This window comes from Prionailurus viverrinus, chromosome A1 (genome assembly GCF_022837055.1).
Source record: "Prionailurus viverrinus isolate Anna chromosome A1, UM_Priviv_1.0, whole genome shotgun sequence".
In the NCBI taxonomy this organism is placed as follows: Eukaryota; Metazoa; Chordata; class Mammalia; order Carnivora; family Felidae; genus Prionailurus; species Prionailurus viverrinus.
The window spans coordinates 226,601,210-226,673,298 of NC_062561.1; the positions used below are offsets into that span (position 1 = coordinate 226,601,210).

At 41.2% G+C, this 72,089-nt stretch overlaps 1 protein-coding gene across 1 annotated transcript; it reads right to left on the reverse strand.

The window, feature by feature from the left end:
* Window positions 1-35,418: 35,418 nt before the first annotated feature.
* On the reverse strand, window positions 35,419-37,839 carry LOC125170264 (E3 ubiquitin-protein ligase RNF167-like). The gene has a single exon (XM_047866725.1). The coding sequence runs from the start codon at window positions 37,514-37,516 to the stop codon at window positions 36,455-36,457; it is 1,062 nt and encodes a 353-aa protein (XP_047722681.1). The 5' UTR covers window positions 37,517-37,839; the 3' UTR covers window positions 35,419-36,454.
* Window positions 37,840-72,089: the final 34,250 nt, after the last annotated feature.

The window sequence follows — 72,089 nt, forward strand, 5'->3', positions numbered from 1 at the left end:
TGGCGAATGGATATGTGGGCCCTTAAATAATCAAATGATCATATAAGGAAATAGGGCACAGAAATGCTTTGTCACCAAATGCTGTATCACTGCTGTCACCATCTCACACAGGAAAAAACATGCCTTCCTGGGTCTTGTTTCTACATTTGGAGCAAGGGAGGCTCCTGGCTCGCCCCTTTGGAACTCCGGAATAATGGTAGGACTATTTGCTTCTTATAAGGTGTTCTGATAGTCAGGAGGGCAAATTAAGATGCTCATAATGGATGCATGATTAAGATTTTTTTTTAAATACATATGTCCCTTCTAAACTTCTATAATATTCTCATGAGGCGTGGTTTCTGTTTTCAGTTAGCCTCCCTGAAACATGATCCGAAGTCTCAATTTTCACCAATATTTCTTCAGAACTCTGAAATACGAAGAACCAAAATCATCAGCTGCGAAATATATGCATAACTGAGGTAACTCGTAATTCTAGCATTGAAAAAAATATAACGAGCCATTTAATTTCACTTACAATCTTCTAATTAAGTAGCAACAACCTTTTTTTAAGGATGAGTCAGTGTGTTCTGTTTTAACTATTTCTCTAAGTCCACCATTTCTATTCTAGGATTATCTATATAGAAAATATGGGAGTCAAAACCTAAGTTTAGTCCTTTTGTAATGGCTGTCTTATGATATATCCCTGATATATTTCTATTGACTCGTCATCATTTCTTGATTTCTACTCTATTGGCTTCATATTCAAGAGGCTTACAAAGTTATCATTGATAGGAGAGACAGAAAAGCATATATACTTTAAATAACCAAATGATATAAGAAGCTGAGTCTAAAGGTAGTTCTCCATTTCACTGGGCAGTGAAAATCAGTGGGACATTAAGCAGGCAGCATTCACTGCATTAGCAAGGCGGGACTGTTCTCTCATTAGGCAGCAACACTAGATCATGTAAGACAGGACCGCAGACTTGCAGGGACCCTCAGTAGAAACTCATCAATATTTTCAAAACACATCACATTCTTCTTGCGCTCCTTTGAGATACATTAGCAACCTTATGAGGTCCTCTGTTCTGAATTATCTGCCTGTCTTAATCCTTGACCTACTAATGTCTCAAAATGCATTAAGGCAACAATTAGTTCCTTCTCTTTATGCTGATCGGGCATTTGGCATTCTCAAAAGCCTAATACAACTCATTTTTCTTCTCCTGCTTGGTGTGATAAGGTTTTTATTTTAGGTAAGTGAGTATAAATTGCAGCACGATGTCAAGCAACTTAAGTGAGAAGACTATGGGATAAAGGAAGCAGCGAGAAGAAAATATGGAATCAGGTGAATGTTGATGAGTCAAAATAATGCCATGTTATACCTATTAAATAGAACAATTAAATAGAATGACTTCTAACCATTTTGTTTTCTGTTTGAGAAACTGAAGTCTACAGTTTGCTTTATTTTCACTATTTTTTTTCCTTCAGCTTCTTTTCCAGCAAATAAGTTCCCTAATTCCTGCCATCACCCAAAAGCCCCTTTTATACTTTCGTGCGAGTCCTACATAGTGGTAGCTGATGTGACTTCCCATCAGAACTGCGGTTATTAATGACATGAATTTTCTTGATGGATTTGTGCTCACACCAAGTAGAAAGTGATTGATTGTCAAAAATGAGATGTTTACTGATTCAGCTGAACACAAAAGCCTAGAACGAAAGGTAGCAACCAAGCATTTCCCCTTTAAAAGTGAGCTATTGGATTGTCCATGAATTACTTGACAAGGTTAGGGCCCCACAGAGTTCTGCCTGTACCATGGAACCTGTAGGGGGGGATTGAGGTCATCAGCTTGGATAGGGTTGCCAGCCAAGAGGGAAGTGGGAGGGTAGCCAGTCAAAGGACCACCAAGGAGCATGACCCATGTCTCTGGAAGTTTGCAGATGTGGTTTGATTCAGCAGTGATACTTGAAATAGTTCGCAACTGTCATCCACTGCTGCTGACAGATGTTGGAGTAGGATCCTACAGCCTGGTGGTGCTAGAAAATACCTTTCAGCTACTGGGTGGTGGGAAGGTGAGTGGAGTTATGGAGAAAGGGGAACTGGGCAGGGGCCATTGCCTGACTGAAGAATTCAGGGTTACCTATATACCAAAGCTAGAGGCATATTTTCACATGTGAAGCATCCTAAGGCTCTACCACTGACAAAACATCAGCCTTGATGAATACCTGATTTGTCTGGGCAAAATAGAAGGTCAAGAGAATCTGAGGCTATTGACCTTAGCCAATAGCAAAGAGAGGGACAGAGACAGACTTATACCCAGACACACACAGAAAGAGAGAGAGAGAGAGAGAGAGAGAGAGAGAGCTGAATCTAGAATGAGAAATATTTTCACACTGGAGCCAGGCAGAAAGAAGCATTAATTTTCAATCTTGGAATTTGATTATTACTCCGGTCTAGACGTTTTAATGACCGAAGTGAGACTGTTCTCTGGAGTTTTATTTGAGGTCTTTATTAACTAAGTGTAATTGAATAAAACTCTGAGGCAAACCTGAGAGTCACCCAGGGGCAAGGAGAGTACTGTCCCACAGTCTGAATAAAAAGGTTAGTGGCAGTAAAAATAAAGTTTATTTTCTATTCAGATCTCAACATTCACTCGGTAAAAAAAAATGACAACAGCAAGATGTTCTTCTGAGCATCCACTGCCCTTTGGACAGGGCTGGGCTTGTCTGATCAACTGGCAGGAGGGGTCAAGGGCACTCATTTAGCATGATGGTTTGTTGTGATATATTTGGTTGGTTTGGGCTTTGTTTGGGGTCAGCACCAGAGAAGAAAAGGGTACAAAAAAACCAGAACTGCTCCATGATCAGTTGCCTGCGCTCCTGACTGAGGCTTTAGGAAAACCCTTCTGCAGAAGCAAGAGAATCTTGTTTTTACAAAAGTCCACCTGAGAAGGGGAGCAGCTATAGCACAAGCTGTAACCCTCTGAACATGAGGGGGGTGTCCCTCCTGATATATACACTGTCATGGGCTTTGTAGAGTGAAGATTCCAAGAGATTAACACATCAGAACCTCAGACCTCATACTTTGGGGAGTGTAGGACATGAATTGGTGTCTCAGACTCGGGGCAGTCCCAGCAGACCCTGGCACCTGTGCAGTGTCACCCAAGTGACAGGAAGCCAGGGTGACAGAACAAAGAGAAAGTGAACCCACAGGACAGGCGACATCAGCAGTCACTACACTTATGGGCCCAGAGACCCCTCAGCACTCTTATTTTATTATACACTATCAAAAATCACATTCATTGATATCACTACTGTCTCAGTCAGCTCAGGATGCTGTAACAAAATATCACACACTGAATGCCTTAAACAATAGACCCTTATCTCTCACAACTATGAAAGCCGAGAAGTCCAAGATCAAAGTGCCAATTAATTTCATTCCAGATGAGAGGGCTCTTGCTGGCTTGTGAACAGCACCCTTTTTACTGTGTCCTCACAAAAATGACAGCCAGGGAAAGAGACAGAGAGGGGGAGAGACAGAGAGAGAAAGAGAGCGAGAGAGATGTCTACAGTCCTTCAAATAATAGCCTCAGTGTCTCTGTCTATCTCTGTCTTTGCGATTGGCTTCGGTCAAAGGCAGCAGACTCCGTTGACCTCCTCTTCTGCCCAGATAAATCAGGTGCTAATTGAGACTGAACTTTCGTCAGCGGCAGAATCTAAAAATGGTTCACATTTGAAAATACTTCCCTACCGTTGGGACATAGCCCTGAGATCCCTAGTCAAGTCACGGGCCCCTGTTCCAGCCCCCTCCCACCGGGGCTCTCACTTGTCCACCATCCAGAGCACAGTCTGGTCTCCTCCTCTTCTTCTAAAGGCTCCAAATCGATCACAGAGACCCCATCCCCACACCTCATCCAAACTTCATCTAACTTTGTCTGTTGGATGTTCTTTAAGGTAGAATGAGTGTTCCGTGAACAAGCAACCAGTTCAGCTCGTCACTCAAACCATTGTATAAGTGGGTTTTTCTTTTTCCCTCAGATACCATCACACGTCGTCACCAGCATATCAAAAAGACATATACTCATCAAGAGTAGATGTATTCAAATGAATAATTTTCCAGCTTCATCTAAGACATGATCAAGCGAAACTAGCATTTTGTTTATCCTGTGAGTGGGTGGCAGGGAAGAACAGAATGGCTGCTAGGATGTTTTGGTGCCACTGCCTTGGCTCATGCTAAGTTCCATAAGTTTCACACTCCATTGCTTCTGCACCTGCAGTGAAACAGACACATTACATCTATTTCCCTATCACTGCGGAAGTCGTGTTTGACCTTTCGGTCCTTCTGAGAGAGTGTTGAGAAACCCAAAGGATCCGTATACGACATTTGGGATCTCTTGGACTAGATTATAGAGGTGTCAAGGGGGACAAATTTAGTGGCTTATAGGAGGGAAAGATGGCATCCTGGTATCATGAGGTGAATTGGCACAAGCAAAGTCACACAGCTGTAAGCGACGAAGCCAGCACTGGAACCCAGGCACCCTGGCTGCAGGGATCGTCCCGAATCTTTCACACCACATTACATTCATGATGAATTGCTCCATTTATTGTCTTGTGAGCCTTAGTTAAAGCTACACAAGCATCATCTTCCACCCTGAGAATTTTTTCAACACCCTACGAAAAAAACAGAGAAAGACAAAGGGTGTCGAATAAGATTATTACACTGATTTAAAGCATAGAATAAAATGCCTGTCCTGTGAGCCCTGTTTATAAATGCATTCAAGTAGAGAACTCGGTTCTTCAGGAGAGAATTTGTGCTGTTACAGCCACAGTCTCTGTCACCAGCTTAGTGACACCATCTTACAAGAGTGTAATGTCCACCAAATGACAGGAAATGCACAGAAAGGCAGACTGGGTTTCTTGAAGAGCAGATTTCTAAAAGAGTTGATTGCTTTGTTTTATCAGAAAGCATCCTCCTATGCCTGGAAGTGACAGTGTGTCGAGCAGAGTTGTGCCATTTGTAAGCGGCGGAATCGCGTCCCGACGGCGGCCACTAAAACAAAAATCTCTCTCTCACCTCTCTTTTTTATAAAGGAAAACAAGAAGAAATCTAGAGCAACTTAGTACCAGGAATAGAAAATAGTGTAAAGATGTGGGGGCGGAGTGGGGGCGGAGTGGGGGCAGGGGCACAGTGCCAATAGGTTTTGAACCCAGGAGGTGCTTGGGATCAAGGTATTAACACTTAGCTGACGAAGTGTTGCAAAAAACAGTCTGCTTTGCCTAATGATCATGCAGCTTGGGTTGTCAGCACCGTTTGGGCCTGAAAATATTCCCTGCTGGCTGGATATGAAAGATGTGAGTAACAGAAAGGAAGCTTTCAAGGCAAAAACAATGACAGTTATGTGTAAAGAATGTATCAAATACCAAGGGTACGAAGAAGTAACCTATATAAGGGTACTTTCAAAGTAAGAAATATCTCTAAGTAAGACTTTTAGAGAACATGTTCGGTCTACAGGATGAAACAAAAGTCAACTCTGAGTATCATATATATATATATATATATATATGTGTGTGTGTGTGTGTATATATGTATATATGTTTATATACATGCATACATATATGTATACATATATATGTATGTATTTATTGTATAATAGTGACCAATCTAATATAACCCAAAGCTTAAGAGATAACATAAAAAGATGGATAACCATTATTTAAAATGTCTTTTAAACTTACTGTGTAAATGTTATTTCTTACTCCAATTTCTCTCACCCGTCTGATTATTAAAAATTTAGAAGAGCCACATAATATATTTGATTAGATTTATAAGTACTGACGTGATGCCCTGCTAATACGTTTGCCCTACAGTTTGGGAGCTATTGATGATGTCTGGTATATAGTTATTTGTGAGAATTTATTAAAAGATGGTACATAATGGTTTTTGATGTCACTATCCACTTTCGCTCCCTAAAATAATTTTTACTTACTAAAAATGGACTGTATAAAGACACAGCGTGGGTTAACAGCATTATTTGCTTAAACAGAATTCAAACCATTTTCAGTACCACCGTGATTCTGTTTGACAGGTTTTGTAGAGTTGTTTCCTAAAGCAGTATTTGCTGTGTTTCTAAACGTAGAAGAAGAGATCAACAAGGGGTCTATAATCCTTCAATAAGTTCAATGGCTTGTGTTAGGGCCAGTGTCTGTGTCTTTCAGAGTGAGCCATTTTGCCTCACACAAAAGCAGTAACTGTTATACATCATGTATATGTGTCATAAGTAAGTTTGCGCCGTGACATAGGCACGTAGCTGGACACATCTCCTTCTATGAAACAGGTGTAGCTATGAAATTCTGTGATGTTCACAAAAGTAAAAAAAAAAAAAGTATTTTTTATTAATGTCGTTTATTTCAGAGCAATGTTTCAATAAACCTCTATGCTTTATTTTCTCCCCTGCGTGCAGATGAACTCTAGAACTCTTATATATCAACTAGACTTAGTGTCAGACAATGTTTTCCAAAAGACAGTGGAAGAATTGAAGGTGATACCCAAATGAACAGATGATACACGAACACTAAGTGAGGTCCTATTTAACCAGTGGCAAACAAAATGGAACTGGACTTTCTACTCTTAGTTCGGCACGTATGATAAACTGATGAAAATAATTGGTATTCAATGCAAATGTGGAAGAGAAAAGAAGCGCTGATGAGTTTCTCAGTGCGCTCTTTATGCAATCTTTATGTTGTTCCAATAGTCCCAAACTCAAAATAGTTTTTTATTGACACCCACGAAAGGGGGAAAGGAACGGTTTTGCTGTCTTCTGGGATATCTAGAAACAATGCTTTCGCGGCTACACTCAAGAATAAGCCTGTCAATCAAAGTAAGAGGAGAAAAGAGGATCGCTCCCTCACCTGCTAATTGCAGAATTAAGCTAATTTATACAATATAACACTAAATGCCTCCGGCTGCCACTCTTGCTGCTTCCACTGCCTTCTTCCTTCCAAGTACAAGAATCGGCTTCCCGTAATAACATACGTGCGCACAAAACACAATGTTTATCCTCCCACAGCCTATAACTTAGCAAATAAGTTTACACTCAACAGACCATTAGGTTCCCATACGACAGGCTTTAAAGATACACTCCTATTATCGTTTCAACAAGTACTTTCTTAGAGCCTGCTACATGCTTGGTATTGTCAGAGACACCAATTCTGATACTTCTGGCCAGGAACTTTCCACTTTTCTGACAAGGTCTGTCTCGGGGAGACCTGAGATTCGTGACATCATGAGAATTAGCTGGCATTATTAGGACAGGTACAGGTGTAGCACACTCTCATTGTTAAAATGGTAACAAATTCAAAGGAGAAATGGTGTTTGCTTTCTTTTTTCTTTTTTTCCTTTTTTTTTCTTTTTTTTTCCTGCTACATAGGCAAGCCCATGTTAGCTCTTATTTTAATTTTTTTTTAACTTTTATTTCTTTTCGAGAGACAGAAAGACAGAGCGTGAGTGGGGGAAGGGCAGAAAGAGAGGAAGACACAGAATCCGAAGCAGGCTCCAGGCTCCGACCTGCCGGCACAGCTGAGATCATGACCTGAGCTGAAGTTGGGCGCTAACCGACGGAGCCACCCAGGCGTCCCCCATGTTAGATCTTTACAGACCTTTTATCTGTCTGATAAAAGTTCTACCTCTGATCAACGAATTACTAAAGAAGCAGCGGTACCACCACCCACTTCCTATCATTAGAGGTAGCACATTTCAAAATGGCAATTAAAGTCCTTCCAATTAGGACACCCAAGTGGCTCAGTTGGTTGAGCGTCTGACTTGGTTTTGGTTTGGTCATGATCCTGGGGTCCTGGGATCGAGCCCCGCAGCAGGCTCCGTGCTAAGCACGGAGCCTACTTAAGACTCTCTCTCTCTCTTTCTCTCTGCACTTCTCCCCATCTTGTGCATTCTCTCTCTCTCTCTCTCTCTCTCTCTCTCTCCTTCTAAAAATAAAAAATAAAGTCCTTCTGATCACTACTATCTAAAATCTGAAATGGATGGTGTCATTCTACACTGCTAAAATATTTCTCCTAGCATGATTAGAAAGCCTTTCATTTTAGTAGAAAATTTCCCTCATTGAGTATTTCTGTAGTCCAAAACTGCACATTTCAGGAAGATAAAACCTTTCTGCCACCTTCTCTGGCTTTGACTTCTCTATCCCAGTACAAAGAAGGGAAAAAAAATACACAAGATCCAGGTTCTCCATCTACCTTTCAGATTCTGTGACTTCTTTCATGTGAAAATTCAAAATGTCTAAAAATATACATTCTAGGCATGGCTTTAACCAATACATCATGTAAAATTCTGCATAGAACAGAACATTGAAGAATAAAAGATCCATTTTATTCTCTAAAATATTTTTTAAAATTTTTTTATGTTTATTTTTCAGAGAGAGAGCATAAATAGGGAGGGGCAGAGAGAGGGAGACACAGAATCCGAAGGAGGCTCCAGGCTCTGAGCTGTCAGGACAGAGCCCGACAGGGGGCTCGAACTCACAAACCAGGAGATCATGACCTGAGCCGAAATCGGACGCCTAACCAACTGAGAGCCACCCAGGCATCTCAATCTCTAAAATAATTTTTAAAGGATAAACATTTTGATCTAAGAAAATTGAAGCAAACTAATATAAATTCCTATCCATCTGATTTGGGAGTAATCTACATAAGCAAGAAGATGATTAACTTTGAGAACCACCTTGGGTTAAAACATTACTATTTTTTCAAACCTGTACTTACTTTTCCTGGAGAAAGTGTAGAGAAAGATCCTGTGATAAATGTTAGAAAGTTATCCTTACAGAATAGAAATGTAGCTTCTGTCAATATTGGGGCCAAGACTTTGGTACTTTCTTTCTACCCAAACAAACAAACAAAATACATTACTCTTACAGACTGAATGTTTGTGTTTTCCCAAAATCCACACATTGAACCCTATCCTCATACGTGACGGTATTAAGAGGAGCAGCCTTCAGGGGTTACGATTCAATAAGGTCATGAGATTCGAAGCTCCACGAAGGGGAGGAGTGCCCTTGTATGAGTCACAAGAGAGGTTGCTTCACTTTCCAGCCTCTGGCTTATGAAGATACACTGGGAAATCATCTGTCTGCAACCTTGAAGAGTGCCCTCATTGGAATCTGACCATGTGACGACCTTAGTTTGGACTCCCAGCCTCCAGAACGGTAAGAAATACATTTCCGTTGTTTGTAAGTTCCCCCAACCACCATCCCCAGTCTATGATTGGTATTGTTGTCACAGCACCTCAAGCTAAGACAGTTACCTTAAGAGATATTCATTCATGCATACATTGCTTTGTCCAAAACTATTTAGAGGGCACCTACTATGAATATCATGCAGCCTGTTTGTTCATCACTAGTTATATTGGAATCCTTCTGACTATACTATTCAGTGAACCAGGATACTGTAGACTTGACCCACTCATGATGCCAACCTCTCAGTGAGAAACTCATTGTTTTCTGCAGCAGGGTTGATACCCTTAAATGACTTTTTGTTTTGTTTTGTTTTGTTTTGTTTTTGAAAAATGATACACATCACTGTGCTCACATTTTGTGGCCAAAAGAAGGCACTTGGCCATGCCTGACCTTAAAGGTCAGGGGAGTGTAATCCTCTAGGGGGTCAGGAATTAAGAGGAACTAGGAATATCGGTATGCAAGAGTAATGTTTGTCAGGAAACTCAAATTTAGCCAACCCCGCCAAAAGATACTTTGGCATTTGATTCTATTCCATCAAACACTTCATAATGCGCAGTTCAATTGTCAGAGAGCATGTCATGTACTCCTGTCTATTTCCCAAAGTGTTGGACAGATATTGGGAACTGAAAATTACCAGAAAAATTAATTACTGAGCAAATAAGTAATGAACATTTCATTGTCATCTGGGCACGCAATTGCTACAGGGAGATGAGGTTTTCTCTAACAAAGAATAACAGGAACAACATGAGGTCAAGTTGTGCTAACCAAGGTTGGCTGCATGCCTAGGTTGAGTACACGAAACATATGGAGTGAATTGAGGGGTGAAATCCTGTCTCTCCAAAAGAAACTCTGCCATTGCCCTGTCGGGACACCTTTCCCCTTCCTACGGCACCTGAAATTCCCATTCCTAGCTAGCAGATTTATGCCTCTTTCTCCAAACTTTAAAAGCTAAGGGGATTGCCTTGAAAAGGACAGTGTTACCTATCACACAGGGCCGTTGTATTGAATTTTTGTATAATGATGAAGTTACTAAAAAGAAACAAAAATGCAAGCTTTGGCTATGTTAACAGACATTGTATAATCAGAATTAGGAAGACAACAGGCCCACTTCTCAATGCTAACCAGGCCCCATCTAGAATAGTGTGCTTGGGGAACTCTGCATTTAAGAAAATTGTCAATACACTGAAGCTTATTGAAAGATGAAAAATGGGGAATCTATGTTGTAAAAGTTATAAAGGCAGCCTTTAAATCTTGAGCATTTTTATGCCCAAAAGGCCTGGAGCCATCATCTTCTAGGTCATATGGTCTGTCTTAGACAGTCTGGGCTGCTATAACAAACTAACTTAGATTAGTTGGCTTAAACAACAGGTATTAATTTTTTTAAGTTCTGGAGGCTGAGAAGTACGACATGCTGATCAATCAGGATCCTGGTGAAAGATTTGCACATTGCCACCTTTTCACTGCGTGGTCACATGTCCCAGAAAGCACTAGTCTCTTTCCTTTCCATAAGGGTACTAATCCCATCATGGCAGATCCAATCTCATGACCTCATCCGAAGTTAATTACTTTCCAAAGGCCTTACCTCCTAACACCATCCCATTAGGGGTAGGGTTTCAACTTATGAAATTCTGGGGAGACACAACCATTGCATCCATACTATGGCCCGATACCTTTTTTCTGGGGCAAAACAACAGCTCTGTAACCCAGCCAACTTTCACCCATTAGCAACTGTTTCAGTGGGATCAAACTCAGAGCAGCCGAGGACCCAACAACCCACCACAGGAGTGTGCTCAGGTCAAGAATTAAGAACCTGACTACCGATTTGTTGGAAGCTGAAACCTAGTACCGATTTCAACCAAAACAGAATATCAGAGTTCAATCTTTTTTGCTTTTTAAGTTTGTTTATTTATTTTGAGAGGGAGAGTACACAGAGGAGGGACAGCGAGAGAGGGAGACAGAGAATTCCAAGTAGACTCTGAGCTGTCAGCACAGAGCCTGATATGGGGCTCGATCTCAAGACCCGTGAGACCATGACTTGAGCTGAGATCAAGAATCAGATGCTTAACCAGCTGAGCCACCCAGGCGCCCCCAAAGTTTGATCTTAATATACATGCTTCAGTAGTGCTACGGTGAGGTGCCAACACTAATTCCTTGTTTTTGACATGACTTTCATTTTCATAATTCTGAAAAGCAGACATTACGGGCAAATTGAAATTGTAAAAGAGAGAATTGTGTTTGACTATGTCATCACCCTATATACACAGGCCAGACTATAGTGTTCCCTTCTTGTACAAGATGCTAGTTTTCTGCTAAGCACCGAATTGATAATGAATGGAGGAAATGCCATGTCAGATTTGTAAAATCACTATCTTTACAAGTGAAAAGAAGTGCTTACATCTAAAGTGCCCAGAAACAGAGGAACATGCAAATAAATGTTAATACCTCAGTTTAATGGACTATCATTCCACATTTAAAATAATTACGAGGACTAGGAATCAATATTCTATAATGTTAAGATTAATGGCATACTTTGTAAAATGATGGCACATTAAGTTTGCATATGTAAAATGATGTTTGCATATGTAAAATTATTAGAAGGGAATTTAGAGTAAAACAATTACATTGAAACAGTGGATATTTTAATTAAAGGAAATTAAATGTTTTAATCTAGTTCTGAGTTTCACTCATTCACTTAAAAGCCATCATGCTGGATTTGAGAAACACTAAGAAACACTCGGAGCACTGAAAGGTCTCTGTAAGTAAAGACAAAAAGATGAAAAAAGACAAAAAGACAAAAAGATGAATAAAAGCAGGCATTTACAGTACCGTTTGGTAAGAACAATGAGAGAAACAGACATGGCCGGTGTCCTAAGAGAACCTACAAGGGACACCTAACCTAGTCTGGTGTGAGACGGGTAGAGAAGACAGGGAGAAGATTTCAAAGAAGTCAAGACGCCTGGGATTGAAGTCTTAAGGAAGAATTAGGAGCTACCCAGGATGAGACACGGCAGTGGGGATGAATAATGTTGGGGTAAGTGGCAATCACAAGCAGAGACTTAAAGGGACAGTTGTATGTGTTCAGCACACTTAGGATTCAGAGTGGGAAAGGGCAGAAGAGGTACCGAGTGTGAGGAGAAGCTGGCAGGCACCTGACCACAAACAGCTCTCAGAGCTTGTCATTCTTCTAGGGATATAGGGACTCATCCCAAACAGAAATCAAATCTACAAAGGGCATCCTGATGTACCATGGAAAGTGATTTTAGACTTGCAGTAGTTCAAGAGGGAAATCATAAGAGCCTGAATGAAGCCAGCAGCAGTGAGGATAGAGACAAAGAGCCCAAGGCAGTAACACTGTGGATAAGTGGAGCTTAAGAAGAGGCCGAATTTGGGGGTGAGAAAAAAGTGCATCCAGAACAATCCCCAGCGGAGGCTTCAGTCAACTTGACTCCTCAAGGTGGGAAGTACAAGAGATGCAGGGTAGGGTGGAGACGAGTTCTGTTTGGGTTTGTTATAGGTCGGTGACCATTAAAGAGGCAGGATAGATGATCTAAAGTGCAGGGAATGATCAACAGTTTGAGAGCCGTTGGCATATAGAAGATGTTTGAAGACATAACAAAAGATAAGATCTCTCAAGGAAGTTTGGTTGTGCTAAGAAGGACATGAGCACATCTTGGAGGAGCTCTACCATTTAAAGACAGAGTGGAGGGAGAAAGGTCCATGGGAGACTGGGAAGGAACAACCATAGAAGTAGAAGGAGAAACTGGAGAAGGAGCTTTATTGATTAATCAAATAAAGACAGATTGTCAAAATTGAGGGATGGAAAACAGGGCCAAATACAGCAAAGAAGATATTGTAAAATGCTTGTTGGCCTCGGAACCAAGAGAACGTGGAAGCAGCCACAGGTAGTTCATCAGAGTGGTGTGACAGAAGCCAGTGCTCAGGGGATCCCAGGATAAATAAGGGGACAGGAGGAAATGGGAAGTAGGAAGGGCGACAGTGATCAACATTCTCATAAACTTAGACGTGAAACAAAAAGAGACAAAGCGGCGAGGCAGAGGAGTGATGGATGACACTGGGTGAAGAAATAGGAAAAGAGTAGCACAATCAGATTTACTTGCCAGTTAAAAGGGAAACTGTTTAACATATCTTACAACCATTCCCTTTTATCTACCCTCAGTGACTCAGTCTTACAACAACTTTCTTCATTTGAGGCCAGGATTATGATAACGAGCCTCCGTTCCCCTCTTGTCCATTAAATGGCTATAGAGGACATCTGTTTGCGTTTCTTTCTCTATTTATGCTTTGTAAAGATGAGAGACTGTTGAGAAGGTGAAGTGTCCAGGAGGGGGGGGGCGGAAATCCAAACACTGAAGCATGGAAAGACTAAACATTCTAGAAAAGGGGGACAACAGGCAGGGGGAATCTGTAGCAGAGGCGAATAATTCACTTCAAAGGAAGGACATTTCTATCTCTGAGCGAAAGCAAAGTATGCAAGGAAGGGTACGGATATAGATAGGCTTACTGGGAGGGGAGGAATAACAAAAGTTGAAAACTTCTCCTTTTTTTCTGTATTTAATTTTTTTGTCAAGCAGCAAGTATTTAGTCTTTATTGCTGGATGCTTACTTAGGGCATGGCCCTGTAATCAAAAGGTTTAGTCTGGTGGTTGAAGGAAAACCTCAACAAAGCACTACCCAGCGTGGAATCTCCTGTCACCAAGGTATCAGTGGAACCAAGAGCTGTAAGACGGCATTTATGGCTGGATTGATCAAGGGTATCCTTGAAATGGAATCCTTAAATCATTTGTGAAAATTATTTAAAAGAAAATATGGTAAATGGAGAAACTATTATTTTTTTCTATTTCACAAACTTTTGTCTTATTATTAATTCATTTTCAAGTTAGTTAACAGAGAGTGTAGTCTTGGCTTCAGGAATAGTACCCAGTGATTCATCTCTTGCATAAGACACCCAGTGCTCATCCCAAAAAGTGCCCTCCTTAATGTCTGCCACCCATTTACCCCTACTACCCCATCTCCATCCCACTGCCAGCAACCCTCAGTTTTTTCTCTGTATTCAAGAGTCTCTTACAGTCTGCCTCCCTCTCTGTTTTTATCTTATTTTTCTTTCCCTTCCCCTAAGATCATTTGTTGAATTTCTCAAATTCCACATACGAGTGATATATGATATCTGTCTTTCTCTCACTGACTTATTTCACTTAGCATAATACCCTCCAGTTCCATCCACATTGTTGCAAGTGGAAAGATTTCATTCTTCTTTATCACTGAGCAGTATTCCATTGTATATATATATACCACATCTTCTTTATCCATTCACTCATTGATGGACATTTGGGCTCTTTCCATAGTTTGGCTATTGCTGATAGCACTGCTATAAACATTGGGGGCATGTCTCCCTTCAAATAAGCATTTTTGTATCCTCTGGATAAATTCCTACTATTGCAATTTCTGGGTCATAGGGCAGTTCTATTTTTAATTTTTTGAGGACCCTCCATACTGTTTTCCAGAGTGGCTGCACCAGTTTGCATTCCCGTCCATAGTGCAAGAGGGTTCCTCTGTCTCCACATCCTCACCCATATCTGTGGTGTCCTGAGTTGTTAATTTTAGCCATTCTGACAGATGTGGGGTGGTCTTTCGTTGTGGTATTGATTTGTATTTCCCTAATGATGAGTGATGTTGAGCATCTTTTCATGGGTCTGTTAGCCATCTGGATGTCTTCTTTGGAAAAGTGTCTATTCATGTCTTCTGCCCATTTCTTCACTAGATTATTTGGGTTTTGGATGTTGAGTTTGGTAAGTTCTTTATAGATCTTGGATACTAACCCTTTATCTGATATATCACTTGCAAATATCTTCTCCCATTCTGTGGGGTGCCTTTTAGTTTGGTTAATTGTTCCCTTTGCCGTGCAAAAGCTTTTTATCTTGATTCAGTCCCAAATGTTCATAATATTAACTAATATGCAGGAAACAATCCAGCCTATGATTCCCAAAGATCACAGTTAATTATTATCTGGACCCAGGGTGAGTCAGTGGAGTTGAAGGGAACAAGAACAGGAAAAGCACAAACTGACAATAGAACTGTGTGAGAGATGGCACGGGGAGGAGGGGACAGAGCTCCAGGGAATGCCTCCCAGGACCTGTCACCTGTAGACACCATCTTTGGTGGGTGACCCAGAGGCTGGTTCTGGTCCATTCATATGCATCCAGGATCCTTCTCACCTGCTGGGATTCATCCTCCTCTGTTTCTCACCTCGCCCTCCCTATTCTCACAGTGTCTATAACCTAACTCATTTCCCTGAGTTTAGGCAGAACTGGTAATTAGACAAAAATTTACCCAATTGGCACAAGCTTCCATCAAAGGAAAAAAGCTTCCCTCCCTCCAGAGGAAGCAATAGGTCAGAACTTCTTGGCTCAGAGTAATAGACGGGTTTAAAAGAACTGAGAGTGAAGAATAGAGCATCCAGTTAGTGAGATTATCTAAAGGTAATAAAAAAGAAAAACAGATACAAGTATACCATCCAAATCTGGGTTGCAGAGAAGGATGTAAAAGATAGTGAAGTTGTGCCAATGTTCTCATCTTGATAAGGAAGGACAATAGCTATTTTCTCAATGAAAAAAAAAAAATCCAAAACAGGATTTCATTATATTCTAAACACAAATTGAAAGAATTCTAAATTATCAAAAAAAAAAAAATCCAAAATTGAGTCACCAGACACAGACAAGATAGTAAATTACGAAGAAAAAGCAAACAGGGCGCCTGGGTGGCTCCATCGGTTAAGCATCAAACTCCTGGTTTTAGCTCAGGTCATGATGTCACGGATCATGAGCCTGAGCCCTGCATCGGGCTCTGTGCTGACAGTGGAGCCTGCTTGGGATTCTCTCTCTCCCTCTCTCTCTCTTCCCCTCCCCCACTTGCTCTTGCTGTCTTCCAAAATAAATTTTATTTTTTTTAAAAAAGAAAGAAAAGCAAATAAGGGATTTAGAATAGAAAATAATAGAAGAAAATATCTCATTTACAATAGCGACATGAAGAAAGCATAAGTTACCTAATAAAGAATAAACCTAGGGGCGCCTGGGTGGCTCAGTTGGTTGAGCGTCCGACTTCGGTTCAGGTCATGATCTCGAAGCTTGTGAGTTCCAGCCCCGTGTCGGGCTCTGTGCTGGCAGCTCAGAGCCTGGAGCCTGTTTCAGATTCTGTGTCTCCCTCTCTCTCTGCCCCTCCCCCGCTCATGCTCTGTCTCTCTCTGTCCCAAAAATAAATAAACGTTAAAATAAAAAATTTTTTAAAAAAAGAATAAACCTAATAAGGCTTATGCAATAGTTCTGTGAGGAAAATGTAAAAACTCTGCAGAGATACATAACAGAAGACATCAATAAATAAAAACAAATATTGTGTTCTCATAGAGGAAGACTAAATATTTTAAATGACTCAATTATCCCAAAATTTACTGATCCACTTAATATTCCTGCGACAATGCTATAAAAAGGTTTAAAAAAATCAACAACCTAATTGTAAAGTTTATAGTAGAAAACAATATGTAGAAATACACATAAAATTTCTGATTAGAAAAAATGGTAATGAAGATAAACCACATGGGGCGCCTGGGTGGCTCAGTCGGTTAAGCGTCCGACTTCGGATCAGGTCATGATCTCACGGTCGGTGAGTTCGAGCCCCGTGTCGGGCTCTGTGCTGACAGCTCAAAGCCTGGAGCCTGTTTCAGATTCTGTGTCTCCCTCTCTTTCTGCCCCTCCCCCGTTCATGCATTGTCTCTCTCTGTCTCAAAAATAAATAAACGTTAAAAAAAAAAAAAAAAAAAAAAACTAAGCCACAGTTACCAAGTAGTAAAATAGCAATGAAAACACTTCAGTGCTGGAGACCAAACAAACAGATCAAGGTATAGAGTACAGAATTCAGAAATATCTCCAAATCGAAAAAAAAAAAAAAGTAAAAGTAAAATCGTGAAAGGATTTACTTGTAGGAAGAATGAGTAAGCATACTTTCCGGATGCTTCTACTAAGTACAGTTAAAAACCATGGACATTATCTGTAAAACAAACATTAGAAAAATTTGAAATGTGGAGAGTGGACGACGGAAGGCTATGAGCCCCAGAACATGAGAAATCACTCAGTGGTGAGTTCCCTGGATTTTTTTTTGCCTAATACATTCTAGACTTGGAGCTGACGAAGCCAAAGCTGGCAAGCTGACAATCTGGAAACACTAATGGATCCAGATGAAAAATAAATAAATAAATAGCCTGATCTCTAGCCAAAAAACAAGGAAAGGGGAACCTAGTGAGACAGAAACTTTTAGACAAGAAGCACTCTACCCCATCCAAATGCCACACCAAAAAAGTCTATGTCCCCACACCACCTGCTTCAGTGGGGACTAACGTGAAAAATACAGACTTCCACCCTGTCTAGGCTATAACAAAGGTCTTGCCCATGACCGGTGTAGGGGAGTAACATGGGCAGGTCAGTCCTTCACCCGCCACTGGCAATAAGAATCCACCATGATGCCTCTGTGAGAGTGTGGTATCAGCAGGATCCTGGGGGGAGTCAAGACTTTCACCACTATCCAACGGTAATGAGACCACCCCACTGCTCTATGGGGTCAGAAGTGACCACACAGGCAGTGGTAATGAGTTACTCCCAACCTTCCCGGCCAGGGAGCTGGGAAGTCAATGAAGACTTTCTGGGAAGCCAGCTGTAACAAAGACCCCCAGTACCAACATGACAGAGATATTGGAATTATCTCAGGAAGACTTTAGACCAGACTTCAATAAGCAATTATCAGCTCATCTGAAACGAGTGAAAAACAGGAAGCATCAGCAAAAAAAATAAAATCTACAGAGAAGAACTAAATAGATTTTTTTTAATTTCTTTCAATTGCTGTACAGTTAACACATAGGTTATACTAGTTTCAGGGGTACAGTATAGTAATTCAACAATTCCGTACATTACTCAGTGCCCATCAAGATAAGTATACTTTTAATCCCTTTCATTCAGATAGGAATCTCACAACAGAACAATACGATAACTGGAATAAAAATCTCAGTGAGTGGACTCGACAGCAGAATGAATGGAACAGAGGAAAGAACCAATGAACTTGAAGATAAATCTATGTAATTTGTCAAATCTGTATAAAAAGAGAGAAAAAATAGATTCAAAAAAATTACCGAATCTCAGGGACCTATGGGTCTATATAACAAAAGATCTAGCCTGCATGACATTTGAGTCCTTGAAATAACAGCTTAAATTTTCTAATCTGGCAAAAGATATAAATGAGTAGATTCAAAAAGCTGAATGAACCATAAAGTACACCCAAAGAAGTCCATACCGAGATACATCATGGTCAAACTTCTAAAAATTAAAGACAAATACAGAGGCAGAGCAGTGATCAGACCTAGTACAATCTCAGATCCAACTGCATTTTTCCAACAGTGTTCTTTGGTTCTCCTTTATCCTCAAGCTCATGGAAAGATGGATTCAACGCTTCCAGGTCTCCATCCTCTCTCTTGATGCCTTTTTTTTTTTTTAATTGAGAGCATTTTTTTTCTCAAAAGCTACCAGTAAATCTTCTGTTGTATTTCACTTAGCCAAGTTTGGTTATATGCCCATATCTAAACTAATCCCTATGCAAAAGAATGCCTTCTTCCTATTGGCTGTAGCCTGGATTTCCAAAACCAATTTCCATGGCAAAGGCAGACATTTCTTCACTAGATTAAAAATTAACTCCCATCCTGGTGCTCTTCTGCAGTAAATCCCTCCCAGTTTCCCAGAAAACATAGTGACTTCTGTCAATTAAATATCAGTCAAGTCCTATCCTCATGCTCATGGATGAGGCCAAGTTAATAAAGTCTATCTCAAGTTCACCTTCTTCTTTTTCAAATAACTTTTGTAAATCAATTATTTTTCCTGTAACTAAAATCCCCAGCATTGGGAATCGACCCCCCAAACCAAGAGCATACTGTGCACACTGTATGTTAGCCAATTTGACAATGAATTATATTAAAATTTTTTTTTTAAATTTTTTTTTCAACGTTTATTTATTTTTGGGACAGAGAGAGACAGAGCATGAACGGGGGAGGGGCAGAGAGAGAGGGAGACACAGAATTGGAAACAGGCTCCAGGCTCCGAGCCATCAGCCCAGAGCCTGATGCGGGGCTCGAACCCACGGACCGCGAGATCGTGACCTGGCTGAAGTCGGACGTTTAACCGACTGTGCCACCCAGGCGCTCCTAAAGTTTTTAAAAAATAATAAAATAAAATGAAAAAATACAATTTTTTTTAATCTGAAAAAAAAATCCCAGAAAACAAAAAACAAAACAAAATCCCCAACCTCTGCTATGTGATATCTCTGAGAGTAAGAATTTCAACCCAAGTAGGAAGGGCAGCAGTGAGTTTCAAAGGTTTACAAAGCCCATGGTCCTTCATTTGCTTTTCTCCTTTAATTTAAGAGTATTTTTAAATATCTTTTTCCTACTGAGCAGGTTTCATCCTATAGACTACCTACAAATAAGTTTAGAAAATAAAGTGCCCCAAACATCTCATGACAGCCTATGCAGAAGGAGGTCTCCAATAGGCTGATATACTTCTAAGAAGATGAGGAAGCCTGGCTCCAAGCCTCGGTCTAGCCCATGCACACATTCTGCTCCCAGAATCAGTTCATTCTGGGATCCTGTACATGAAAAGTCATTCCCTGCCCTCCCCCTCCCCCCAATCTTATTGACAAAAGAAGAAACCAAGCCTTGGAGAAATTATGACTTCCTAATATTATATAACTGGTAAGTTCTCAATTCATAACCAGCTAGTCTAACTTTAAATTCACCATATATCTAAGATTTTTAATTAGCTGATGACATCATTCACCAAGACAATTTTATTCAAAATTGTTATAGTATGTCATAAAAAATATTTTTAAAATACTCCCCTTCTATTTTATTTCTTTCTTAATGCAAGTAATTAAAAAATAGATGTGCCTTCTGTAAAGAGGCCACTGGGCCATGTAGACACATGGCTGAAGAGAAACATGGCTTCTGGTTCTTATTCAACATGGTGGTTCACAAATTAACCATCAGAGGGCCCCCAAATATGAGCTTGTGCAAGCAATGTAATTAACACAGTCAGCTAAATAACGTATGAGAAAGTTTGTGACTTCTCTCTTAGAGTCTGTCCTGAGGATACAAAGAGATCTTTGGGAATTGCTCTAAAAGTCATGTGTCAAACGATTTCAAGGAGTTGGTCCGGCTTTAACGTCCACTAAGAATAATAGACATTTCTGACACAAGAAAACTTTTTGAATTTATCAGTTAGTGTCAATGATATCAGTTGTCTGGCTCCAAATGGAAAGATGAATTCTAGTAACTCTGCTATTGAATCTCTGTGTTCCTTTGAACATCTTCCTCTTTGTTGGCTCGACATTTTAAGCGGCAAATTACAGACATTTTCTACCATACTGTCACATTAGTGGCACCAGATATCCGTTCTGTTCCCCAGAGCCTTGCAAAGCTGGGTGCCTGTCACAGCAAAAAGTCTCTTTGCTGGGCCCCTAGCCAATGGCAAGGGAAACTTCCTGAAGTGTTTGCTAATGAACTACTATTGCAACTCATGCCAGCAAGAGCAGCCTAACGAAAATATTGAAGTATTAATTAAATGCAATCTAAAATCTCTTATGAATTTTATGTGTAGAGAAATAACACCGCTGTAGGTTCTGTGATAAAAGTGTGGTATATACAGACCAACTAAATAAAACCTAAGTTTCTCCTTCTGGTGTATCCACATATCTAGATCGATCTCAACAAACTATAGACTGTAATGACAGCCAGTGAAGAATTTAACGGAGCTTTGTGGCGAGCTGTGGAACTCTCTGCCTGGATTCAGGGTGACAAACTATCTGTGTTTCCCATAGCCACCTTTAATGAGTCTAGAAGGAAATATAGCTTCCATAGCAGCCAAGCTGTTAAAGTGAATAATAAGTGGGAAAGTTCATAAATTCAGTAAATATTACCTGTTATGGAAAAAAACACCTGGCTTTTGACAAATTTAAGAGTGTTCCTGGAGGTTTGTCAGTCAGCAATTATTTATTGAGCACTAACTGTGTACAGACAATGTTCCTGGCACAGGGAACACAGAAGAAAACAAACTAGTGAGCATATCTATCCTTCAGAATTTATATCCTCAGGGGTGTGAGGAGAGTGGCAGCTAATATACCCAGAAACCAATGAATAAATCTGATACTCTCAGACACTACAAAGAACTATGCTTAAAGATAATATCCTACAGACGTGGAGTAGTCAGAAAGATACTTTCCAAAGGCTGACAGCTATGTTAAGAGGGGAAATTCATGATGGTGGAGGGACTGATAAATTTCCCAAGAGAAAACAAGTGCAGAGACAATTTCCAAAACTGGAGTGAGCTTCCGAATATTTTTGTCGTTGTTGATTTAGTCTCACATCAACATCCTCCCACACCCTGGGTATGAAGTGCTTTCATATAGGAATTTAGCCGGTTTTTGCGGGAAGCCTGAGACATGCATATTTCCCTGTTTTTTGCCCATGAGAGAACAGAAGCTGAACGGTGACGTTTATCAACTTCGTCAAGGTCACATCGCCAATACAGCACAGCATGATTTTAAACACAGTCTTATTCATCTCAAATCTTATGTAACACATTATCTAGTGTGTTAAGAAAGCTCCAGTGTGCTAAGAAAAAACTGAAACATTTGTAAGACTTCTTGAAGTCATTATTATTCAGGATAATAAATATGTCCTTTGGTGTTGTGATCAAAGAAAGAAAAAATAAGGTTGTGGTTTCCTTAAGAAACCAGGTGTTACAGCTGAGTGCCTGGGCTAAGGAGGAGTCATCTTGAGCATAGAATAGCTGAGGTAGTTGACATTTCATTGCATGTGTCACCTGTGGAAAGACAGTTTGGCTTCTCTCTGAGGAGGCTAAAGAGATAATAATTAAGAAGAAAGCGGTGCAGAAATTAAAATTTCAGATGACAAGAGAACATCATGCATCCAAAGAACATGGGAACCATTTGGATTATCTCAAGTTCAGAATCATCCTCAAAGGTATCCTTCAATGTTGGAGGTAATCAACATTTTATTCAATGTAGTGGAATTACTGAGCACTTACATTTTGTTTACTTTCTCCGGGGCTTACAACCATAGAGATGGGACTGAGAAAACAGAAAAGAAAAAAAAAAAAAAATGAGGAGGTAGAAAACAATTCAAACACATAGAAAACTGTCATTAGGATGGCAAGGTTGTACTGCTCCCGTGGTATCATTTTGGTTCCATGCAATTTTAGACATCAATCTAAAGCAAGTACATGGAAGTTACAACCTCTCCTGTCAATTCGCCATCTCTGAAGCCAACCCACCCATGTAACTGTGAAACCCCAAAATGCCCTTATCTTTCATGTGAAATCAGATTATGACTGTAAAATCATAGTGCCAAAGAGGAATCCCATACTTCAGACTCTAAAGGTCCATTTTGAGTTTGAATTTAAATTAATCAAATAAAAATGAAAATTTAGTCCCCCAGTCATACTAAATTTAGTCAAACTAAATTTTCATTTTTCCATATTCCAGAAGCTCAGTCCCCACAGGTAGTTGGTTCATAGCTCTTGCACTGGACAGGACAGAATAGTACGTTTCCACATCATAGAAAGTTCTACGGGACATGACTGGACCAGATGGCGTTTGTGCAATGACAAAAATCTCACATCCTCTCTATCCTGTCTCTCACATGCCACATGTTTCTCACTCCAAAAAATCTCCTTGCCCCACATCTCATTCTGGTCTAATTTTGATGTGTTATCTTTAATCTCTATGCCATATTAGTCATAGCATAAAAAGTTTGGATATAGATGTGAATTTAATTGCGTTTGTTCCAATACCATTATTTTATACATGAGGAATTGCCTGCTTGTTGTAGTACAATGTATCCATTAACTTAATAAATATTTAGTTAGTGCCTCTATATTCTAAACACTTAGGACAGACCAAACTCTGACCCTCCTGGAGCTTAAAATCGAATGCAGAACAGACAATAAAAAGAAAACCAAAAAATGCATAAGGCTAGGAGGGAAGAGAATGCAGGACAAAGGGACAGAGGGAGGGGATGAGGGCAAAAAGGAGGGGAGTGGAAAGAGTGGCTATAGCTGCTCCAGGGAAGGAAGCCAGAGAGAGCTTCTCTGCAAAAGTGACAACTGAAACAAGACCTGAAAATGTAGAAGGACAAGCCATATGAAGGTCTAGGGTAAGAGCATTCCCAACACAGGAAACAGCAAGCATAAAGTCCACGGACTGGAATAAGCTTGATGTGTCCAAGAAGAACAAATAAGGGTAAAGTCTCTGGAGAAAAGTGAGCAAGGGAAAAGTGAAGGAAGGTGAGGTCTGAAGAGTAGTCAAGGACCAGATCCGATAGGGCCATGTCTACTAGGGCCATTATCTACTGCTGTGCATCGTTTAACTCAAGACTTAGTAGATTGAAACAGCATTTATTATTATCTCACAGTTGCTGTGGGTCAGAAATCTGGGTGCTGCTGGGCTGGATCCTCTGCTTCAGAAGCTGTCACAGGCTGCAATTCAGATGTTGGCCAGAGCTGGGTCCTCTGAAGTCTCAAGAAGGACCCACGTCAAGTTCATTTACACAGTTGGTGCCAAGATTCAGTTTCTTGTGGGCTTCACAGATGTGGTTGTATGGGTACAGATGGTTGTCAGTGTTTCTGTTGTTGACCCTCATGGTCTCAAGGCTGGCTGGGAGCTGCCCCACTTCCCAGCCTCTCGAGAGAGCATCAGATCACATATCACTGGCCTAAGAAAAGTAGTTCTTGGCCATCAGGCTACCCTTATGGAAGTCACAGTCTTGTGTAATCTAATTATAGAAGTCAGGCCCCATTACTTTTGCCTTCTAGTTCTAGTTGTCTAAGCAAATGACCAGGTCTAGCCAACAAACGAGGGGAAGAAGTTACATAAGAGCGTGAATAGCAGTGGGCAGCCACGATTGAAGGACATTTTAGAAGTTGCCCAACACAGATCTTATGAACCATGGTAAGGATCTGGAATTTTATGTTAGGAATGATTGGGAGGCATTGGCGAGCTTTATCTGGGAAACTGATACAATCTGATCTTGAGTTCAGGACTGGCTGTTACATGGAGAATAGAAGTAGCAGGCCAACTGTGAAAATAAGGATAAGATAAGAAGCTATTGCAACTGCTCATGTGAAAACGTGACTGAGCTGAGAAGATAGTGAAATATTACCAAATTTGTGATCTGCTTTAAAGATAGATCCTACTGTATTTGCTGATGGGTTGGCCATGGAGAGGGAGAGAAAGATACAGGGACTCTCACAAGAAAGCTTGAAATAGACAGATGGTTCCCAGAGAAAGATTTCCCTAATCTTCCAAGAGATACACCTCATGTTTTCTTGCACATTCTCTTTTCTTTCTCCCACATCTCTTTTAACGCGTATCTGATGATCAAAGTCACTTCCTAGTGATGATGTTTAGAAAAATCTAGAACTTCCACACTTTTCATATGCTGCAATAGAAGTCACAGTTTAAGACCTGTAGGGAAAATGGAAACACAAGAAACAAAAAAAAAACCCAGATGGTCCCTGACTTGTGATGGTTCGGCTCATGAATTTCTGACTGAAGGATAGTGAGAAAGTAATATACATCAGTAGAAAGCAAATTAGAAATTTGCATTTGGGTCTTTTCTCAGGCCAGCAAAATGTGATCTGATACTCTCTCTTGATATGCTGGGTAGTGAGGCAGCCTCATGACCATGAGGGTCAACGATAGATACAGACAACCATCTGTACCCATACGACCATTCCGATTTTTACTTTCAGCACAGTAGTCAATAAATTACATGAGATAGTCAACATTTTACTATAAAATAGCCTTTGTGTTAGATGATTTTGCCCACATGTAGGCTCATGAGGAAATGTTCTGTGCATGCTCAAGTTATGATGTTTGGTAGGTTGGGTATATTTAATGCATTATGACTTCACGATATTTTCAACTCATAATGGGCTTATGAAGACAATCCCATCGTAAGTCAAGGAAGATCTGTAGTTGTTGTTATTTATTACTAAAAATGTGATACAATCTTTCTAAGTTTGTGCCCCAGTTTTTTATATTCACCAGTAGATTTAGCATGCTTCTTCATTCCCATTTTCTTTAAAAAATGGAAATATTTTGATTCTTTTAAGGGAAAAAAAAAGCTAATAAAGACAGACAAGGAATTGCTTTCTCAAGAATATTTAGAGGATGATTATACATTTTTAATAGTTCGACTTCAATAACAAATGGCTGTATTCTGTAATAATGCAGCATGGATATTAGCTCTCCCAGGGAGATTCTGGCATACAGCACCTAACCTCCCAAAACCCGCCAAGAAGAACCCAACAGATTAAAGAGGGTAATGGATATATTTCATGGGCCTGTATGATCCCCTCGATGTATTGTCTTGGGCCAACCCTGTGTAGCCAAATACCAAACAAATGAAACTTAAATAGGTCATAGTTAATACTAAACAATATAGTTTTTCTTCCTTGGGTGTAATAATTAACCCAGATTGCTTCATGACTAAAACAAATGATACCATCTCTGCCCTCAGCAGAGTCAGATTTCACTTGGGAATTGGCTCACTTTCACTTAATGCTCCTTTCTTTGATCTCTCCCACCCACTCTCTATACACAAGGTCTTATCTTGGGTTTGTGTTCTTTTTTGGAAATAGAATCCCCCAAAGACAGTTAAGAACCACAGGAAGAAATACCCTATAGAGCCAGCCTGAGCTTCTCTCATCACTCATCCTTAATGTCCCCAGACAGGTAACCTTGGCAGATACCTAAAAGCATGATGTCCTCCATTGTATGCAAAACATGTGCGCTCATTCAATCTCTGTGACAATGCCTTTGTGTATTCCACTACAAGTGAAATTTAACCCAATAGCAAGGGAACACATTTTTCCTGACTTGTATATTCTACCCCTTCAGAAAAAAATTTGAGACTACTTGTCATAATCATTTCTGCTGGTTTCATTTTTTTCCCAGGGTAGAGAGAGAAAGAATGAGGGAAAGGGAGAGAGAAGCAGGGAGAGAGGGAGGGAGACAGAGCAAGAGAGAGTGAAGAAGAATTAGAAGGAGGAGGAGGAACAGGAGAAGAAGGAGAGGAAGAACGAAGGAGGAGGAGAAGATGGGGAGAGGAAAATGGAGAATATAGAAGAACAGGTTGGAACATTGAAGTAGAGAAGGGAACAGTGACCCCAGATTTAGTCTTAAAGGGCCCATGGTGAGTCGCCTTTTCAGCTGAAAATGTGCCAGCAGTGGAACTATATACATGTATGTTTCATCCCGGGATGTAGCTATGGACAAGTTGCCCAAACACGGAGCGATTAGGGAACATGCCTAACGCATGTTAGGTGCAAGAAAAACCCAACCTGAACAATAACGCAGGCTTCCAGACTGTTCCTAAGGCACTCACAGAGACCTAGAGCTTTTGTAAAGGCGTTATTTCAAAGTTACGGCCTTCGCATCAAAGAACCCAGGACTCCTCAAACGATAAGCATCATTCTTTTTAAACCAACTCCTTCAGAAAGTATATCGTATTCCTTTAATTTTTTACTGTCAACAGACACGCCAAGGGACCAGCTTCTCCACACTGGCTTCAACCTCACTGTTCTCAAATCCACCCTTCACACCAAGTCAGCTTGAATATACACCTTTTTTCTGTCGTACATTAAAACCCTTTTCTTCCCATTTCCTCTGTTTCTATTTGCCTCTTCCGCCACTTTTTCACAGGGACCTAAAAACTTATGTTTCCTAATCTAACCTCATATCTTCCCACTGCCCTAACATTGCACAGTCTCTTCCTTTTGTCCATATGTCATTCTACACACGATCTTCCTCGCAAAAGTCCACTCATACTTCAAGATGCAGGCCAAATGTCATCACTCAACCTGACCTTCTTTCATTCCTGCACTGACATTGAACATATGTCTGTCGCATTATTTTATAATCGGTGATTTGTATATCTAGCTTTCCCACTATATCATAAACTCTTCATGGGAAAGAATGGACCTTAATTCATCCCAATGCCTAGTCTCATTGCCTAGCCCTTGGTTGATAGCCAATACATTTTTGTAAATGAAATAATGCACTGTGATATTTAATGATAACAATAGCTTGTATTTATCGAGAGCTTACAGCATTATAGGTACCCCTATAAGCTCTTTTCCTGATTTAATGAATCTAATGGTCATATCAAGCTTATGAAGTAGGAGGTATTATTATCCCCATATTACAGATAAAGAAACTGAAGAACAAAGTTAAATTGCCCAAGGCCACAAAGCTAGGAAATAAAAAAGATGGGATCTGAACCTATGCTTTCTTTCCACTTTCCCAGTGGTTACACTGGGAAACTTGCTGACTATAGTTTAGGGGTCAGTAAACTTTTTCTTACAGAACCTCATAATAAATAGTTTGGGTTTTGCGGGACAAATGTAACTATTCACCTTTGCTGTTATGGCAGGAAAATGGGTGTAGACAGTCTGTAAATGAATGAGTGTGGCTGCGTTCCAATAAAACTTTATTTATAAAAATGGACAGTGGCCAGATTTTGCAGAAGGCATGTGGCTTCTTGACCCTTACTGTAGACTCTGCCCTGTGTATCCCAATATTTGCACTTGACACACCCGGATGGCACATTCAAGTACTTGACTACTAAAAATAGACCACCAGGTCTATCATAGAAAAGTAAGAGACATTCCTCATCAGCCGAAGAGAACATAGTTGCAAACGCTAAAGTCCTTTCCTGCAAAGTCAGCTTAGGTTTAGCGGCCAAGGAGGGGGCTCCAGAACAACTGTGCTGCTCGGCCTCCGATGGCCACATGCCTGGAAGATAAATTAGGATGAATGTCAAGTAAGTGTCTTAGTCTGTTGCCCACACACTCAGCAATGGCTTCTCTCAGAACTACATGCAAATTTCCAGGCCAGGTTGGCTGGGGCCGAAGCCCACCGGTCACAAAGCAAAACAAACGTAAAGATCTGTAAAGATGAATAATATACATTACTACGTGTATACTCTGCAGATGGAAGGGGAGTGGCTGCTGGCGGCAGCCCTACCCAACCCAATCTTCAGATTCCTGAGGAAAAGGAACCAACCCTGTTGTCTCTTTATAACCCATGCGACGTAGCTGCCACACAGCCGGTGCTCTTTGCCCAGTGTTTGAGTGAGCCTACTCTGCTTCCCACGTTCTAGAGCTGTGCTGCCGATTGACGTGCGCTGGCTTGCACCACTGTCAGCTCATCCCTCACAGACTCTGGGCATCTGAAACCCTGATATTTTTATTCCCAAGGCCCAGCCCCTGCTTGTCCTTCGTTAAACCCAATCGGGGTCCTTTAAGCGGCTACCCCTGTATCCAAGGATTTCTGAACGAACTGCCGGGCTGCGTCTCTGCATTTTTGCACGTCTACCTCCCGAACTGATTGGATCGGATCAGCCTGCAGCCTGCCTTGTCCCCCCTCACAGGTTCCCTGTCTCCCAGATCACCCACCTTTGCGACCGGACTGTCACTCACCTCCTTGTTCCTCCAGTTTGCTATGAATCCCTTCTCTCTGGACTCTCAGCCTTTTTGCTCGCTTTCCTGATTTGCCTTGTGTCGTTTCTTCTGGGCGTGTTTTTTTTATAAGCCTTCTGACAGCCAGGCTTTCTCATCTCAGCCTGGCTGCCCCCTTCCTACGGGATCCCTTGGGGGCATTTGCCATTCATCTGCGTTTCTGCAGCCTCCTATCTAGTAGGTGTGGTTCAATGTCCCACCTGCCACGCTCCCCGGCATCTGCACCTTGTTCTGTGCTGCAAAACCGCCTGTACGAGTGGAGGACTCTTCAAAGGGCTTTTAAAATGTATTATTGTTATTTCGATCTTGTCACTTCCTGTGCAAATTCTAACCAAGAAAAAAACTAGTCAGGTTCACTGAATGTTTAAGAAAACCAGTGGCTCATGATGCAATTAAAAATAAAAAAAATGCATGGGGCGCCTGGGTGACTCAGTCAGTTAAGCGGCCGACTTCAGCTCAGGTCATGATCTCATGGTTCACGGGTTCGAGCCCCACACCCGGCTCTGTGCTGACAGCTCAGAGCTTGGAACCTGGAGCCTTCTTCAGATTCTCTGTCTCCCTCTCTCTCTGCCCCTCCCTTGCTCACGCTCTGTCTCTCTCTCTCAAAAACTAAATAAGCATTTTAAAAGTAAAAATAAAGAAATACCTCACTGTTTGCTGTTGATCAGAATTTGCCTACAAGGGCAGGAAAAAAAAGGACATTTTTTTATTGTTTACATTTTTTTTCTGTAAAAAGCACCGATGAAAGGGCTCTAATGACCCACTAAATGAAGAATTGGTTCAGGTACTTGTTTGTACCTTGAGGACGAGCTTCAGGAAATTCCAATTTTATGACCTCCCCAAAATGAACTCAAATAGGAGTCTTCGCTGATATTATTTTATCTATTTTTTGTTTGTAACACAATCCAAAAGAGATGAGAGTACATTTGTTCTCAGTTAATTTTCAGAACACTCCGGAAAATATCCAATATTGTGTTTCTTTGTGCATTGTTCAAAGGCTGCTATGGTGGTTTGGAGGAGACAAAAGGCATCCCCTAGTGAACACGGCTGTTCCTCTAGGGGAAACTTCTACCCATCTAATAGCTATTTTAAGCTGTTGAAGATGCATTACCGCAGGCTGCAATTACTCCGTGAATTCCAATTTGAACTGAAGTCTCATCTCTCAAGGGTGTAATCCTAGGGTCACATTTCCTTTTTCCAGGCAAAGTAAACCATCTCTTTGGCGATGAAGGTCCACTGCAAGAAATATCAGACAATCAAAGTTGCTCTTCATTTTTAAGTAAATAAAATTATCTTTAAAAAATAAGCAATCTGAAATTCACCAAAACAGTAACCTACAGTGATAAAAAGAGAAAATCAGCCCCCCCACACACACATACACACACCCACAATCAGTAATTATGGTCAAATGTTGAATAACGATCATGTTTAACTAAGGAAGATCCTTTAAGCATATCTATGTGGTGCTGAAAGAAATCTTACGGAAATCTATCTATGATCTTTAAAACTTCAAACGGGCTTTTATAAATCAATAATGCCATGTCTTCATGCAGCAATTATCATTTACTGTAGTCGTCTTCTTCCAAAATTAATGTTCCAAATGCCTTGATGCCTTTTTCAATCGAGTGGACAGATGCTCCAGACTTGAGATGCCCTCTCAGCTTTTTGGTCTTTCCCCGTGGTCTTCATCCCGTTCCAAGGAGACCACAAAAGCCCCTGACTCTGCATGTGACCCATCCAATAGTGTGAATATTCACGAGCCCAGAGGGCATGCACATTAAGCACAGTCGGGCATCTTGTTTGGATTTGGTTCCCAAGTGAAACAGCCAACTTACAGGTTTCCAGAAAAGCATCTCCTCTGTTTAAATGTCCTTCTCTTGTCTTCTGTCTCTTCCACTATAACAGAGGTTGATCAGTTTTGCTAAAGAGAAAGCTAAACAAGCTCTCGAAAATAAGGTATCAAAAATTATCACCTTTACAAAGATGATACAACTGACCTGTGTAGAAACAGATTTTCCCCCGTGGCTCTGGACTGTGAAGATTTATTCATTTGGATCTTCTTTGATGCTCCATACCGTTGTGACAGTGTTTACCTGGATGGTGCCATTTTTTTCCCCCAAACCCTGAGCCACCACTTAAGGTCAGGTGACCATCCTCTGTCACCTGGTCTACTGCACCACCTTCTAACTGGCCTCCCAAACCCTAGTCTTGCCCCCCCTTTCACGTAGTAACCCATCCTCAGTCATGATGAGAATTCCAAACTGTCTAACCAGTTGATGGGGTCTTTCCCATTCTAGCCCCTCATCACGCTGGCGGCCACATCACTCCTTACTCCCTGCTTTGTAACCCAAGCCCTAGAAATACTGCGATTCCTTTTGTTTCTAGAACATATCGCATTCTCTTCCCCATAGGTTTACAGGGATTGTGCCCCAGTCTGACTAAACACCCCTGCCTCTCCTCGTTTCTGGGCCAAGCCCTTTTACACCTTTGAGAACGGAGCATAATTTTCATTTCCTCCCCTGCGATGTTCTAGGTCTTTCTTCCTTACCTAAAGGCCCAAAAAGTCTCTACTGTGAGTACTAGAGATGTATTTTTATATCACATTTTACATGATGGGCTTAATCCTCTCTTCCTTCCGTGAGAGCAATGCCCTATCTATCTTGCACACTGTCATAATACCAACACACAGGCTAGTATTTACAGAAGGAATGACTGCTTGATCAGCTGGGTGAAAAAAATGGAAGGATAGAATGGCTGGATGAATAGATTTTTTTTTTTTTTTAATGTGTGGAGTTAGGATGACCATCTGAGAAAGCAGCAGAGACAGAACTTGTAACGGCATCTTTAAAAACATTAACACATCTTTCAAAACATTCCACTGATGTCCATGCACATGGCTTTGATACGGTGACATACTTATTACAAATTTAAAAAAAAGTTTATAATCTCATTTATATAATCAAGTTTTAAAGAGATGACTTAAAAATATTTAGGTATTCATTTGGGGCATATGACAGTGACTGAGCTAGTACCTGATGATAATTAGATAACATTTACTGTTTCTTTCCTTAAGGAATCTACAGGCTAGGGACGTGTTATACCATGAACTTTTTTTTTTTTTTTCAACGTTTATTTATTTTTGGGACAGAGAGAGACAGAGCATGAACGGGGGAGGGGCAGAGAGAGAGGGAGACACAGAACTGGAAACAGGCTCCAGGCTCTGAGCCATCAGCCCAGAGCCCGACGCGGGGCTCGAACTCCCGGACCGCGAGATCGTGACCTGGCTGAAGTCGGACGCTTAACCGACTGCGCCACCCAGGCGCCCCAATATACCATGAACTTTTTAAAGAAAAAAAAAAGTCTTTGTAAAGCAAAAACATTAAGTCATAATAGTTCTGCATTTGTCTTTCTTTTTTAATTTTTTTAATGTTTATTTTTGAGAGAGAGGGAGACAGAGTGCAAGTAGCGAAGGGGCAGAGAGAGAGGGAGACACAGAATCCAAAAGCAGGCTCCGGGCTCTGAGCTGTCAGCACAGAGCTCGACGTGGGGCTCAAACCTACGACCTGCGAGATCATGGTCTGAGCCGAAGTCGGAAGCTCAACTGACTGAGCCACCCAGGTGCCCCATGCATTTGTCTTTAAAACACAGTTTTTATTCATCGCTTTTTTAATGTTTTAAAGAATGCTGAAAATGGTTTTGACTGGAAAAACCCATGAAGTTTCACATTTAAATTTAAAGAGATTTCTGATTTGTCAAATATTCGATCATGAATTCTACAAAAATTAAGAACGGTAAATCTATAGGAGGAAAAGAGCAAAATAAACATGGAGGGGGGGAGACTTGAGAACTGGGACTTAGGAAAAATGATCCGGGGGCACTGAGTAAAATATTCCAATATGGAAGCCAGGACCTAGAGGGAGTAGCCCTGCCATTGGGGGTAATGGATAGACGGGGCTTTCCAATGATGAGGAGAAGGCTTAGGTTTCCCAAAATAACGCAAGGAATAGTGAGCACTGGAGAGAATCCACACAGAGCCAGACCGCCTGGAAGCACCTGACCAGCGAGAACAGGTGATTTCAACAGCGCTGAAGAGATGGTCACAAAAATGTGGTCGTAGCAGAAAGAGTAAGGAGTGTGAGAAGTGCTGCACTTGGGGACTTCATCCAGGCCACACGGGAGCCAGTGCATTCGTGATCGGCAGTGTTGATGGCAGAATGAAAGAGGAGCCCGAGAACTTCATCTTCGTGTGACCTGCTACAAAGCAGAACACGGTGTGAGAGAGTGGAATGGAATCTGCCTCCAACTAGCGGCCTCGGCTAAACCTTCCTTTTCCTCTCTGTTCTCCCCTCACGCCGTCCTTCCTGAATGGGTCACACGCCCTCCCACGTGCTCATACAGTGACTGGGTGAACGTCTACACTTGCTCTGCTTTACCTAGTCGTATGCTGGCGAACGATTAGCAACCCACTCTTGTTGGGGAAAATGCGGAGATGCGCCTACGCGCACAATTGTATTACAGTCTCTACTGATGCAAAGGGATGTGTAGTGCACAGTTTACCAAAAGAATAAAATACACAAGGCTCTTTGTTGTAGATACGACACAGCCAACTTATCCTCCCGGAACACTTAGGCTGATGATTGCTGAACTCTCGCCCGTTCCGCCAAACTATGATTGCAACCGAACCGTGCTTTCGCAAAATTAGACTCTGAATAAATGCTTGATCGCTTCCCAATTCAGAAGTTGCTTACGGCATTGACAAACTCATATAGTTCTGACATAAATATTACTCGATATTTCCATTTATCTTAACGAGAAGGACAAAAGGGGGGAAAGTGAAGATGTACTGACAACTTCACTCATTCATCGATGACATGGGGACTTATTCGCCAGATAGTTTTCAAACACGTGAAGGATAGCTCCTCACGTTTTTGTGCTATTGGTAACCTAACGGCTGAAGACATGACACACATTTAAATTTAATCTGCGTTATTGCCACTGTCTCTATCACTTTGTTAAGTCTAGGTAACCAGCAAAACAATACATAAATCCAACCCAGGGGAAGCGAGATGGGCGAGAAGTATTTGCCAGCTTCTGTGGTATAAATACTTCTGTCGCAACCAATTTCAGGCTCCAATGTAATGTCACTGACACAGAGATCAGAAGACATGCGCGGCAGCACACCCCTGCATGAGCTCTATATGCAGGCAGGGCTAACAGACAGAAAGGACCTCTAGAGTGTAAGGAAGAGTAAAATAATTAGGAAGTGATGAGCGTGCATTAGCTTTGTTTTTAATATAGGTTATTTAATAGTAAGTTTATATAATCTAATGTTTGGCAATGCCTGTGTTTAGCAACGATGTGGCAAGGCTTCCAGAATTAGCAACTGGCTCTCTTGAGCCAGTGTGAGCCCAGCCACTCCAGCACACGGGTGGATAATTCTTCCTTGATCATATATCCCCTTTCTTACTAATTGTCACAAGCATCACGCTACGTAATGGCTGTTTACTTGTTTGTGTTCTCCCGAATATCAGAGAATTGAGGATGAGACCTTCCTTCTCTTCATCACAGCTCCCTGCTGTGCCTGGAATGTCATGGAAGCTCAGGAGATGTTCAGTGGACACGTGATGAGTACAGGAAACGTCTCATAGTCTTTGCTTGTGACTTTCATTCATCCTCCACTGGGCTTAACAAAGGCCACTCTTGTGGCCTTCCTTCCCTTTAGAGGAAGTTCATACAGGTAGCAGTTAGCCACTTTCCATACATTGCTCACCTCTGGAGCTAACCTCAGAATGTCATATTAAAACAGAAAGAAATGCTGCACAATGTAAGCCAGGGAAGTTTCGCACACTTGTTATTCTTTGGACCCACCCACCCTTAGTAAATCGTTATAGAATATGCTATAGTGGTCTGCCCAACACCCCTCCACCCCCACCCCCCACCCGGCCCCAGTCCACTCAGGACTAAACCTTGGCGGTCAAAGGTTCTCAGCAGAGTTTCTCTCCAGAAACTGTCCTTGCCTGAAGAAAGCTACCTGGCCCAAGATCACTCCTCTCCCCCTGTGCCAGCCTATAAGAAATGACTGGTGACTTCAGGGTCACGTGGACCTGCTCTCTTGCTTTGATCTGGGACATCTTTACGGGGCCATCCCTGCTCCAGTGCTCTCTGGGGCACCCGCTGAGACTTCTTGGGCAATGGCTTCAACTCTTACCTCTGCCCAGTTCTGCTTCCTTCACTCCTCAACCAACTTATAAACACAAAACTCCACCTCAGCGTCTGTTCCTTGGAGATCGCATGGTTGTGCAGCCCTCAATACTGTCTAATGCTCATCAATGCACACATTTTAATAGAATCTCATGCCAAAAGATGCACATTGTGAAAAATATTGAAATAAAAACCTGGAGCATAACATTAATGAACAGAACAGATCATCCATCGGACTCATATTTGCAATTGCCTTAATAGAACCGTCTCAGTTCTAAACCTGTGATTTTACATGCATCTTTATTGAAATAAAACTATACGTTCACTTAAATATTACATTTTCTCATGACTACTGACTCTGTTTTCCAATACGGAAGTCTTGCCGTGTAAAAGTTATTTCAAGGCTTGCATGAAAGAGAACATTCTAATCCAAATAACAGAGTATTTAATCATTTGCATTATCAATGCAGGATCAGGAAGTCGGAGGTGAGCTGAAAGCAGGCATACAATAAGAACTTGCTTAGCTAATAATAACAATCATTAAAAGGTGAAAATGACCTTAATTTCTAAAAAGGAAGGGTATTAGCTAACTCCTGAATTACACATAGGCAGCTCCACACACAGAAAATATGGCCTAACAGTCACCTCTCTCAGGTGAAAAGCATGGGTCCTTCATTTAAACAAAAGACAAAGCTAAAATGCATCCTCCTGAAATTCCACCCCAATTAGCCATATCTGAATACTAAAAGACCACATGCTGTAAAGCCATTAAACGTGTTATGTTTACACAGGCACTTACCACATAAGAAGAGTAGAGGACAGGGGACCCGCAACCTAGTTATTTTTTGCCATGACCCCATGGACATTTCAACAGTTTTGCACTCTCGAGGCATTAACTGACGATAATTCAACATTTAGATAAGAGTCATTTATTCCATTTATATCCACCCCTCTCAAAAATGGTTAAAAGAAATGCGCTGAAATTCTTACAGATAGGAGAATTTGCATCAAGGCCAAATGTAAAATGTTAATATCCCGAGGTAAATTTAAGATACTCTGAGGGATTTAAGATAACGTTTCTGGGTTTTTTTTTTTTTTTGTCACCCTTGGCACGAATTACTAAAACACGCTCTTTCAAATTGCCTTTGACAGCTTTCACCTATGGCTTTCGCACTTATCTGAATGACTTTTTGTTTTCACTCCACAAAAACAATTTTATTGGCCCAGTAAGCGAAGACCCCGTCCCTTTCCAGCCCCCTCGAAAGGATAGGGTTGAGTAAAGGAGAAAGAAACCTGCGGTGGAAATGCGTCCTGACCCTCACAAGGTTAGACTGAAGGCAGGGACAGGGGCTGTGCAAATAGGTGGCCAGAGGTGGGGGGAGAGGGGTATCAGACCAGGATGGCTGCAGAAGAGGGCGAGGAGGATGGGGAGGGCAATGGATCTATTGAAGACCCAAGAAAAACAAAGGGGGCTGGGGCTAAGGAGCCAAAGGATGTGGGAAGCGTGAGGCTGGAGCCCAAAAGCGGGGTCCGTTCTGTGGCGGGCTGGTCCCTTGGCTCCCCTTCCTCATCACCTTCTTGCCCCGGAGTTTCTCCCTCCTGTTCCCCGTCTCCAGGGCCGCTGTGAACAGGCTGCTTGCAGACGGGGCAGGTCTTCCGGGTCTGGGTGAGCCAGGGGTCCACACAGCGGCTGTGATAAGCGTGGGCACAGGGAAGGACCCTCAGCTTGTCTCCGTCCTCATACTCGTCCAGGCAGATGGCACAGACCTCATACCGGTCTCCCCTCTGATAGTCGTGTGTAGGAATCCGCTTCAGTTGCTCTTTGGTCAGTCGATTCCGCTGGAGATGTTTCCGGTGCTGGATGAAACGAACTATCAGCCCTGCTGCCACGGCCAAAATCAGCAGTCCCACCACCCCTGTGAAAGGGATGAGGCAATAGCCCAGGAGGAAGTTATTGTCCGGGACCAGGAGCACTTGCGCTCCCTTCTCATAGACGTACAGAGCACGCAGGTACCTGGAGCTCCTTTCCCCAACAAACACAGACGGGATCCAGATCTGCTGCCGGACCTCCTCGCTGCTCCACACCATAGTCAGAAGTTCATTGGAATTTACATTGTGTACCACAGCGGCCCCATACCCGGCCTTCTGAACGTTCAGGACCTTGAGGTCGAAGTTGCAGTCGTATCTTCGGAGGAGTGCAACGAAGACCGATCCGTTGGCCGCGACCGGGGGGGGCGGGGCAATGGGGCTGCAGGCGTTGGCGGGCTGGGCCTCCACAAGTAACCCGGGAAGTCCCTCGTGGCTCAAGGCAGCCCCAAAGAGAGCTGGCAGGTCTGCAAAGTCCATGCTGTTATTGCGGTCTGAAGTGGCTCGAATGAGCCCCCGGATGGGGGCCGCTCCCCACAGCACGGTGGCTCCAAGCACGGGAAGCAGGAAGGCCGCGGGGTGCATGGCGGCGGGAGGCGAGACTAGAGGAGACCTAGGCTGGTAGCAGGTGCAGAAGAGGGGCTCTGTGTCCTCTCTCTGCCCTTCCTTCAGCGTCCCCGGAGTCCAAACATGCCCGGGTCCCACCTTCCCAGCTACACGGGGGCGTGAGGCAGGAGGAGCGAGATACTCAACCAGTTCGGCGAAACTAGGAGGGAGACACTAAAAGCATTCTTTTCTACTCTAAGGATAAAACAAGGAAAGGGGGCAAAGGCGAGCACAGGCGACAGAAAAACTTCCAGAAGAGGAGGAGCGCTCAAGGAAGTGGAACTTCCAGCCAAGTAGGCGTCTTCCTATTTCCGGGAAAATGGTCTCTTTTAAAGAAAAGTCAGGCCCCTTCCCGCGTGGGGGCCGGCTCTCCAGATGAAGGACTTCCGGTGCTCGGCTCCTCCCTCTGGCTGCTGCAGCTGTGGTTACTTCAGGTCTCGCGAGAGTGCACGCCGCGTTTCCATCCCACCAGCTGAAGGCTCGGTGTGCCTCTCGTGAGACCTTTTAACACTGGCTTGCCTGGCGCCCCCAGTCTCACTTTGAGGCAGGCCAAAGCAAAAAATGCATAGCCGACTGTTACTTTCAACGTCGATTTTAAGATCGATGAATCCAATTTGAGAGTGCACGTCAGTATCTACGAGTGTCAGGTCCTCTGTTGGCCTACGTGGTAAACAGGTGTGTGAAATCTGAGACAATTCACAAATAAATGCCACCGTATGATGAAAATAACCAAGAATCATCTATGTGTAAAAGAATTTAACAGTTTAATAATTTTATCCCAGTAACTCAACACAGTCTTTGATACTGGTAAGTTTCTACTTCCGTTTCGGACACAGTATTGATGTGTCCGTAAAATCTCCATAAAATCTTACTTCTTCTGAGGACCAGTGTAGGCTAGAGGTTAACCTGCTGGGTGTTTGGATGATAAATGTTTCTAAACCGTTATAGAGGCCTGGAGAATATGTTATGGAACTGGATCCCTACAACCAAAGAAATAAGTAGATTATAAGATTGTGGGAAACCAAGATAGATTCTTTCTTGTGAGCCCATTTACAAATATCCATTGGTTCTCAGACTTTACATTTCCATACCGCTGCCCTTTCTGTCTTTAAGTGCTATCCCCAGAAGTCAAAACTTAGATTGGAAAAGGAAATTATAGGCCACTTTAAATAAAGATGTGCCTGATTGGCCGAGTCAGAAATGGAAAGGTTTTATTCTGAGTACACTGCCCAAGTCGTCCCTCCAGACTTGGGTGGCCACCTTCTCACAGGACAGGATTGTCCTGCCATATTTGTGCATTGGTTCCATTGGCCAAAATCTTCTTTCGGACTTGTTTCATCTTTATTTTCTGTGTCTTCCGTCTTCTGTGTCTTATTTTCCCTGTGTCTTCCAATGTGGGAGTATAATGGGTTATTACAGGCCATTCATCCTGCTTCGACTTAATCTCTCTCGGGTGAAGCGCAAAACAATAAGCTCTAAGTACACCTACATCTGAAGACGGATGCTATACCATTCCTTCAGAATGTTTAAAATGGGGCAGAGGAGAGGACACAGCAGCCCCAAACTGGTCCTATTGGCATTAGCTACTCACTGACCCTAGCCTAAAAAGATGGAAAGTACTGAGACGTTTTCTCCAGAGTAAGTTAGCAGTGAGCTATGCTGACCCACACACACCCACGGGGAAGCAGACGTGATGTTTCCCCTTAACCTCAAGCCAAAGAAAAGTGACTTGAGAAATTCAAGGCCTAGAGGAAAGGAGAGGGCAGTGCATTGGGTCAAGCTGCGTTTCCACACCCAGAGAAGTTTCTCAAAATCCAAACATGGATCTTGCCATGGGAAACCTTTCAAAAGAAATTGCCTGGAGGCTTCTGTCCAAAAGGGCAGAGGGACAGCACGACAGGATGGACGCTAGAAGCAACCTAAAGGCCAGAAGAGGCGTCACAGATGGCCAGCCCAGGAAAGATACCGGCCTCATCAGGTGAGCAGCAGAGAGAAGATTCAGGAGAAAAATATTGCCGAGAAATACACCAAAACACTCACCGGGTAAGAGGAAAGGGGTCAGTTTGGGATAATTTGCCGAGCCATACCAGATTGCTACCACACTGGCCACTTGTGATTACTCCCCCTGAGGCCAATCCTAGGGAGGTCAAGAGCAGAACCTAACTGGAGCAGGAGGGAAGCAAAGACAAGAGAAGCCAGCAGGACCCGCCCCCAAATACCCGGAAATTCAAGTCTGAATTAGAACCGAGCTGGGGGAGGAGAGTCTATGTAATGAGTCTGGGATTTTATACTGCATCAGACTACACTAGAAGGGTGCAACTGTCATTCTGGACTGAATACTTAAAGTGATCCAAGGCCCGGATGCGTTCAGGTTTTTCTAGTTCTGGAGTTTCTCAATTTGGAAACCTTCTCCAATAAAAACAAAACAAAACAAAACAAAATTGTGGTTTCAAAATCAGAAACAGAGCCTTAGAGAGGCCTCTGCAAGCAGAGGGCCATGAAACATTCTCCCAGTTCAGGGGAGCAAGAATCATCTCTATTGTCTCTAGTACAAGGATTTTGTCCCAGAAATAAAGTTGCTGTGGAGGAAATCTTTTTACCATAAAATTTGTGTTAGGTATATGTTTGATACACACATATATTTTATAGGTAATATACATTATCTCTAGAGATGTACTTAATTATATACACACAAATATGTAATTTGAAAATAACTATCAAGTTAAGTTAAATACAAATTCATTAGCTTAACCCATTAAGATTTCTTCATTTTGTAGTTAGATACTCCAGATAAAATCCTCACTGGCTGTCACAGATGACTGGTAATTATCTCAATCCGGAATGTTTAGTTTGTAATGGCTATCAAAACTATCTGCCTTCGGGGCGCCTGGGTGGCTCAGTCGGTTGAGCGTCCGACTTCAGCTCAGGTCGCGATCTCGTGGTCCGCGAGTTCGAGCCCCGCATCGGGCTCTGGGCTGATGGCTCAGAGCCTGGAGCCTGCTTCCGATTCTGTGTCTCCCTCTCTCTCTGCCCCTCCCCCGTTCATGCTCTGTCTCTCTCTGTCTCAAAAATAAATAAAACGTTAAAAAAAATTAAAAAATAAATTAATTAATTAATTAAAAAAAAAAAGAAAAAAAACTATCTGCCTTTGATTGCTCACTGTTCTTCCTATGCGTGGACATATTTTTAAGGAACTCTGTACGATCAGCAGCTTCCTAATCTATCTTTAACTTTCCCAAAAGAATCCAAAGCTACCCTCCCCCTCCCTTAGTTAGTAACGGCCTCTGAGAAAACTTAAACAAAAGGAAATGTTTAATGTCGAACAATAAGGTGCCTTGACATGGGATCAGACTATCTGGGGTCCTGTATAAGCCTTCAAATCCATATTGTGTCCTTCCAGTGGGAGAAAACAGTCAGTCAATTCAGCCACAGAAAAAGAGTGAAGTCGTTGATGGGCATTGCATTATCTAAACAATTGGTGATTATATAGGTTTTTCTCGATTTTCAACTCGTTCTCCATACAGCAGATAGACACAAGATTATTTTGCTGAAATAGAATCATTAATCACTCCTGCTTGCAAATATAAATGATATCTAAGAGCTAAAAAAAAAAGATATTAAATGTGAAATATTCCAACATCCCAACTACCCTAGGCTCCTACCACATCTCTTTGTAGGTTCCCATGGCGTCTTTGCCATCCTTCCTCACTGGGTTCTTTTGGGTAAGATTCTTTATTTTCCAGCTTGTAAGGGATAATTTACATTTAGATTATGGAGCCATCAGAGAGAAGGAGAAAAAGAAAAAGCAGAAGGAGCTGAAGCAGGGTCTAGACTCCTGACCTTGTCATTCTAATGCTCCCAGTCGAGACCTACTCCACACCTGTGTGTTCCATCCCCATCCTTTCGTGCCCCCTCAAGGTCATTGCTAGACCTGGCTCTAGCCATTGTCAATCTCTCTAGCCATTCTCCCTCTCTGTTCAGAGTCATCATTTCCCCCTCTTTAATGGATCAGTCTGTTAGCCTATAAACATTTCTCCCAGGATTAAATATGAACAGATGAATAGATAATTGAAGGGAAGATAGATAAAATAAAAGCTCCCTTTTGACCTCGCTCTCCTTCCCAACTGTTGCTCCCCTTTCTCTTTCTTCCCTTTTAGCAAAACTCCTTGAAAAGGGCCTTCTATAACTCGCTTTCTCCAAGTTTTCCCTTTCTGTTGAACATTCTTTTTTTTTTTTAATTTTTTTTTCAATGTTTTTTTATTTATTTTTGGGACAGAGAGAGACAGAGCATGAGCGGGGGAGGGGCAGAGAGAGAGGGAGACACAGAATCAGAAACAGGCTCCAAGCTCTGAGCCATCAGCCCAGAGTCCGACGCGGGGCTCGAACCCACGGACCGCGAGATCGTGACCCGGCTGAAGTCGGACGCCTAACCGACTGCGCCACCCAGGCGCCCCTCTGTTGAACATTCTTAAGTCATGATCTGTCTCCTTCATTCCACTGAAACTGCTCTTCTCTAGCTCGCTAATGATCGCCAAATCACTGAACCCAGTGATCATCTTTCAGTTTTCATCAGATTTGACCTATCAGAAGCATTAACCCATGTGATTATAGAAAATGCTGGTTTAAGAAAATGCTTTCTTCCCTGGGGCTCCAAACCGGTACTTTCACCTGCTTTCTCCCTATCTCTCTGGCTCGTCTTTCTTTTCTCTTTTATATTCCCTTTTTCACTCCGTGTCTAAACGTTGCAATGCCCCAAGCTCAGTCTTGGTACTTCTTCCCTATGCTATCTGTATTCACTCCCTTAGGGATTTCGCACAGTTCCATGGCATGAAATACCACCTCTGTTCTCCCAACTGCTATCTCCTGCTCCGACGCCTTTTGAAAATCCAGACCCAAACCCATGCTGCCTACCTGACCTGTCCATCTGAGTATATAATCAGAATCTCAGACTGAATATATCTCAGGCTGAATTCTTGGTATTTGTCCCTAAACCAACTCATCCTTAATGTGCTATCATAAATAATAATGACTCCATTCTCTCTCTCTCTCTCTCTCTCTCTCTCTCTCTCTCTCTCTCTCCTCTCTCAACTCCCAAACTGTCTACCAAAATAATCCCATTGGTGCTACCTTCCAAATTTTTCTTGCTATTTCATATTACCCCCTTATCATCACCCCGGTCCAAAACACCATTGTTTCCTAAACTACTGTAAAAGTCTCTAGTGTTTCCTTTCTCAATTCAGAGTCTGTTAAAACATAATAACATAGTGTCACCCCTTTACTCAGAAATGGCTTCCATTTCATGCAGGAAAAAAAACCAGAAAATCTGTCTATTACATGTAAAGTCACGCGCATTCTCTGATCCATTTTCTTACTAACCTTGCCTTCTACTCTCTCCGTCAGTCACAAAGCCCTCCTTCCCCATCCTTGGACGTGCCAGAATTACTCTGCACACAGATTTTTTTTGTACTTGATCTTTCCTCAAACTGGAATGCCTTCTTCTCATATATTTTCATGGCTTGATTTTTTTTTCTCTACAGTTTCTATTCAAAATCCGCTTCTCAGCAAGAACTCCACTGGCCACCACTCCCTCCAACAGACATTGTAGACTCACTGACCCTGTTGCTGGTTCTTATTATTTATCCCTCTCTATCACGTATAACTATATAACTGTATTATATACTTTACTTTCATGTCTTTGTTATTGCCTCATTTCCCCATTAGAACGAATAGTGCAGGATCATGAGAACAGGACTGCTTTTCTGTTTTATCCACCAATATAGCTTTATCGTTCATCAAGTTGCTTAAAAAGTTGTGTACGCTCAACAAATATCTTCTGTGGGGCGCCTGGGTGGCTCAGTCGGTTAAGCATCTGACTTCAGCTCAGGTCATGACCTCACGGTTTGTGAGTTTGAGCCCCGCGTCGGGCTCTGTGCTGACAGCTCGGAGCCTGGAGCCTGCTTCGGATTCTGTCTCCCTCTCTCTGCTGCTCCCCGACTTGCTCGCTCGCTCTCTCTCTCCTGTCTCTCCAAAAAAGTGAATAAACATTTTAAAAAATTTAAAAAAACAAATATCTTTTGTTATTTATTGGGTTGAGAGGAGATTTGAGTGGAGATTGGGATAGAAGTGGAGACTGATTTGGGGTTGGAGGTTGAGGGATACAGAGAAGCTACTGGATATGGGAGATATTGATAAAGAAAAGAGTGAAAGAGAGGATTTTAAGATGTGCTACTGCAATTTACAAATTAGTTCCCTCTAACATTTTAATATCAACTTGACCTCTTTTAAGTAATTTTTAGGACTGGACTGCATTTCTGTTCATGGGATCTATGCAGATAGCATGCCACTTAAGACCAGGCTTTTTAATGCAATAAAATCAAATTGCAAACGTTTACTTCTGTGTATATCATCAAAAGAAATATAAGTTTCCCCTTGTTACAAAGCTCAATTCTTTTTGACCTCTGTGCAACCTTAACGAGGATTTCAGCTCCTTCACCAGTTTCTGGAAGAAATCCAACTGCACCCAGAATATGGTAAAATTGGGGTAGAATTGTTGAAGGTTTGTTTCAGCAGGATCCCGAGGATTCCACTAAAAAGAAATCTTCCTTGAACTGCCTCTTGTCTTCAGTGCTTGCTTGTGGCCGTCCTGTCGTGGCCCCTGCACCACGGCATCCCCTCTGGCTTTCCCCCTCTTTTATTAGGGCAAGGAGCCCTCTTCGTCCCCCCAGACTTGGACTTGGATAGTGTCTGTGCAGCAAACTTGATCTTCCCCTGCAATGAATATCTTTAAGAGCTGCTAAAAATATTTTTTCTCCATATTTGTACACTAAGAATGGAACAAGAAAGTCAGAAAAATTATTCACTGAAAAAAAAAACCCCAAAAACCAGGGGTGTCTGGGTGGCTCAGTGAATCCAGAGTCCGACTCAGTTTTGGTTCACATCATGATTGATCCCAGGGTCGTGGGATCAAGTCCTGCGTTAGGGTTCTCTCTATCTCTCTCTCTCTCTCCCTCTGCCCTTCTCCCAGCTCTCAGTCTCTCTCTCTCTCTCTCTCTCTCTCTCTCTTTCTAAAAATAATAATAGTAATATGTTTTTAAAGAGAGAGACAGAGATATCAACTTCTTCTAAAGTCAACAGTGACTTTAACTGTTTGTGAGCTATATTGGCAAAGTATATAAATTTCAGAAGCCATCACAAAAACACTTTAACATTTTTTTTTTACTCTGATTAAATTGGATTTAGAAGCTTGGCACTGAAACCCCCAAAGTTTGGAACTTATAGGAATGTATTAGGTTGCTCGGGATTTTTGTAACTAATGTAAAATTCATTAAAATGGCATTATTCACAGGATGAGAATGCACTGAAGGATTAAATTAAAACATAGATTTATTTTTAGGAACAGCCCATCATAGGAAAAAACACATGTTGTTCCTCAGCCTAAAACTTAATTTAATGTGCAAAAACTAAGTAAATGTCATTTAGTGTTATGAGGAACCACCCCTGGGAATATGCAATGTTTATTTACTTAAAAATTTCTTTTCCTTAAGTTCATGAAAGCTACAAACCTGAAATTGTAGTATCGAGGTAGAAACAAAATTAGCTAATGTTTTCTAATAATAACCAAACTAACAGGTTGCAGCTCACAGTAATTGTTTTTCAGCAAAGAAAGAAATGGAAATATAGAACATTACAGATGATTTATTAATTAAATGGTATGATATTATTTGCTCCATATTAATTGTATTCCCAACTCAGTCACCCCACTTTAAAACTACAAACAAATCCTTCTAATTCTTTCTTTGACTCAGGAGTTGTCAGTCTGGAACTTCAGAATCATTTGGTCTGCTCTGTGGTCTTGTATGGTATATTTCATGTATGGTTTCTAAAATAGTAATTTAGGGCGCCTGGGTGGCTCAGTCAGTTAAGCGTCCGACTTCAGCTCAGGTCATGATCTCACAGTCCGTGAGTTCGAGCCCCACGTCGGGCTCTGTGCTGACAGCTCAGAGCCTGGAGCCTGCTTCGGATTCTGTGACTCCCTCTCTCTCTGACCCTCCCCTGCTCATGCTCTGCCTCTCTCTGTCTCAAAAATAAATTAAAAAAAAAAAAACAACATTAAAATTATAGTAGTTTATTGTCTATAATTTAGAGACAGTATAGTTTATACCCTTAAGGTTCTTAAATCTTAAAGTAACTTAGGAAAAAAAAAATGAAGACACGTTCGGCAAAATTCACGTATTCGGGCCGTATGTCAAAAACTTCCATGAAGGAACCATACAGGATTCAAAGCCCATAAGCTAAAATGTGTCCCCCTGCCCTCCCTTTGCCAAATCTCAGCCTAGAACAAGAACACTTATGTCACGAGTATGACTTTTAATTTGAATTTAAGAGCCCCCAATTCGATAAAATGGATAACAAATATGAGCAGAAATGGTTTATCAGGAAGTAACAAGGTTGATCCCCAAATGAGTGACGGTCTGCAAAGCGGAGCCTCCACGTCCATGAAAGCCCTGAGCCAAAATGAACCCGGTTGACCCAAAAAAAAAGCTTAACTCATGAATATAACGTAAGTATCGAAACTAGTACAAGGAAGTCTCACCTGGCAACCCTGAACGAGACAGAAAATTTGTTAACCACAAATTTGTCACTCAGAAACCCAGATGTCCGTTGGTGGTAATAAGTTGGTTGTGTCTGTACATTTGCACCTTCACATAGCTAGTGGCTGGGTGACAGACAGACGTGCTATTGAACCATGTGGACTTCCTCCGACTTTTGCCCATTTTAATACTTCCTTCAACTCTCCCAGCAGTGCGATTTCACTGCCCTTCCTCAACCTTGCCTAAATAGACCGACCGGGGTGTCTCCTCCACTTTATATGGAGATCTGACCAGTAGAAGCATCAGATAAATCACTCACAGGTGTGCTAAGAGAACATTTTAGAGTTTGGGGAGGAACAGCGGAACTACGGGCACACAGAAAGCCCTAAGTGTGCGGTAAACGGGTACTTACCGTCGTGACACTGGCAGGAACCTAAACAGCTTAAGCAAAAAACCAGAAATCTATCGGTTAGTGGAATTGAATGAAACACCAGATGAACAGATCAACAACAAATACGTGAAATAAGAACATGGGAGTGCGGGTGGTAATTCCACAGGCTTCTTTAGCGCCGGGTGATCCCTGCTCCTGATTTCTGCCTCTCCGTGTTCGTGAGCTTTGTCCTTCCCTGCAGGCTGACTGCCTTCACACCGCACGAGACACGGCCCTCCACAGCTCCTGAGTTCAGCTTCTTTCTGCTCAGTCCCCAGTACAGGTTTAAGGCACAGACCTCCAATGCCAACTCTGAATAATAGCGATTGCTATACCAACTTGGGCTGGGATGATCCCAAGATTTTCCTGCCATCTCATTAAAGACTTCTGGGGCACGTGTGCAATATATTTTACATCATTACCCTTATTTGATTCTTGTGCTAGTTAATATAAAGACAAGATCTATTCTTATATATTGGATTTTATTCATGTTTTATGCCCTTTGACATAAATCAAATGGAATCAAATGTTTGATTATAAGTTGAATGTTTCAAATCTTGGTAACTTCACATAGAGATAAATAACATCATATTATTTGTTTTTCTATAATATTGTATTTTCTATTTTTATGTAATATAATACGGATTTACTTTTTTTTTTTAGTGTTTATTATTGAAAGAGAGAGAGCAGGGGAGGGACAGAGATTTGAAGCAGGCTCTGTTCTGGCCGCAGAGAGCCTGATGTGGGGCTCCAACTCACTAACCATGAGATCATGACCTGGACCAAAGTCAGAGGCTTAACCAACCAAGCCACCCAGGGGCCTAATATGGATTTACTTTTTAACTGAAAAGCTTATTTAGAGAATGTGAGATTTCAGCATCCCTTAATGTTTCTTTTTTCTCTCATTGCCAATAAAGAAGCCATTAAAAGTAAAGAGAAGATAATTTTTTTCAGTTTATATTTTCAATAGTAAAATAGACTTTGTACTGTACCCAAGATCTGGTTTCCTTTTTTTTGTTGATGAGTCTCAAGTCAAATTTAAGTCAATGGGACCTTTGGAGATTGGGGTTGAAGTTTATGTTGACTTGGTGTTGGTGTTGACTTGGTTGTATTCTGGAACTTCTATATTCTAACGAAGCTATACTGGTAATCATAATCACCAGAAGAATTATATTCATGTGATTTAAGTCAACAAATACACTCTTCAAGCTTACTCTTCAAGGCCTCCTCACCTCGAATTTCCTACTCACTTCTTGGTGATCTAACTTTGCAGAAAACCATCAAGGAGCCTATCAATCATTACATGTCCACATCTAGAATTTTCATTTCTACGGAAAAATAATGCAGATTTCTGACTACTCTTAAGGGAATCACTTTATTAGTTTCTCTACTAATTTTTCTTAAATAAAAAAATTACAAGAGGGAGGAAACAATGGACTAAAATATCCAAGCTTTGTTTGGTATTAAGCTTCTAAAAGATTCATTCATGTTGCACATGTTTATAGGAGGATAATTCAATCAAGGTCATAGATATCTCAATAAATTGTGCTTTGAGAGTTGAATAGTCTCAAGTCATATGAGAAACTGATTATCTACCAGACTCCCAAAAGGTCAAAGAGCACACGTGGAGACCACAAACGGAGCGGGCATCTTCTCATTGCTTCTCACCTCAGACAGGAGGATGGCTTTACTGCTACAGAAAAAAGAAACCTACTGGCCAAACACAGATAGATTCAAGAACATGCATCTTTTTATAATGCACACATGTGTTTTCTTTTCCAGTTCTGTCTCCCTCCCTCCTACCTGAATGCAGCTCCATCATTCTTATGGGAACATAGACACATTCATGGGAAATGATAGAAGTAAATCAACAATTTTTTTTAAATCAACAATTTTTCAAAGGGCATCAAAAATGGTACCTCTCAGTGGTTTCTTTTGTTTTTGTTTTTCTTGTTTTTACGTTTTAGCTGTACTAAAGTATGACTGACAAAAGTGTAAAATACTTAAAGTATACATCATGGTGATTCAACATTTATATATATGCCATATATATAATATATAATAATATATTATAATATTATAAAATAATATTATAAAATATATATAGTATATAAAATAATATAATAATATTATAAAATAATATATTATAATATTATAATATATACAATAATACAATATATAATACAATGCAATACAATAATATAATACATTACTATATATATTATATACAATATATGATGTATATATAATATATAATGTATATGTATATGTCATGTATGTAATGTGTAATATGTAATGTATAATGTACATACAATATATAATGTACAATGTATATATTATATATAATATATAATATAATACAATACAATACAATTATATATATATATGGTAAAAAGATTCTTCCATCTAGTTAACACATCTGTTACATCGTGTTCCATTTTTTTTCTGAAAGTACTAATAGGTAAGAGCTCTGGCCAATCAACCTTACTTGGCTGGTACTCTCCACTTGCTCTGAGTCAAGTCAAAAGAATGCATGTGTTAGGCATCTTTTGGGTAGAAATAGCAAAGAGATCCCCACTTTTAGGAGAATCTGCCAGCTGAAAACAAAACCTTCATAGGTACCCAAAGATCATTGTATGGATTTTCTCTCTAGTGGAATACATTTCAACATTCTTCTGAAAGACAAAAAGGATTTTCCAGATTTGTTATTAAATAGTTTTTATAATTTTATTTTTTTAGTGTTTGTTTAGTTTGAGAGAGAGAAAGCAAGCAGGGGAGGGGCAGAGAGAGAGGGAGAGAATCCCAAGCAGGCTTCTCGATGTCAGCCCAGAGCCCTTGTGGGACTCGATCTCATGAACTGTGAGATCATGACCTGAGCCAAAATCAAGTGTCCGATCCTTAACTGACTGAGCCACCCAGGCGCCCTGTCATAAAATTCTGTTTTAATGAAACATTATTCTGAAAGATAAAAGTTTTGCCCAAGACGTTATTACAAAATCAACTCGTGAAAATGTTATGGCAACAGCAATGCCAATGAATGTACCACGATGACTCGGGAAAAGATACAATCAATTCCTATTTTGAATGCCTGTTTTGAAATGCAAATTTTGTTCCGCCACAATTAATGTGTTGGGGTAAAATTTGAGCACAGCAAGAATCTTGAATTTCATCTTGTGGTTTGCTTGTGGTTTCATCTGCAAGAAGCCCTAGGTGAACATGGAAAATACAACTAAGCTAAACTGAGCTGAGTAGAAATACAGCAGACTCGTCAACAAGAGAATTTATCAGCTACCTCAGTCCACTCACACGTTAGGAGTCACGCCCGTCCACATGGGATGTCAACCTTCCCGTGACTCCAGAGTCACTGCTCTCCCACCACGTCATGACACGCAAGCTGTAGCAAGCCCACAAGCAAACTTCAGATTAAAGAGCCATATTTATTGTCTTTATGTATTGTATATGCATTTCTGTATTTCTTAATCCTTTAGGATATACAAGAGTATGCTACTTGCTTTATTCGGTTGCCATCCTTTTATGTGTCAATGACAAAGGTTTTGAGTGTTAAACACCTAAGCCTTCCTTTGCCCACACTCTCTTTTAGTTTACGTGATTCTGCATACCAGGGTGACCTTTAAGAAAATGAATGCCATGTTACAGCAGAACTGACTGTACTTGGGGGCACCTGGGTGGCTCGGTCGGTTAAGCATCTGACTCTTGGTTTTGACTCAGGTCACGATCTTGTGATTTCTTGGGTTCCAGCCCCATGTTGGGCTCTGTGCTGACAGTGCACAGCCTGCTTGGGATTCTTTCTCCCTCTCTCTGCCCCTCTTCCACTCATACTGTCTCTGTCTCTCAAAATAAATTAACTTAAAAAAAAAAAAAAAGAACTGCTTGTACCTGTACTTTTCATAAGGAAGGAAAGTTTAACAAGATAAAAAAAATCGAAAGACCCAACAACATGCTATAGACCACTCACTTATCTGACTAAGAGATCTTGTTCTATGATGATCATATGAAAATTAGATCCATAGCTTGAGCCCAGACACATGTTACAGCAAGACTCAAATGTAGCCCTAAATGTCATTGTGTTTTTCATGATTGAGGTAAGTCTTGTGCTTTCCTGAAGAACCTCCTTGAGAAAGAATTTGTACTATAAACATCAGGATAGGAGCAGAAGGGTGGATTGGTGAAAACAAAGGCTTAAAATCAATTTAAGTCCACTAAAATGAAATGAAATGGCTTGATTCACATTTGATCACTGACCAAAACAGAGCCATTTGCAAATAGCCCATTCTCATATATTTGCAGAATTCAGTGCCCAAAATCACATTGTATGCAACACAGCACTGTTAAAGGACTTAGGCATTGGAACTGCTTCTATCACTGTAATGTTTTGGGAAGTGGGGGCAGTTTGTTTTTGTTTTGTATTTTTTGCTTCTTTATCTTGGGTACGAGACAAAAAAAAAAAAACCTGGCAAACTAAACAACTAGTCTATTTCTTGTCTTGCTGAGAACTTAATGTCGCGGTTTGAATTTACAAGGCAATGGTTTACTATTACGGTAGGACAAAATTTGGGTTTGTGAACAAAATCTATCTGAAGCCAGTGATACAGCCACTCTAAAAGCTAATTATGTTTTTATCTTTGTTTGAGTGGGGCGGTGTAGTGCTTTTCAAAATACATTAAATTTTGTTCTAGCTGTCAGAATATGGCAGAAAAAAAAGAAAAATGCCAACATGCCTATCAGTTGAGATTGTCGTTAAACCTTTAGAAGAAAAATGTTTCCATCTTCCAATTTGTTCCCTTCCTATTAGAAAGAAGGGTGGACTAGACAACGAGAAGTAAAGGGAAAGTTTCATCTTCTCTGCCGGTTCCATCGACTAGGATAAGACTGGGTTTTCCGGAAAGAATTATCAGAATCCATTATATGTGTCTGCTCTTTTCTCCAAACCTTAGGCATCCAGGTCTTTAGTTTGTATTAGGTCTCACTCACACTGTCTTGTTCTGAGCAGAGCAGACCTATCACCCATTTCCATTTGCATTTGCCCCGGACTGTGGATTGAGTTACAATATGTATTGAAGCAAACTCCTCGTCCCAATAGGCCACCAGTATACTACTACACCCATCCCAGTTGGATCAACACCAGTGATCTCCTCCCTAAGTCCTCCCCCTCCAGACTCAGTCTGGGTTTTCCTGTGACTAGAAACCTCTCTTGATTTCCAACGTCTTTCTTGAAGACCTTGTCATTCAATAGACCAAAGTACCCGGTCATGCCCCCACAGCCCCCACCACCACCAATGACTAGGATCTGTCTCCTTGTTTTCCACAAGCAAAAATTAAGTAATCGTGAATGAAGCAGGAAAAGAAGAAAATACGACTATTTCCAAGAAGTCATCACATTTTGCAGGATCACATTAAAGGCCTAAACCTTGGAGATCTGATAGAGTTCATTCAGAAATCCAAAACAATATGATCCTCCAAAGTGGGCTCGGTAAGTTATAGAAGCTGTAAAGAAGAGATCAAAAGGTGTACATAAGCTATGCATCAAAGCATTTTAAACAGGCAACAAGCCTAGCCAGCAGACCCAGAATAATATAGTCCATTGTCAGGATCTTTCTTGTGTTGGTGAAAAACAACAGACTAATTTAGCCTCTCACCAGGAAACACTGCAATACATCAAACTAAACCCCTGTGTTCTGATGCGAGTTTCCTGATCAGATTTTGACTTCCCTTATGGGCTGACCCATAGGGAGAGAAGGTACTGGTGCTGAGGTTTTGAGTACTCTGGTTCCTATGACAGTTACAGCCTCCCTGGAAAATGTATAAATTTGCATTCTATATCCATACGTCAGCCTCAGGGTCAATTAATATGAGCCTGACCTTAGAGATAGATGATTGTCAACTGCCTGACAAAACCAAGCTTCCAAGTCTGTAGGCCTAGGCACCTTAATGACTCTCCAGGGTAATGCCTCCCTGGCAGGTATTAGCAAAAAAGAGTGCAGATATAAAGTTGTTTGAATGAGTGAGTTGTTTCTTATTGAGATTTCTAAATTCCAACCAGCTCATTCATAGGATCCATATTGCCCCTGACTCACCTGACTTTGTACAGGAAGGACCATTTGAATTTTCTGCTGTACAGACATCTAGTTATTACCACTACCACCATCACCATGTTTGACTTCTCAGTCACCCGTATCTTCTGAAATCAAATATAAATATATTTGTTGATATAACAGAAATGTATTCCTACTTGAGAATGTCCCCTGCAACAGGGTTGGTTCTCACTTCTTCACCTGATCCCAACCCTCCTTTTTTGGTAAAATTCTACAAAGGATGCCCATACAGGAATAAATGGCATTCATCTTCTTTTTTTTGGGGGGGGGGGTGAGGTGGGGAGAGTGACATCAGCAGAAGAGGGGCAGAGGGAGAGAAAAAGAAAATCTTGAGCAGGATCCATGCCCAGCACGGAGCCCTGTGCAAGGCTCAATGCCACGACACTGAGATCATGACCTGAGCCAAAATCAAGAGTTCGATGGGAAACCAACTGAGCCATCCAGGTGTCCCTAAATAGCTTTAAGACAAAATTTTCAAAGATGTGTTGCCCACCTGCCTGTAGCCCTTTCTAGGTGGAAAAATATTGACTCTACTAATCATAATGTGTACCCCATTAGTGTCTGTAGAATAGTACCTATAGAACATTATAAACATGACAAATAACTTAAATGGGAAGGTCAAGTTCATTATGCATGATAACTGTGGCAATGGAATACACTCAAAGTACATCAGACTCAAGTTCCTCCCAAGGGGCTGGTGATTATTCTCAGCCTGCTAGAGATAACAAAAATGTTCCGGAACAGCCTGGAAGTTTTCAGTGTATCCCTTATTACACTAGTCCTGTGACTATCTACCACTTGCTTCAGGAAGTTTATTAAAAAGTCTTAGACATACGAATATACCTGATTAAAAATTACTTTTTAGAAGGGAATATTTACCCACAAACTTTAATGGAAGGCTTTGCTTCTCTCTAACATGATCACTCAATGTTAGCTTTGGCTTTACCAACCTGTTTCTAAAACCCAAATAATTCCTGTTCCTTTATTTCATTCTCTTTCCTATTAAGGTTTTCTCACACCCAATCAAGTTTCCCCTTTGGGATTAGCATCCCTTTTATGGAACAGACACAGTACTGGGCTCTCTATAATGGGAAAAAGAAGTAAAAAGTGAAACCATGCCTTCAGTGACCTTCCAGTACACAGCGATATCAGGCAGAGTCATATAAAACAATTCTATCTCGAAAGAGGAAATAAGTCAGTGCCAGGAGATTAGTAATACATAAAATGTATCTGTAGTAGAAGAGATACATTATTTTCAAGTAGAAAGGCACTTAAATTTTCTTGGAAAAGAAAAGTTTGATTTGCAACTCAAAGGATGTGTAGGTTTTAGATGAACAAAGATAAAGGCGAAGGAATAGTGGGGGCAAAGGGGAGGTTGAGTGGAGTAGCAGGGAAATGGGATATGTCAGACATGTACGAGATGTGGCAAAAATGACTGCCAGAATCCATTTGTTGGTAGCCCCCTCGTGAATTCTCTGATTTTGGCAACATACCAACTCTGACACAGACACAGATTCATGCATCGCCAAAAAAGACTCCATTCTTCCCAAATGCATTGCTGAGCAAGGTAAAGTTAGCAGAAGATTTTGTAGGGAAGATAGGGAGTGAGGAATAGTGGTTTCCATGATATAATCATGACTAGACCTCTATTCAAATGGTTTCTTCTCTGGGAAATTTTACTGCCAGAGAAGCCAAGATTCTTTCTTCCTCAGACTGTACCCCTGGGGCTCTGCCTTATGGCACCTTTTTCTCTGTCTTTTCTTTGTTATGTAGAGGAACTTCCCTCTTTCTCTTGCTATCTGAGTGTCTTCCTAAGGATCACTTCTCCCTTTGGGGAGGACTCACCAAGACCTCATCTTCAAACACTGTGCCATTCTGCTTTCAGATACTAAAAAAATGGATTTCCCCTGTGTATCCCCATTAAGTAGGAAGGGAAAGCATTTACTTAGTGGAAGCATGAAAAGGAAGAATGGAAAGTCAGATTTCGGCCAAAAGGTAGAGTGTTCTTGGAATTCAAACACTACTCGGGACCCTTCTGAAATGGATAAGCAGGGTCACGTGACGAAAAGAGTGTTTTGTGGAAATTAATTCATGGGCTGGGGCCAGCTTCATGGGTATGCTGCCTGTGCTATCAGCCTCACAGGTCCTGGGACCAGAGAGCCCCACACATGCTCTAATGCCCTGTTCTTGCCAGGTTAAAATTCTTTATTATTTCTGAACTGGGGGCGCAGTGCCTTTTCATTTCACACTGGGTCCCTCAAATATGTAGCTCTTTCTGCCAGAGATAGGCTGATAGCCAGCCTCTAGCAAAACACCTGGTGCCTATAGTTCCATATTTGCTAAATGAAAGAACTATATTTTTTCAATACATTGTGCGCAGGAAATTGAAAAGGGAACAGAATGCAGAGGTGTTTTGCAGATGTCCCAGTAGAAGGTAATGTGTGCTGAGAGGAGGCCATATAGAACACAGGTCCAGGTAGAGACCTGAGTATCAGACCCAGGCTCGAAGGTAAATGTCTCACTACAATCCAGGTCGGCTTTCTGAGCTTTGATTTCTCACGGGTAGCTAGGATGACCTCCAGCCTCACTGGAGACAGAGAGACAGAGAGAGACAGAGAGAGAGAGAGAGAGAGAGAGAGAGCAAGTGGGGAGGGGCAGAGAGAGAGGGATACCGAGAGAATCCCAAGCAGGCTCCATGCTGTCAGCGCAGAGCCTGACGTGGGACTCGATCCCACGAACCCATGAGATTATGACCTGAGCCAAAAACCAAGTCAGACGCATAACCAACGGAGCCACCCAGGTGCTCCTAGGAACTATTCTAATGAGTATACTTGATGGAAAGGATGACTGTGGAAGATATTGTAAAAAAATAAATAAATTTTATATATATATATATGTATATATATATATATACATATATATATATATATATAATATGTATGTGTGTGCGTGTGTATAGTCACTTAAAAATATACAGAATTGGAGAAATAAAGAGGTGAGGCTCACAGAAAGAAGAAAGGAGCCGAATTTGCCATGAGAAAATAAATCAAGTTTGGCGATCGGGTCAAGTCCTACCTAATGAGCAGCTGACCCAATCCAAGAAGTGTCCAGCAGAAAAAAGGCACTCAATGAACTGTTTCTGGAACCAAACGTTCTTTTCTTCAAACGTTTAAACAAAAGCTGCAGTTACAGCTTCTGGTCACAGTTAACCACATGCTTTCTTTCTCCATTTATAAACCCCCCAGCAATCTATTATTTATGGTTTTGGCTTATTTAGAACCAGCTCACTAAAATGTCATTTGTGAAGAGATATTCGATGCTCAAGAGGATTTGCGAGCCTTTTTAAAGGATATTTATTGTTAGAATTCATGGGGCAATGGGGGTGCCAAACCTACAAACACCCCAGACCTCCAGTCTAAACTTAACGTCAGGTCTTTCCATCTCAAAGCGGCCTTGAAGTTGGCGAAGTGTCCGCCTCTGCCTTGAGTCTTGGTTCACATCCAAAATAATAAATATTAATATATATTCAGCAAAATTTTACCGTAGAGGAGATATTGAATTCGGTCTGTGGGGTTGGAGCCATACACCTTATTGAAGCAACCGAAATACCAACGTTGATACCTACTCCAGGTGAAGTTCTCTGCCCCTGTTGAATGCACGGTTGACAGCAGAAACCCAAATGCAAACATACGGTTCCTAGCCTGGCTATTGAATCAAATCCTGACAACCCCATGTTTCGTTCATCTCAAAATACACATTCACAACTACTAATATATTGTCGATATCACCAGTCTACCGACTGTGCTCCATAACTGGTTTGGAAACCGGCAGTAAGTTTTACTACAAACATTTTAATCTGTCGCTATCATTATTTATTACAGTGAAAGTTATTAGCTTCATACAATCAGATCAAACCTCAAAAGTACAAGAACATCCAGAGTCTCTTAAGCCCCCAAATAGGAAGTGTCCCAAGTAGCCAATTATCATGTTTTCTGCGTGCCAGTGAAATGCCATTTCCAATTAAAAAAAAAAAAAAAATACCCAAACTCTGTTTATTCCAGATCACGAATCCAGTATTAAATATCAGCCCATCTGTGTACTATGTTATTGTTTGTATATTTCTAATGAGCGTCACTGCTTTACTCACCTATTTATGCCCGTGTCTGGTCATTCCGTTATTAACTCCATTTCCAAAATATTCTCTGTGTTGGTACCATTTCAAAATGTCCTAATTAATGCTATTTGCTTCTGCATCTTCCTCATTAAAATGAATAGAGATGTGAGGTTCAAGATCAGGACTAGAGAAGGCAATTTGGCAGATAATTTTCCCCAAATGGTGATTTCTTTTGCCTGTCAATGTAAAAGAGACCTTGCTCTTCCTCCCACATTATCCTTCCCCTTTTGCGGGACACAGCGTCCTGTGCACTTATAAACAAAAGTCATACATAACTTTGGTTTTCTTGACAACATTACCTTCTGTGACCATTCCATTCTCAGGAATGAAACCTGGTTTGGTAGATATCTCTCTCCTTTCAAGTAACTGGGAAAATATTTAGAAGCCAAGAATCGGTGAGTATGGCCACAAACATGATGAGTTTAGAAGGGCTAAAGGGCTTTCTAACCTCTGCTTCTGTCACTTTCCAGTCACTAATGATTGCAATCACTTTAAGAAAGGAACACACTTGTATTCAACAGGTAGGTGAAAGCTTACATTTTACTGTGTTGGAAAGGAATAGCGCCAGTGCCTTAACTCGCAGGAGAGAGATTATTACGCACGTCCATATATGTATGGTGCCAGGTTCCATCATTCTAGCGTAAAACGAAACGCACCCATCACAAAGGAGCTAATTTAGAAAATTATGAACCCCCCCAAACCTGGATGGTTTTGGCAAAAGCCAGCCCTCAGAACGAATACACCGTTCGATCGGAACCCAGATAAATGGACCTGGTCTTATGGCATTTGCTACTGTGATACCCGTCCCTGAGGCCCCCTGGTCACCACAAGCTGCATCAGCGTCACTGTGCTCAGAACAACCTGCTTCATCATGGGAATCGCCAGACTCGTCAAGCTCTCCATAGGCCGCAACTGAAAAGAATATTCTATATGCTCCATTCTGTATTCACATGCCCCAATGGACAACAATATGATTCAGTGTTCCATGCACCACTGCAAGTGTGAGGCCATTAAACAACAAAACCTTAGTGAAGCAGAAAACAGATGGCCTTTAATCTCAGCTCCCGGGGCCAATAGGATGTTTGATCTCCAGAGTGGGGGAGGCACCCCAGAGGACACAAAGCAATTTATGGGACTGGAAGAGAAGAGCACGAGAACATCTAGTTTTAGTTATCTCGACCCTTTAAAATTCTGTTACCTTTAAAAATTCTTTTTGTGGGGCGCCTGGGTGGCGCAGTCGGTTAAGCGTCCGACTTCAGCCAGGTCACGATCTCGCGGTCCGTGAGTTCGAGCCCCGCGTCAGGCTCTGGGCTGATGGCTCAGAGCCTGGAGCCTGTTTCCGATTCTGTGTCTCCCTCTCTCTCTGCCCCTCCCCCGTTCATGCTCTGTCTCTCTCTGTCCCAAAAATAAATAAAAACGTTGAAAAAAAATTCTTTTTGTAATGTACACAGTAATACATGCATTATATATACATATATATGTATATAATAACTATATATGTATATGTACATACATGTTTATAATATACATGTATATAATAACTATATATGTATGTGTACATACATGTATGTGCAGGCTATAGATGTGTATGACGATTAGGTTTGGGGCCCATGCCCACGGCATAAGAGTCCGAGGGCAAACGTCAACCCAAACCTCTTTTCCCGTCAAAATTCAAGACGTTTGCAAACCCACTCCCACCACAATATTTCAGGGCACTTAGGCACATTTTGGGGGAGGCATTCTGTGCCATTTGGTTTTTTGGTTTTTTTCCAGAGCAGTTCTCAGGGTGACTATGTCAGGTTAGAAAAGAACGACACTCCCAGCTTTGCACAGGATTTTGAACTGGCAAATAAGAACAAAAATGGAGACGTGTGAAAGCAGTTAGTGGACGACTGTATCAAGAGGAAGGTACGACGGAAGAGGGAGGGAGAGAAAATTCAACCTCTGGGTCATTGTAACCAGAGAAAAAATATGTTGCTATCAAGCTGATATCAATAGTACCAGGAATCTACCAGATTAATGTGGGACACAGACACAGCCAAGGTGTATCAGCGGATGATTCAAACAAGCAAAACAAGCCCACACGCACACACACACACACACACACACACACACAGAGACTAGGTCAAAATCAGCACAAATATCCTATCCTAGACATCCTTTTCAGGGATGCTCAACACTAACCTATGTACAGTGCTATCAGAATATGACGCCCTCGTTCCCCGCAGCACTCGTAGGGGGTCAATGTTGACGTTATTAGGTCCATCGCCTGTGACTCATTTTCCAGTAATATCAGTTCTGATAAAAAAAAAATGTGGTCAGATTCAGAAGAAATTTCAAGTGCAATTAAAAGATATTTGAGCCTGTTGGCCCCCAGTCACATTCTTAGACACGGGGCATTTCTTGGTGAATACTTTCTGACGGAGGTTCATCAACATGTGACGGAGTCACATCTTAGAGAGCAGCCATGAAGCTTGATGAAATGTCATTTTAAAAATGTGTTTTGCCCTACTGTGTCATTCTATACTCTGTGATGCTAGGCTGGTGTACCTATTATTGATTTTTGTCATAATTAGGCCACATGCAACCCTAGAGTTTTGTCATCTCACGTCATCATTGTTTTTTAGTTCAAATTCAAGTCCGTTAACATACAGTGTATTCTTGCTTTCGGGACACTTCAACATTTCTTCATGATTTAAACCAGGGGGTTGACAAACCAACCTGCAAGCCAATGCTGTTCTGCCACCGGTGTTCATATGGCCTGCAAAGGAAGAATGGTTTTTACATTTTTTAAAGTTTATTTATGAATTTTAAGAAAGAGAGAGAGAGCGAGAGAGTTCGTGTGCGAGCAGGGGAGGGGCAGAGAGAGAAGGACATGAGAATCCGAAGCAGGCTCTGCCCGGTCCGCACGGAGCCCAACGCGGGGCTTGATCCCATGAATCGTGAGATCATGACCTGAGTCGAAATCAAGAGTCGGAGGTTTAACTGACTGAGCCACCCAGGTGCCCCAGTTTTCACATGTTTAAATGGTTTGGGGAAGAAAAAGCAAAAGAAAAGTATGTTATGATATGTAAAAACTATATAAAATTAAAATTGGCCAGGGTCCATTAATAAAGTTTTATTCGACACAGTTGTGCCCTGTACTTCGCCCAATATCTATGAATTCTTTCACATTACAACAGCTGAGCTGAATTCCTGTAATACAGACTGATGGCCCCCAATCCTAAAATATTTACTCCTTGGCTTCTTACTGAAAAAGCCTGCTGACCCCCAGACTAAGTGGACTGAAATCTGAGATCACGATTTTTCACCTCTTATTTCAAGTCTGGATGCACCGGCCTTTTTAAAGCCTATTTGAGTCTTTTAATAATTTTTCAAAGGAGATATATTCAGAATGGCTTTCCTGTGATTAGGCAGGAAAAGAAAGGTAGATTTATCTTATATATCTAGATCTATTCTAATTGCCCATGTGGGTCATTTGTTCTAATGCCCGCCTTTACTTTAATTAATCTTAGTGGGTAATTAGAATGCTAATTTATCCCACAATTGTGACCCTGCAGCACTTTATCTAATACATCCACAAATGTGCCTGAGCCAGACCTGCTGATTTAAGTCTTATCCAAATGAGCTTAAGGACATGTTAAAATAGAATTAGATTGGCAGAGGAGATATTTTGTCCCCCTCTGAACACTGGTACGTCTGTCTCCCTTTTCCAAAATAGTATTCACAGGGGCACCTGGGTGGTTCAGTCAGTTAAGCCTCTGACTTCGACTCAGGTCATGATCTCATGGCTGGTGAGTGTGAGCCCCGCATCAGACTCTGTGCTGATAACTCAGAGCCTGGAGCCTGCTTCGGATTCTGTGTCTCCCTCTCTCTCTCTTGCTCTCTTCTGCTCACACTCTGTCTGTCTCTCAAAAATAAATAAGCATTAAAACAACAGTATTCACACAAGGGCTGGGAAGTCCTAGATCAAGGGCACTTTCAGAAATACTAGTAGCATGAAATTATTCCGGAAAAAAACATGGCTCTTCACTTTGCACATTACCTAAGGGGACAGCAGACTGTCACACAGCAACTCTATCTTCTTAAAAAAAAAAAAAAATCACAAGGGACAAAAAATGGCAACAAAACAAACACGATGTGATTAAACACGTGGCATAGATGTGGGACTTGTGTCTTTTCTCTTTATGATTTCCGTCTCGCCTTTGATTTTTCCCTTCCTGGAATGTCCTCTCCTCTTTCTCTCCCAGCCAAGTGCTGCTTCAGGCCAGAGCTCACGTCACTGCCGTAAAGATGTCTTTTCTCTGTCATACCGAAGCACACTGCATATGTCCCTATGAAAACACTTGTCACAGGATATTTCAGCTACTTTTTGCTGTGTTGCCTTTTTAATTTTTCTGTATCTTTAGTTGGATGATTAGCTTTTTAGGAGAGGACCCATGTGTTCTCAATACCAGCCCAGTGTCGGGTGCATAAGTGCTCAGTAAAAAGTAGTCAAAGTGTTGGGGTGCCTGGGTGGCTCCGTCGGTTTAGCGTCCGACTTCGGCTCAGGTCATGATCTTATAGTCTGTGGGTTCGAGCCCCAGGTCGGGCTCTGTGCTGACAGCTCGGAGTCTGGAGCCCGCTTTGGATTCTGTGTCTCCCTTTCTCTGTGCCCCTCCCCTGCTCATGCCCTGTGTCTCTCTGTCTCAAAATAAAAAAATAAAAAATAAAAAATAAAATAAAAACATTAAAAAAAAAGTAGTCAAAGCGATTTAACTTTTTTCTCTTTTACAATCTTAAATATTTCTTTCCAGGATCAGCCATTCCTCATTATCATTCCCACTTGTGACACATTGATTCGACCCTACACAAGGCAAATATTCAGGCGTAAAATGGAAAAACTGATGTGTTTCAATGAAGTAATTTATCATTAAAAGATGAAAACTCTACTTATAGTCCCACAGTGGTTAATTGTGAGAGGAAAACCATCGTGTTCTCTCTCTCTGCCCACCCACGTCCCAACCCCCCCCACCCCCCCACCCCCCCACCCCCCCCACCCCCCGCTGGAAGTAAACACCTTGGTAGGAAAGCCTGAGACATCCGCGGCCCTTTCAGATACCACCTAGCGCTGCTTAGGAATGACAATGACCTCTCTCGTAGGTGCTATGTATCTGGGGAGAGGCTGTGCCCGCCCACCACAGAGACGAGACTGTCTGCTCCCCACCCCACACAGTCAGCGGAAGCTGAGAAGACCCTTCTCCTAAGCCCTTGACTCTCCAGGGAGTAGCACAGGATTTGAGGATGGAACGTAGACTATTGGCCATCGTGGTTGTGTCTACACTGCTCCGGCCAGGTGACTCCGGCTGCAGTTCCAAATCCCAGAGTTGTGGCTTCTCCTGGTTCCTGGCCATGTTTCAGATCCAGACTTCCAGCCTTTCTCTGATTCCCTAGCAGTGTTTGTCCAAAAAATTCCTAAGGTGACAGGTGCTGCCTTCTCTGGCTTATGAAAACAGTCCTGACTGATAGAGGTGGCATGAGACAAGGCTATGCAGGCTAAGCTCGAGTCGAGCTGAGTACGGGAAAATGCCAATATATTTCGAGAAGGATAATAATAACAATTAATTTTTAATAGTTATTATGTATTACTTTGTATTTTATTATTATAGTTTATATATAGTAACCCTTTACTACGTGGCATTTAATCCTCACAGAAACCTTTTTTTTTTTTTTTTGAGAGAGAGAGAGAGCTCAAGTGAGCAAGGGGCAGGGAGAGAGAGATTGGGAGAGACAGAGAGAGAGAGACAGAGAGAATCAGGGATCACCAGAAGTGGGGTTCATGTTTACCCGAAGTGGGACGTGTGCTCACCCAACGTGGAGTATGGGTGCACCTAACGTGGAGCTCGAGCTGGCCTAATGTAGAACTTGAACTCACAAACCGTGAGATCATGACCTGAGCCAACGTCAGATGCCTAACAACTGAGCCACCCGGGTACCCAAATCCTCACCAAAACCCTTCGACGTGAAGTAATTCCCATCATTGTCATCTTCCGTGGATAAGAAAATGAAGCCCACGCAGAGAAAGGATAAATCAGTGGTGTAGGGTCATATGGCTCATAAGCGATGGAGGTTGGCTCCCAATCTACACAATCTGTCTTTATACTATTCATTCTTAATAATAATAATAATAATAAAATAATAATAAATATAACTATTATTATGAATACCTGAAATTTATTATGCATTTACTATGTATAAGCACTGACAATTTATTCTTCACGATCTTAAATACTTTATGAAGTCCCTTCCAATCTTATAAGGTATATTCCTTGTTTTACAGATAAGAACCCTGAAAAGTAATAAGATTAAATGACTGGCCCAGTTTAGTAATTGGCAGAATCAAGGTCTGAGTCCAACCAGCCCCCACCCATACACACCCACCGGCCATGAGGGACTCCCAGACAGCTTTGCCACTGCGAATGACACAAGCTCTAAACCTACACTTGCACGAACTAGCTACGTAACTTTAAATGTAATTTACTTTCTTCACCTGTGAAATGGAAATCTCATTAACAACTAACATAACTTACAAGGTGTTTGTTTATGGAAGAACAATACGATGAGATTTTCAAGTGTTTTGAAAACTGCGATTGGTGTATACAGTTGTTGGATTTATTGTGACCCGTTCGTTTAGAACCCTGGAAAGCGTTGCCACGCCGTTTACTGTTGTTGGGTTGGGAGTACCAAAAAGACGTGTATGCATGGCGAGACCTATTTATGAAACATCACTGAGTGCATTTTAGAGAGCTAGAACTTTCCAGAACGCCTCATAAAGCTCTCACAACAAAGAATAATCCTGCACAGAATGTCAATAGTGCCAAGTATGAGAATCCCTGGTTAAGCTCTTACATTGTTGTCATGTAGAACTTTGTTCCAAAAGAGATTTTTGGCTGAGAACAGTGCATTTCTGTTTTGCTTTGTGTTTTTTTTTTTTTTCCTGAAATGGCATCTGGAGATTTTAAAGGACACATAGCCACTTGAGCTGCATGTAGATAATTGCGAATTACCCAACATAATTGCTTTTATGCAGGACTTCTTGCCCAAATGACTAGATACACATGCTACAGATAAATCACTTGATACACAATATCAAATTTCAGTCAGGCAAATTGAAAGGAAATTCAAGTGGGAAAATTATTGTGTCTTTCTGAAACATTAGAACAAACACCAAAATATCTCCTAATGACTCCAAGATGAAGGCGGGGGGGTGGGGGGTGGGTGGGGGGAGTCAGGTGAAGGGAGAGGAATGAAAATATTTCCCAACGTTATCCCTAAAAAGCAAGAGAGGAAAGCTCGCTCAGTCAATGCTAAGATTCCGCTCCTAACCCAAGAGCAACTGCTTTTGTTCCAACCCCCATTTTTTTCTCTCAGTACACACATTACAAATGATCAACACTGCGACTGAAACTCAGAGAGAGTGTGCATCACACTGACTTCCTCTTCTCAGCCCTACATGGGATACAGAACTGCTGTTGAGATACCGATGATGCCACCGCTGTCCTTGGTCCCGAGTCTCAGTTTCTCCGTCCTCGTCTCCAGAGATAGGATTGGCCCCAAGGCCCGTTTCAGCCCTGATGTGTGTTAATGTCCGCAACTACTTAGACCATTAGCAGTTACCTACTAAGGCTAGGTTCCCAGAGGAGTTTCTGAGTATACATAGGATGAGCCCACAGTTCACTGGGTACACATACTTCCGCTAAAAACATACAAAAGCAAAATAATTCTTCCATGTCTTAAAACCTGTAACTACGTCATGTAAATGTCAAGGTAAGCATCAACATAATGTGGAAGTTATGTCAAAGATGGACATTGCATGATTAACCTCCTCATTATCCATCTATATCATATCATATTGTATACCTATAAGATGGGTTAAGGGGCTCCTGGGTGGCGCAGTTGGTTAAGCGTCCGACTTCAGCCAGGTCACGATCTCGCGGTCCGTGAGTTCGAGCCCCGCGTCGGGCTCTGGGCTGATGACTCGGAGCCTGGAGCCTGTTTCCGATTCTGTGTCTCCCTCTCTCTCTGCCCCTCCCCCGTTCATGCTCTGTCTCTCTCTGTCCCAAAGATAAATAAACGTTGAAAAAAAATTTTTTTTCAAAAAAGATGGGTTAAAATATCTTGAAGCCTTTCCTAAAAGAAAAACATGATATTCTCTTAAAGCAGTTAAGTACTGACACTAACAAAATTTGTAATAGGAAAGATAGAGTATCATACAATATCTTAAATTTTATTTATTTGGAAATGTGGTTGTAAACAAAAATTTTATTTCTTTTTTCTAAATAAGACACTGCCAGCTTTGTTGTCTGATATTAGCTTTCATGTAACTATTTCCTAGGTCTGTGGAATCATTCTGTAGAATAATATGAAAATTAGTAATGGGGGCTCCTTGCAGAAGACTACCACCTTCCAAGCCTGGCTCTGACATTTCTTAGCCATGTGATCTTGGACTTTCCTTAATCTTCTCCATCTCAATTCTTGTATCTGCGAACTTGGGATAATAATAGCAATTCCTAGGTTGTCATGAGGATCCAGTGATTTGTGAAAAGTGATGAGAACCATGCCAGGCACATAGGATTTAATCATATAGTAGCAGTTGTAGTAAGGTAACAGCATTATTACCATTCACATTAGCTTTATATTTTCCATTCCAGACATCTTTCCTTGCTGTCAGACCTTTGCTTCTGTTGCTAATACCTCTTATAAGATCATGCCCTTCAGACATTGTTGTCCATATCTAGTGAATGCTATAGGAATCACTGTCTCTCCCATGTTGGTTTCAACCAACATGGAAACGGGCTCTTTTTCATTCCCTACTTACAAGGGAAAATAGGTGACAAATTTCAATAGGTAATGCTGGAGGTCAGAGACCATAGATGGGGTACAGAGTAGGAGGGACGATTTATGGCTCAGAGACCGGGAAGCCTCCTTCACTTGAACAGTGATATCACCGCTCCCATTACACATCCAACATTCCCTTCACTGGATCTACTCCAGTAGATCAACTCTACTCTATCCAGTGAAGATAGATCTTCACTGGATCTACTCCAGACATCTTCATGTTTTAGAGTCTCGTATCAGACTCACTCCTAATCCCTAAGTAAAGAGACGCTTCTTACCTCACCTCTGTTTTACGTCCATCTCTCCAGTCCGTCTTTCAAAATGACTGGCAACAGAACATTCAGTGCCCATGGGTAGCCTGGTAGTGGAATGGCCTAACCCTATAAACTCAGAAACATAGGTAACATTTCCTGTTTAAACTACCACTCTCTGAATCTAGAATAGATTCAGATAAAACTGGTGAAATGGGTCAATTTAGAAGAAAGAAACACTTCACTTTCAAACTCTTGCTACTTGGTATCCAAGTCCGTTAAGGACACACAAAAAAATTGAAATAATTCGCATTGGTCTGTGTTATCTGAACTTACTGCTGGAACTCACTATCTCACCTTAGAAACTGAATAGAGTTTATTTATTTTTTTTCATTTGAAACTGAATAGATTTTAATAGCAAGGGATAAATGCATCATAATAATAGAATAGTTTAAAAGTTGGTATATTTCCTTGAATCTGGATTTTTCATTCCTAGCTATGTTTGCTTCATTAAGGTAGACCATACAAATTCACTTAATGAAGCTCGTATGCTGTAATATACAACTCTAGAAAAAAAAAAGAGCACACCAGGAGGGAGAGAGAAAAGGAGAGGAAATATAAAAAAGAATAGGCCCCTAATGCTTGTTGTCTTTGGTTAAATGAGCATCATTTTGAATCGCTACTTCCTTGTGAATAAAAAGCTAAAAGTGATCAACTATGATATGTCATAATATATGCTCCCATTCTTTCAAATGCTTGTATTTCCTTCATGTCCTTAGAGAATAAAGATTAAAAACAACATCTAAAGCCAAAAAAAAAAATCGTTAGTTAAAAAATCTTTCTAGTTAATTTTATTTTTCGGATTATATGTTTTAGCAGGCTCTAGCAAAATTAAGGTTTGGATTTAGGCCATGTTTTGGATTCTTTCAGTGTAATTACAAAACTACGTCTATCTAAGAATGAATATGGAAGAGCCCCATTTTGTTGAAATTAGCTAAAACACACACCATTTAAATATTTTTTAATAATTCTTTTCAGTAGTTAAATCATAGAACTAATGTATATTCATGTGCGCATGAGCCATGGGACAAGAATAATTAGTAGTACCAGCAGAAACCATGGCCATCGCAAACCTTCTGCTCTCCTCTGAGCCAAGTGATTCTTAGGACTCAGCCCCTTGAGTAAGTGGGAGGATTGGCCAGCTTAAAGATAGTGAGTCAGATGGGAAATAAGCATTCACATCCCTGGGAAGGAGCACAAACCATGTAGAACAGATGCCCACACAGATGGAGGAATAGGGGACGGCCAGTGACCAAAGTATTCAAGGGGCTTTGGGGTCTCTTGGACACAGTAAGCTAATTGAACACAACATTAGAAAAATAAGCAACAGAATAGAAGCATAACACCTGTGCAACCGTAGACAGTTCATTTAACCCACACAATCCCATTTCTCACTAGTTCAGTAAGGAAGTTACACTAGATAAACTGTGACCCTCTTCTGAATTGTAAAATTCAACAATTCTGTACAAAGCACTTCCTTTTACTCATTGGTGCAGAAAAGCTGTCAACTATATTGGTTAGTAGAGGAAAATGGTGAAATAAAAGATAAAAAATCATCTATAATGAGCTTTGATTGTCATCGTATGGGGGCATTGATGGCAATAACTTCCTATTCTGTTTCAATGACACTGTATTGTGAATTAACAATTTCATGCCAAGGATGAATTGGAAAAGATAATAGGCAACCCAGAAACAAATGAGGAAGAGAAACTAAAAAGAATAAACAAATCTATCTTTGCATAGCAGCCTTCTCATAAGTCATTATAAAAATCCATCAAATATGAGCTGCTTTATCTTGAGCCACTGACCTTTAAATGTTTTTAAACATTTATTTTTTTTTGAAAGACAGAGAGAGACAGAGCACAAAGAGAGGAGGGACAGAGAGAGAGAGAGACACAGAATCGGAAGCAGGCTCCAGGCTCTGAGCTGTCAGCCCAGAACCCCAAGTGGGGCTCAAACCCACAAACCATGAGATCATGACCTGAGCCGAAGTCGGATGCCTAACTGACTGAGCCACCCAGGAGCCCCAAGCCATTGACCTTTAGATGTTGCCCATTCTGTGTTGATAAAAATTCATTCATTTATAAATAAGCCAGTATTTCTTGAAGCATTCTGCCATTATTGCTTCATTAGCAATGAAGTGGAAATGAAGACAGTTGCTAAAAGGGTTTCATGTAAAAAGAAATATATAATGTTTTCTAAGTTCCCACAAATTCAATCTAAAGGTATAGTTTCAAGATCATAAAGTAAAGCTAGATGACATCAATTTAGGCCAATGAAAATTATTAGTATCATATCCATTTCTTTGAACTCCATTTATTATGTAACCAATATGTTATTAGTCTACTGATCTTCTGTCCTGAGGTCACAGAATGTGTTTGAATTTGTGCCATTTAAAGAACAGAGGTTAGTCTTTCCACTTTCATAAAGGTTCCTGTAGAATTATTTGTTCTCTGAGTCTCCATTCGTTACCAATTCTTGAAAACAAGTTAGATTGTGTCAGCTGTTGGTTTTCATTGGCTGTAACCAAACAAGTCATATAGAATGTGGGCTCCTTGTGGGACACTGCGATAAAAAAATAATTGCCTTTTGCTTCTTACTTTGTAGTAGAAATGCACACATTATTAATTGAACTACTTTGACATTGTACTTTATGTTATTTAAACTGTTATCATTTTGGCAGACGGCCTTCTCCTGAGCTGGCTGCAAATGTGTTCCGTGCAAGCCGTAGGTGCTAACAAAATTCATTTTCTGGAAGGAATGAAAACACACGCAATACGTCATCGTTTCTTTACTGGTATTAGAGCCCGAGACACATACCTGAGCGAGGGACGGGAAGAAGGGCCAGGTGTAAGGCAAATAATTTCCTGGAAGCTCAGAGGGCTTCTTTCAAAATGTAAGGAAAAGGGCGAAAGTTCTGAGGAGACAAATACATTTCAACCAGGTCATTTTCTTCTGTTCTTTCTTCGGTGTCTGGATGACTTAACTAACAACTTTGTTTTTCTTGATCTGTTCCTTAGGATGCCTGCAGTGTTAACTTTACAGGTACTTGAAGCAAAATGTTCAGAGTCTCGTATAATTCTGCAAAATTTCGTTTTACTTTGTCACCAAACAAGTGTCTACTGTGCATAGTTAGACCCCGAAAAGTCTTTCCAAATATCCTTCTCTGACTTTGCTCCCAGAGAAAAAAGTGTCATGGTAGACGAAGCAGAAAAAGAGAAATCCTTTTGAAAATTCTTCAAATGCCAAACACCGCTGACAAGTTTCATCTAAAGGTAAAGAAAAATAATTGGAGGCATAATACGCCAGTTTCTCCAATCACGCTTCTATTTAGCAAAGTCCTTTCCCCTCTGGTGCTACTAAAGGAGAAAATTCCATTCAGTATTTGTTGATGCAGGATACACTGGTGGGAGCTGATCAGAAGCCTTTCATGAATATCTTGAATATCAGGTTGTTTTTAAGACAGTGCTGGTCACCAACGGAAAGAGGTCGACGAGGGCTCCTGGGTTTCTCTCCTGCAATGCTACAATCACCAGACTGTTAACACGGAAAGAAGCTTCGGATTGAATTCAGCTCTGCATACAAGAAGGCAAAAATAGTTACACATCCATTCGCACGTACAGTTGTGTACCTGTGCTGCAAACCAAATCAAGTCTCTGACCTTAAAGGCGCACAGACCCCCCTTTGCCTAGAGCGTTCATTCAAAGAAGATGTGACAATATCCTAGCAACAGGATTCAGTGAATGAGCTAGGCAGAATCAAACTGCAAGAACATCCACACACAGCTGCCAAGGAAATGATGGGGCTCCTCAGCCTACACCACTATCCAGCACATCGGTCAGGCTCGCTAGATTCTTACACCTCGTTCGCTTAAGAATGCTCATCACTGCATAATATTCCTATCAAAATTCCAATGGCATTTTTGTTACAGAAATTAAAAAAAAACACAATCTTAAAATTTGTGTTGAACCCCAAAAGACCCTGAATAGCCAAATCAGTCCTGGGGTGGGGGGGGTGGGGGGCCAAGCTGAAAGCATCACGTTTCCTGTTTTCAATATATACTCCAAACCTAGAGCGATCAAAACAGTATGGTGCTGGCATAAAAATCGACACATGGGCCAATAGAACAGAATTAAGACCCAAGACATGAACCTCTGCATATACAGTCAACAATATTTGACAAATAAACCAAGAATACTCAGTAGGGAAAGGGTGGTCTCTTCAATGAATGGTGTTGGGAAAACTGGACAACCACAGGCAGAGAAGTGAAAAGGGACGCCTATCCGACTTCAGCCAGGTCACGATCTCGCGGTCCGTGAGTTCCAGCCCCGCGTCGGGCTCTGGGCTGATGGCTCAGAGCCTCGAGCCTGTTTCCGATTCTGTGTCTCCCTCTCTCTCTGCCCCTCCCCCGTTCATGCTCTGTCTCTCTCTGTCCCAAAAATAAATAAAAAATGTTGAAAAAAAAAAAATAAAAGAAAGAAAAGGGATGCCTATCTTTCACCACTCACAAAAAATAATTCATAATGGAGTAAAGGCTAAACACAGGACCTGACATCATAAAACCCCTAGAAGAAAATCAGGAGGAAAGTTCATCGACCTTGATCTTGTCAATGATTTTTAGATAAGACACCAAAAGTACAACCAACAAAGAAAACAATAAGTGGAATTATGTCAAGCTAAAAAGCTTCTGTGCTGCAAAAGGAACAATCAGTAAAATGAAAAGGCAACTACAGGATAGGACAAGATATTTGCAAACCATGTATCTGATAAGGGGTTAATACCCCAAAAATATAAAGAACTCATACAACTCAGTAGGAAAAAAAAATTTAAAAATCCAGTGTAAAAATGGGCAGCACTAAGTCAACATTTGGATCCAAAGAATGACCAGCAGGTACATGAAAAGATGCTCCACACCTATAATTATCAGGACAATGCAAAACAAAACCACAATGAGATATCATCTCACACCTGTTAGAATGGCTGACATCAAAAGACAAGCAGTATCAAGTGTTGGCAAAGATGTGGGGAAAACCCTGAGCACTGTTGGTGGGAATGTAAACTGATGCAGCCACTATGCAAAACAGTATGGGAGTTTCTCAAAAACATTAAAAATAAAACTACTATCTCATCCAGCCATCCCATTCATGGGTATTTATCCAAAGGAAATGAAAACAGGATATCGAAGAGATATCTGCACTCCCATGTTTATTGCAGAATTATTCACAAAAGTCAAGGTACAGGTACAAAAAAAGCGTCCATCGACGTATTCATGGATAAAGAAAATGTGAGATATATGTGTACGTATATATGTATATATATACACACACACATATATACACACACATATATACACAATGGGATATCACTCATCTTTGAGAAAGAAGGAAATCCTGTCATTTGTGACAACATGGATGGACCCTGAAGGCATTATCCTAAACAAAGTAAATCAGATAGAGAAAGACAAATACTATATGGTAACCCTTACATATGGAATCTCAAAAGCTGATTTCATAGAAATAAAGTGAAATAGTGGTTACCAGGGATTGGGGGTTATGGGGGGCGGGCAGGAATGGGGAGATATTGGTGAAAGGGTACAAATTTCTAGTTATAAGATGAATAAGTTCTGGGGATCTAATGCACAGCATTGTGATTACAGTTAATGATATACCATATTATATACTTAAACGTTGCTAAGAGAGCGATCTTAAATGTCTTCACCACAAAAGAGAAATGGTAATTATGTGATGTAATGGTGATGTTAGCTAACACTACAATGGCAATCACATTACAGTAGATAATTATATTAAATCAACACATTATACCCCTTAAACTTACACAGTGTTATATGTCAATTATATTTCAATAGAGCTGGAAAAAATATTTCGAGCCAGTTCACATATTTTGAACATAATTATTTCTCCAACATCTACTATGCAAATTTTTAAACTTTCTAATATTGATGAGGAAAAAAGTTAGGGAGCATACTTTTATTCAGCCATCTCTGGAGACATCAGGCTTTGATTGGTTTTTTAAATGTTAACCAACTATTTCTGGAG

What these genes read in the sequence shown, in the direction of transcription:
- LOC125170264 (XM_047866725.1), bottom strand. Translation starts at nt 37,516, where the DNA reads ATGCACCCCGCGGCCTTCCTGCTTCCCGTGCTTGGAGCCACCGTGCTG.